Source organism: Rutilus rutilus (assembly GCF_951802725.1).
Source record: "Rutilus rutilus genome assembly, chromosome: 12".
Lineage (NCBI taxonomy): Eukaryota > Metazoa > Chordata > Actinopteri > Cypriniformes > Leuciscidae > Rutilus > Rutilus rutilus.
This window is the reverse complement of record NC_140217.1, coordinates 13,139,279-13,202,104: the sequence shown is the minus strand read 5'-3', so window position 1 is coordinate 13,202,104 and position 62,826 is coordinate 13,139,279. Positions and strand designations below refer to the sequence as shown.

The 62,826-nt window shown below is 42.4% G+C and overlaps 1 protein-coding gene across 2 annotated transcripts; it reads right to left on the bottom strand.

Annotated features, from left to right (window-relative positions):
* Positions 1-31,692: 31,692 nt before the first annotated feature.
* Positions 31,693-62,443, bottom strand: cacng5a (calcium channel, voltage-dependent, gamma subunit 5a; the record flags this gene model as incomplete). Of its 2 annotated transcripts, none has more annotated exons than XM_084426095.1 (5): positions 31,693-32,858; positions 42,116-42,261; positions 42,446-42,586; positions 44,585-44,713; positions 62,248-62,443. In XM_084426095.1, 5 exons carry the CDS (start codon positions 62,441-62,443, stop codon positions 32,601-32,603), a joined length of 870 nt encoding a protein of 289 aa, XP_084282221.1. In that variant the 3' UTR covers positions 31,693-32,600. The 2 variants fall into 2 exon arrangements, with proteins under 2 accessions (XP_084282221.1, XP_084282222.1); XM_084426096.1 differs by having other exon boundaries at positions 44,585-44,671.
* Positions 62,444-62,826: the final 383 nt, after the last annotated feature.

The following is a 62,826-nucleotide window of genomic DNA, read 5'->3' as shown; positions in this document are numbered from 1 at the left end:
TCTGGATTGAGGCATGAAGAGGTTGGACTAGATTTGTATATTTGAGAATACATTTTGCGTGTCATGTTGTCAATCCAAAGAATGAGCAGAGATTATATACGACTGCTGCAACATGCTCTGGGTTAAGACTACCATTTCTGGAGTCTCTCTGTAGCTGATGCAGAGAAAATGCTCTCATGAGTATCAGTTGTTCCCTTGCAAGGGTCCCTAATGGCATGCGTTAATAACAGCTGTATTCGCTTTGCTAAGATCGACAGAATGCAGTTCCTCTGAAATAGCATCACAGATGGCAAATGGCAGTTGTCGCAATTTATGTTGAACATGCTGAACATCAAGACACACTTTGTTGAGTTGGCAGCATTAGTCACTGTGGTGTGTTGGACTCGTACAGACGTAGAAGTGGAAAAAAGTATATTACTGTTAAATAATAATCTGTAATTTCAGTTCAGCCACAAGAACCATGCCGAGTGGAAAAACCTGTAGACATATTTAAAAATAAATAAGCATGGGCAAAGGGATTTTCATGTAAAACATCAGTAACAGGCAGCCTCAGTAAGGTAGGCTATTGAGTCTTAAATCTAGGCTGCATTTTAGTCTCTCGTTTAACATTGTTTAAGAATTTTCATACTTCAGCATAACAATGCAGAACAGTCTCCACTTTCCTGAGGTTTTATCCACATGTAATACTCTCTGTGAGAGTATAGTCACCTCATTCATACAATACCAGCTTGTGCTGTACCCTTGGAAACCCTCCAGAATATTGATGTCTGCAAGCACCAATACATAATTTCTAAACATGTTAAGCTATACTTTTAAAAATATCATGGGCTCACTTATAATTTGTAAAGAAGTGTGGGGTGTAAGCACAGCCATCTTTGTCACCATTACGTTAAGTATTTCCTTTTAGCAAAAGATAAAGCACAAAATAAGGATATAAAAGTGTACACATATACAGTATCTCCATTCCTTTATTCCTTTTCTCTCTCTTGTCCCACTCTTCATACACGGTCCAAATCATACTCTACTCCCACCTAGTGGCATAAAGCTGCACTTACCACTGAAGACCACTGATCCACCATAAATAAATTAAGGTATGCAGAATCTCTAGAGCATGAGCCAATTTATCTGAAGTTATAAGACACTTGTTTTGTGACACATGGTTCATTAAATTTACAGTTTGCTCTGCACATTCAGTTTTGAAGGCAAACAGAAAAGGAATAATAAATAATGAGCTGCAGGTGACAATTATTGTGGTCCAAGCAGTTTGAAAAAGTAGAAAATGAACAACTTTGAGAAAAAAAGTTGCTCATGCTCTTCTAATACTTAAATGAGTGGTAACAGTTCAAAAGTTTTCTTTAGTTATATTGCTCCCTAGCATAAGGAATTGATTACATTTGGCATGTTTCCTCAATGTCCTTATGTTTAGCAAGTTTTGTAAAGTTTAGACATTGTGCTTGCAAAATATATAGACCAATTAATTATGGGCCACACCCAAAAATTTACTGTCACATAATTGGCCCAATATTGCTAAAGAATAAAATGTGCACGAATGCCCAGAAGAAAAGTTTAAATGTTATCATTGCTATCATTAGCAGAGAATCAAAGATCTGAAATGACTGTGTCAGATACGGAAAACTTTGCATTTGCAGAATTATTGGTTGAAATAACTAATTTACCATGAAAACATTCATTTAGATTACCCATGCACAAGATACTGCAGTCTAGTAGTGTGATCAGTGTATGTTTGTTCTTACAATCATTAAATGTTTATTAGAAAATATGTGATACATTTCATTATGGTATTTAATTTCATCACTGTAAAAGGACTTGTTAGAGATGCTCCCACATTAGCCAGTTTCAAGAAGTTGTTAAACATATTTTAATATTGCTCATATAGACTGTCATGATTAGTATTTTACTGTGTTGTACTCTAATTTTTATTATTCTTGTACTTCTGTATTTTATTTGCTTTTACTGTCTGTAGCACTTTGGGTTTTAGAAAAGCTCATTATAAATAAAATGTATTATTATTTATTATTATTAGTATAGAGAACGTCTCGTTTATGACTGTGACCTTGGTTCCCTTTGAAGGGAACTCGCGCTGTGTCGAAAATGACGCTGTGGGAACACCCCAGCGTGATTGCATCTTGAAGCACGAGTGAAATCAGTCCAATGGCGCGATGGAATGTTATAGGCGGGTGACGTAATGACCAGGAAGCTATAAAGCACATCCAGACCAAACAATGTCAGCTTCTGATAGGCCGAAGCAAGTTTATCACAGGCACGCTGGAAGTATGGCAGGGCGACGCAGCGTCTCGTTCCCTTTTCAGGGAACCAAGGTTACAGTTGTAACCGAAACGTTCCCTTTCAAGGGAACTCATGCTGCATCGAGAATGACGCTGTGGGAACATTTATACCTACGCCGCCGTACTGACCAGTGCCTGTCTTGTGTGAAATCAAGCGAGCACAGCTAAGACAGAAGCACCTGGGACACAGAGGTGAACCTCAAATCTAGGTTGTAAAACTTAATGAATGTGTGCTGAGAGGATCAGCCCCCCACATCATAGACATCTTGCAGGGATACCCCTTATTATATAAGATTATTAAATAAGGCTTTTGAAGCCGCCATTCTCCTTCTGATCCGACACCCCACGGAGGAAACAAGGAACCAATGGGTTTCTCCCCAAAGACAGTACCCAAAGGTGTCATCACCAGGCAACTAAGTGCCAAGAGAGATGACCCCTCCACAGACCCTGAGCTGAGTGACTATCCATGATCGCTCCCCAGCCCATGAAAGAAGCACCCGTCGTAAGCGTTACGCGAAGACAAGGAGCTCCCAGCACAGGACCCTGGGATAAGAACCCAGGCTTCTTCCACATAACCAAAGTATGAAGCACCTGCGTGTAACCTTGATCATGAGGAACGAGTTGCCCCTAGGGAAACCCCTTGGTCTTGAGCCACCACTGCAAAGGTCTCATGTACAGCAGGCCAAAAAGCAATCCCGTTGGATGCAGCTGCTATGAGACCTAACAATTTAAAAACTGTTTGTAAGTGAGTGACTTGCCTAGCTTGATCTTGCTCATGGCTGTGAAGATCGAACAGATACGAGCAAGAGACAGACGTGTCTGCATCGTCATCAAATCCCACACCACTCCTAAAAAAAAGTGGTCCTCTGTAATTGAGAAAGCACACTTATCTTTGCATTCTGCCTTAACCCCTCATACTTTTCGTGTAGGCGAGGATGGCATCTCGATGCCAAACCACCTTCTGCTCTAAATTGAGCCAAAAATTACGAAACGTCGATGTAATAAAGTATGGGGTGACAAGACTAGACTAAAAGGAAGAACCTGATACTGGTACTCTTTGCCCCCGAATGCAAGCCTGAGGAACTTCCTAAGTTGAGGAAGGATGGAATTTGGAAGTATGTGTCCTAAAGATCTATTGTGACAAACCAGTCCTCAAATCTGATTGTGTCACGATTTGCCTCAGCATACAGATCTAGAATTAGATCCAACACCAAATTCTTCCTCGGAACGATAAAATACTGGCTGTAAAATTCAGACTCTCTGTCGGGAGGAGGAACACATTCTATTGGAGTCAGGACCTCTTTGCCGAAGTCTTGTTCGAGATATTTATGGTCTTCAGATGCTTCTTACACTGAGAAGACTTCAGCTGAGACTATTAAAGGAACCAGCCTCTCGAGACTGGTCTCTAGCATCTGAAGCAGATGACCAGCAGGGAACAACCAAACTTGAGAGACTTCTGGAGACCGCTTCGCCCCGAAGCACACAAGATGGCGGGGTTGGCAGAACGGCACCCTGAGGGCACCGAAGGTAAATGGCCACCGTATAATGAGGTGTTGACCACTTACCCCGTCGACCCGGGACCCGACCCGGGACCCGTACGGGTTCGGGTCTATATTTTAAATGATCAGCCGGGTCCGGGTCAGGTCCGAATCCATTACTTCGGGTCCCGGGTCTGTTTAACATTATGTGTAATACCCGTGCGATCGGAGTCATCAGATCAGACTCGGAGAAAACCCGGCCGTGATTAGACACTGCTTGTGTTTTTTTTTTGTGTGTTTTTTTGTAACTTGCAACTTGTAAAATTAGGACACTGAAAATAAATTGCGTTAAAAAGCATATTTTAGGTTCATCCAGCTAGCGCATGTGCAGTCTCAAGCGCGTGTCATGTTTCTATGGCAACCAGTTACCAGAGCTTCAGTGAGGGACCGCCAAACCGCGCTTTAGATTTTACAATATAAATTAACCGTCTTGTTTAATCTTAAAGTTTTAGTGGTCAGATTCAGACTCGATGCAGAGCAGAGAGCACGGAGATAATAGCAAATAAATAACGTCAGCGGCCATGGCACTGAACGAGCAATCGTTATTATAGTTCAAAAGGGCAAACAAAGTTATTATGCGAGTTAACTCGAGTCAGAATGTAAGTTACATGTGCAAAGTTGCATTTGTCATCCGTCACCGTGACATCAAGTGGATTTTTGAAGCTGAAATAATGAGTGGATTAAGCTTGGACTTGAAATAACGAGAGGAATAACATGGATAACTTTCTTGTCGGAGGATTGTAATGCATGATCACAGCCAGTCAGGTAACGTTATCGTTACAAGGAAGGGAGAGGAGACTACTACGCTACCACGGCTCCTTAAATTAGGTAAGACAAAAAGTTTTATTTTTCGGAACAGGTTTATTGACTTGTAATAGCAGTTTAAGGTGGAATATGTGACAATCGGGTCCAGTCGGGTCTGTGTCTTCCCGGCGGTTTCGGGTCCAGCTTTCAAATAATAGACGGGTCCGGGTCGGTCCGGTTAGGCATTTCTCGGATCTGCACGGGTCCGGGTCCAGCTTTTGAAATAATAGATTTCAAATAGGGTTTGCAGTATATAGTGCATGGGGCGCCACACGGGAGGGGGACACCATTCATCCATTCAAAATCATTCTTTGAAAATCTACTTTAATAAAACTTTATAAATAATCAAACATTATTTGTTAAAAAAAATTGTGAAAAGAAACTTTTTGATTTAACTTTTGTATTAAAAAAAATTAATTTTGCCACTCACCCTCCGACATTAGGGCCTTAAGTCTGTCCCATGACCAAAATGGTTAGAAGTGGGAATCATTATGGGGTGCTGAACGGAAAAAGAAAAGGTGAAAATTATAAGCTTGACCTATCATTTTTATCACTGTAACGCCCGTTTCACACATACTCCGTGTGCAGTGCGTGTGCGGTCCGTGTTGCGGTGCGTATGCGGTGCAGGAGCAGCACGCCCTATAGTGCTTTCACATATGCTGCGTTTGCAGTGCGTAACTGATCCGCGGCTGTAGCTACAACAAACACATATAGACCTACTCATTTTATTTCAAATCCATAAGCTATCAGCAACTTTTATTTTAAAAAGTTTTAGGATATTCTCTTTGTACACATCCTCCCTTGTCTGTCTTGGCGTCGCTCTATCTTTTTGAGCGTGTAGTACGTGCGCTCTCTCCGACGCACCTGTTCGTGATTTGATTGAAGGAGCTGACTAATAATAATAATAGAAGCGTCGACAGATTAAACAATTGTCTTTAGAATTGTATTTTTGTTTTCTTTGTTAGGCTAGTTGTTGTCCGTGCTTTTATATTTCGTTCACTGGATGGAATGTTCGTTATTATTGTGAGTCTTTGTGGCGTCTGTTGTGGGTGAGTAAATAAATAAATAATTGCATTGATTCCGCCGTTTACTTGTTCTTGTTTAGGTAGTCTCTTCTCTCAGAGTTGATATTTTTTATGAGAGGTCGTAACACAACGTTCAATACATTACTTCTATATAGATTAGCCTATATATTAAGTTGCTCACGCAGTGGTAAAATATTGAACCATGTACTTATATTAAAATTGCATACATTTTAAATTAAAACTTAATTTACAAAAACAGCAGATTCATACCTTTTCTATTTAAATCGTTATACAAAGTCTTGCACGTCACAACCAACTTGTTTTTCCACGAGTGTCGTTTTGTTGCCTTGTTGAAGTAAATTGTAGTTTTCCTTGCTTTACCTCGTCTTAAAATAAAAAGATGACTGAAAAATGGTTTTATTTAATTAAATGCATTCATGGTAAGATTACTAACCTACATTTTATTTAATTAAATGCATTTATGGTAAAATTATTACATTTTCATGTCAATCTGTGTGCATTTTAAACACGAACCATGCGTTGTCACTTTAATTCAGCGTTGCAGCACAGCAAAAAATAGACTCGGTACGGAAACGATCTCTGCACTGCTGTATACGCACCGCAACTGGAACGGATGGACGGACTGCATTCGTGTGCAGTGTGAAAGCTCTAACCTGTTAACATGGGTACGGAAAAAAATACGCACCGCACACGCACTGCAAACGGAGTATGTGTGAAACGGGCGTAAGTCTTTAAATTAATTAACATTGTTGCCTGAGAGAGCAAAGTGGTTCATGTTAATATCAGTTTATTTCCAAAATGTCTCCAGCGCTCAAAAAAACTAAAACAAGTTGCGTTATATTTTTCAATGAGCGCTTGATTTACATTTCGAGAGAAACTGTGGAAATCATTAAAGCTGAGCCTCTCACCACCAGTCAAGCACAACCAAGTTATTGGGATTTTCCCCTCAATCCTATGTTAGTGCTGAGCTGCAGACAAGCATGTTAGGCTACTGTATGTCCAGGGGCACGCTGCACGGGCTTCCATGGGCTGAAGGTTATTGGCTGCTCGAATAATATTTTTAGAAATAATTCTTCACTAAAGTTTATCATTGGACATGACAAAGTCTTGTAAATGTAAACATTCAAGCGCTAGAAAACGCGCAAGAGAGTTCAGTTTGGTCACGTGCTGCAGCTAAATGTCATCCAACCAAGTAAATATGGTCTGGATGAAAGACTGAATAGTATATTAATACAGAAATCTAACTTCTCAAAATCAGATGAGTATTTATCCTTTAACTCCTCAGAATTAAATGTGGCCACAGATCAAACAGACAAGTAAAAACAGTCTGGATGAAAAGCTGAATATAGTGTATTAATACAGACATCTAACTTCTCAAAGCCAGACAAATATTTAATTAACAAGCATATACTGTCTATATGATAGGCTGAATATTCATTATAGAATAGTCTCAAATGCAAAAAGAATCATAAAGTCATCATAGCTTGCAAACACACGTAATTAGTTTGCATGCGACCATAGGACCAAGAGAAAAAGGGAAACTACCATCTGCTCAGTTCCCTCTGCATTATAAATATATATTGCGGTCCCTAGTCTATTGTTGTTCTTTTGTTGTTTATTGAGTTCTAGTCTATTGATGAAATACAATAAAAAAATCAGAGCAAAAATAATTATTTACAAAGACAAAAACTACAGTACAGTAAAACTTCAGCTGCTCCTCACATGGCTTACTGTACAAATCTAAATAAAAGATTGATTACAGTTCTTCTACATTTCCATTAACCCTGTCTTATGGCACACAGTATAGCTGTTTTACAGACAACTGGTGACTTTTCAGCATACTGGACAGTGGAACCTTATGGCTTCCACACTGTTGTTCTCAGAAGGGACACTTGTCCCCTGACTTTGACCACCACGTCTTTCTTGTTTTCCTTATCCCTTTGTGACCTGGGTCATCTGTCGGCTCCAAATTTTCACAATGTTGTTGTAAATGATACCACTCATTTTACTATATACACATATCACAATGTAAATCAATCAACAGTACTGAGTTGGCTGTATTGAAAAAAAGCAATTACAAGGGCCTGCGTCTTATACAGCAATGTTCAATCTGAAAAGATGGTCTGGAAAAGTGGTACATTTGAAACTCTAATGTCTAATAAAAAATGCTGATGAATTATTACATCCATAGATAATGTAGTACAATTGTTTTATGGTCCATGGTCATTGGTGTCAATGGATATCGCTATTCTAAAACGTTCATGATCTAAATATGGAATATTGTTTTTCATAAATTTGTTTTCATAAAGCTATAAAATACAGAATAATGCAACCGAAACCTTTTTTGTAGCCTAAAACACTCCTGATGGCAAGGTGCTCAGGCCTTTGAGGGCAGGCCCCTCCGAGGCGGAGTAGCTCACACCATCTCAATGTGTACCCGCTCCGCCACAGGTCCCTCAGGAAATCGATCTGCTATCCCCTGGTGCTTCAGCGTGCAGTGGATTCCAGTGAGTTCATGTCCCAGTCTACGCCTGTGAATGTTGTGGTGTTGGGAGGCTTGTCCCCTCCAAGGAGGGTTGCCTGCCGATCATCCACTTCAGGGAATCGAGAGACTGATTCCCTTGCTAGACTCAGCGTGGAAACTTACAGTATGCCAAATGTGTCTCAATGGGTCCTGCAGACTATAGAAAAGTTCAAAGTTTTGTTCTCATCCACCCCAATTCACTGAGTTCTTATCCACAATGGTGGGCCCCAAGCAAGCTCAGGTGCTGGAACAGGAAGTTCAGTCTCCCTTGGCGAAGCAGGCCATAGAGCATATTCCTCCTCCCGAGAGGGACTCATTTAGATCTTCATCAGCTAAACCGTACTCTGAGGATGGACAGGTTCAAAATGCTAATGATTAAACTTATCAAACTCAAATCGACGGAAAAACTATGCTACCAGCTTTGGAAACCTGAGATTATTATACTTTGATCCCGAATATGATAACCATGGACATGTATCCTCGGTTACGTGATGTGCTCTTCCTGACTGAAACCTGGCAGGTTCCAAATGACTTCCTAAACTTAAACCTGCTCATACCACCTGGATATACCTGCTTCTCTAAACCGTGTTCACATTTCAGGGGTAGAGGACTGGCTGTGGTCTGTCTTGAGAGTATTAAATGATCTGAAACTGAGTTACATGAGATATCTTCCTTTCAATACCATACCATACCTTGCCCTGAAAATGACAGGTCAGACATCACTGGCTGTGGTCTTAATCTATCGACCCCCAAAATTCCATCCTGACTTTTTCCTCTGAAAGAAGTGAGCTACTTACTCTCGCCTGTGTTTGATTTACATCTGTTATTATGCTTGGTGACTTTAATATACATGAGAATACTGTACAATGTGATGAATTAATGTCTGTGCTGGAATGGTTTTATCTAAAGCAACATGTTAATTTTGCAACTCACTCCAAGAGTCATATACTAGATCTTATCTGTACATGGAGATTATGTAATGTTGATATTACTAGTACTGATTTAGCCTTTTCTGACCATAAAATCTTAGACATCTAGTTTAATCTCCCAATTTCCATTCCCTGTACAAAAAAAAAAAATGGTCCCACAAATATATGGGAATATGCTGCAAAATATAATTACATAATACATTTCCATATATGCTAGTGCTTATATTTTTCAATAAACTGCAATGCATTGACCATGTGTAAATAGCATCACATGTAATATTCACAAAGTTTTATATTTTATTGTTTACATATTTTGCACATAAATGTTCCCATATAAATGTGAATGTATGTTTACACACACACACACACACACACACACGCACACACACACACACACACACACACACACACACACACACACATATATATATATATATATATATATATATATATGTATATGTGTGTAAACATACATAGATACATATACATACTTTACAACAGATTTCTAGTTCACAGCATGCTTTGCTTCTGACTGTTAAAGGAGAGCAAATGTTAAAATTAAGTGTTATTTAATGTGTTTTGCTCAATATTAATATAGGGGGAAATCTGTTAGTGTTTAAAGTTCTATTATTTTGGAATTTAAAAGTTTTCTGGTATGTCTGAGGTTTTGGTTACCATTGTGCGGAAGAGTAGAGCCTGTGGTTAGGTTGACGATTGGCCAAACACCATTAAGACTGTTATAACTATATTTAATAAAACTAGATGTACCGCATGGCGGTACAAAATATGACCGCCGCTCAGGCCTGCACTGGCTTTCCACAAAAATAAATGACGTGGAGCAATTTGGCTGTATTGCGTGTTTATGTATACCTAAAAAAAGTAGTAGTATGTGCATGTCTGTCTGTGTGTGTGTGTATGTGTGTGTGTTTGTGTGTGCGCATGTGTGTTTGTGTGTGTGTGTCTGTGCATGTGGATTTGTATGTGTGTGTATGGGTGTGTGTGTGTCTGTGCGTGTGGATGTCAGTGTGTGTGCATGCTTGCGTTTGTTTGTATTCCTGCATGTGTGTGTGTGACAGTATCATCCTAAACCAGCAACCCTTCGCTCAACAGCACCATCTACAGGCCGATGAGTGTACAGTCACTAAATGTGCACATAAATTAATTTATTTTATACCCCCCCATGGATGAAATTCTACGAAACTTAGCATACCCCCAGAGGATGTCAAGTTAATCATACACATGAAATATGGTGCAGTTCTGAACATCTCCACTGAAGATAGGGGCGATTAAAGCAGAATAATATTGCATTTTCATTTTTTATGGGAGGGGCGCAAATCACAAATGAGTGATTATGGGCTAGGTTGATGTGGGCCCTTAAGACCAACATACCATAAAAATTTCTTCATCCTCGGTTCCACGGTTCAAGTAGTTATTTAGGAAAAACGTACCGTCACGAAAAAAGTCTAGTGGGGCTACATGCCCACCAAATTTCATGTTCCCCGGTGTTTTGGTGTCCCTGGTATCGTTGACGAAAAAGTCAGTAGATTGACGGGAAAAAAAAACAAAAAAACTTTGACAATCGATTATGGGCTAGGTTGATGTGGGCCCTTAAGACCAACATACTTTGCAATTTTCTTCATCCTCGGTGCCACGGTTCAGGTAGTTATTTAGGAAAAACTGCATTTTTTGAGTTTGGGGGGGCCCAGCGCGGGGGGGGAGTGGCCCCCGGGGACCAAACGAAATTTTTCCGTAAAAGTCTAGTGGGGCTACAAGCTCACCAAATTTCATGTTCCCCGGTGTTTCGGTGTCCCTGGTATCGTTGACGGAAAATTCAGTAGATTGACGAAAAAAATAAATAAAAAAACTTTGACAATCCCTATATGACCGCTTTCGCTAGCTACGCTAGCGGCGGTCATAATAATTGCTGAGTATTCTTCAGCACAGTGATAGTCTCTTGGCTAAATACTTTAATACATACAGGTGTGCTTGAGTTTTTGTTAATTAGCTTGAAAATATGAAACATTTGTTATGTAAATAGTAAAAAAAATATATATATATATATTACATTATATATTTCTCTATATATGTGTGTTTATGCTGCATGAGTAAATATATCTGCAATATGTTAAACATGCAGTACTATATCTGATCACATACATCTATATATTATGAAGTGTACTACTGAATATAAAATTACATACATAATGATATATTAGTAAATATATTGTCACATATTTTTCAATATATGAAAAGCGGCAATTCCTTTTTGTATTATTCAATATATTGTAATATATTATTCTGTATATTTACAAATATACTGTTAAACCATTTAATATATTGGATCATAGGGAAATATATTTTCTTTTCATAAGGGAACTCAGTCCTGTGAATCCATTGTCTTTTTCTACTTGATTAAGAGCATCCATTTGGTCAGAAACATCATTATCTTGTCCACCAGAAATCTGCTATGCCTACAATAATGTACTATACCAAGCACTTGATAAACATGCTCCTGTTAAGACCAGGCTTGTTCCATCCACTCATGTGTCTCCAAGGTTCATTCCCGAACTACGAGCCATGAAAGCTAAAGGTCGTCGCCTGGAAAGACTGTAAGTACAAAGTACTTTAGTATTATTTTTCTATTTTTACCCAAAATGAGCCGATGATAGCAATATGGAGTGCTAAACTCTCATATAATTTCAATATGACTTATCGGGTAGGATAGGCCGCTAAGGATCCTTTTATGTATCCTTCCTTTCACGGGGAAACGAAGGGTGCATTTGGCGTTGCTTTTGAATCAGGGTAGCCTTCGTCGCGCCGCGATGACGCAACCGGCCTTCGAATATGCCCTTCGAAGGATTCAGAATTTAATTGGGACAGCCTTCATTGCGCTGCGGTGACGCAATCGGCCTTCAAATGCGACCTTCGAAGGGTGCAGCCTTTGAAATGAGACATCCTTTGTCACACCGCTGTGACGCAATCTGCCTTCAAATACGGCCTTCGGAGGATGCAGCCTTCACATTGGGACACAGCTAGTGAGAAGGACTGAGGACTTGTACGCCGTCAGCAAGTGATCGAGTGGATTGAAGTGGAAAGAGTTTGAGCTGATCCAGTGGAAAGAGTATTAATGAGAAAGTGTTTTGTGCTGTGGCGCGGCTACGGTGAATGCGCTGTGTGCGCGCCTTTTGTATATTGTTTTGAGTGTTTTACAATAAAGCGTACGAGTCCCAGTCACGCCGACCCTACTTCCTACTTCCTGCTTAGCTACTGTTCGGACGCTCTTGCTTACTGCGCTGCACTTTGCTTTATCCCTTTTATATTTTATCTCCTAATTTTAACTTCAGCAAATCAGCACAGTGCTAAATCGACATAGCTTGGCATCAATCTTAAAAACTGGACTACCAAACCAGACGGAACACACAATAGAGCTTCGGCATGCACAGCAGCACTTCGGCCGGCAGCATATAGCCGGTGACTCTCATGAATCTAGTGCTCCTCGACAGGCCATACTGAGTGTAAAAACAAGCCGATCAACACACTAATCGTTAGCACAAACTGGGACCGAGACCCACGGCACTCGAGAAATCAGATTGTCACGAGCATCACATATTGCCGCAGTAGCATCCGCTACCCCGAATATGGCTGTGACAAGGATTGCAAACACTGGTTTCCTACCACCGCCTATACATCTTGAGAACAGTTTTGAAGTATTAATGAATGTACAGTAGATGAGGAATCCCCAAACAAGATGAATGTGATCGAACACAGACCGAATCAGCCAGTAGCTAACACTGATGCTAACTGGCACTCAAAGCCGAGCAGACAGCGGCACTCAGCTCAGAGTGCAGCCGAGCACAGGACTCTGATAGTGGTTGACACCATAATCAGAAACATTAGGAGCATGGATACAACTACGTGCTGCCTTCCACAAGCAACAACTTCTGATGTAAACAGGGAACTTCAAAACATTCTGATGAAACATAAGACTGCAAATCGACTTATCATTCATGTGGGGAAGAATGATACTCAGAAAGAGCCGTCAGATCAATCCTCCTCAAGTCAATCCTCCTCAAGAGGATTTCAATGAACTTTTTGAAACAATTAGAAGACTGAATGTTCAGACGTTCATCGGTGGACCACTTCCAGTGAGAGGAACAAATCGGTTTTCACAGTTGCTTGTGCTTAATACATGGCTGCAAAAAACCTGCAATATAAAATGAGTAAACTTCATTGACAACTTCAATATTTTCTGGAGTCAAGGATAACTGTTCAAACAGGATGGCCTCCACCCAAACAAAGTTGCTAAAGGACAATGTAACGAGGTTCGTTGTTATGGGAAGAAGGAGGCGGGAACCGGCGAACATTCAAATATATTTAATGATAAAAATAAAACAAATACAAAACGAAAGTAAAGTAAAAGACAGCAGCCCCTCACGGATGACTGCTGTCACAATAAAACAGAAACAAAACATAACACAAACTCAGGCCTTATCCTCTCTCGCTCTTCACTGTCGTCGCTCCTCCTTTATTCTTCCACTCCTCCGTGAGAGATACGAGGCCGGTGCGTCGCGCAGGTGTCGCTCATCAGAAATCACGCCACCGGCCTCGTGTCGATTTTCCCACGGCCCTCGGCCTTGTCCTGCTCACCACAGACAACATTTACTTCTTCCTCCCTTCACCCTTCAGCAGTGTGTGCCAATCCACTCAACCTGAATGCCATACACACACCTGGACAGAGTATAAATGAACACAGGACTTCACTTCAACACCTGAATGGACATGTGGTTGACATATCACACAAGGACAATGATAACACAATGCAGCCACAACAACCTCTGCTCATGGACACAATCTCAGCTGAGCCCTGCCCACAGAGCTCACCACAGACAAGACTGTGACAGATTATAACTGCTCGAAGTTTGAGCACCCAAGAATGACTTTCTGGAAAACAGGCAGGAAAACCAGGACAACATATCACAGCCTCCGGTAACACCAGAGGAAAAGCCACTCTCACCAGACATGTTATTCCTCTCTCCAGCTTCTGAGCTTCGCCGAGAAATTGGAGGAATAGGTGTATGCTGGAACTAAACTATCCCACTCTTTTGCTGCAAGCCCCCAGATATCAACTAAAAAGGGGCGACCACCAAAGCCCAGCTCACCCTCCCTCACCCCCTGTGAGAGCTCTTCGGCCTCTGCCACAACGCCAGGGCCTCCTCCATCAGCTCTAGGTGAACCAAAAACAACTGATACCAGCTCTCAGTAACATTAACTTTCTCAAATGTTTACAGAACAAGTGGGAATCCAGTGTTCCTGTATCTTTCTCTATTTCTGTTATATTACATGATAGAAGGTTTTCTCAAGCCGTACGGCAAACCTATCTAATCTCCTGCCTGTTACATGTCAAACTAAGATTGCCCTGGGTGGGAAAAAAATTAATACTGTCAAGTTAGCACTTTTAAACATCCGATCACTTAAAAATAAATAACTTCTAGTAACTTAATAACCACAAACAACCTAGATTTTCGAATATCTGGCCATTGTGTTAAAAGGTGCTCCACGCATCATTATTTTGTTTTGTTTTATGTATTTTTTTTTTTTTGTATTTAATGTTTGACTGTTTTGCTATTGCTGTGGATTTTAATATTCACATAGATAATGCAGAAACCAATATGGCAAAATAAATCATAACTGTTTTAAATATTTTTGATCTGACTCAACATGTACACAGACCCACACACAATCGTGGAAACTCAACAGCAGTGCAAAATATGAAAAAATATGACAGTGCAGAAAAGCTGAGCGCATGTGGCGGAAGACAAAACTTGTAGTCCATTATAACATCTATAAAGATAGCCTTCATACTTTCAATGGGGAACTAGGCAAAGCTACCGACTTTCTTCTCAAATATTACAAACAGAAACATAAATAACACACGCACTCTTTTTGCTGCTGTAGAGAGTCTAACAAACTCCCCAAGCCAGATCTCCAGTGAAATGCTCTCAGACAGCAAATGCAGTGAGTTTGCTTCCTTCTTCTCTGAGAAAATCAATAATATCAGAAAGGCGATCAGCATATCCTCGTGTGGCACTGAGGTAAGACAGATCAGACCACATCCTCAGAAAGATACTATGTCTGATTTCAAAGAAATTAATGGTAACATTTTGGAAGAAACTGTACAGCACCTTAAAACACCAGACACACTGACACACACTGACACCCCCCCCCCCCCCCCCTCCCCCTCCTTTTTCAAAAGTGTGTTAAACTGCTTAGAAGCAGATCTCCTAGAAGTGGTAAACTCCTCACTTCTCTCTGGGACTTTTCCAAAGTCGCTTAAAATTGCAGTTGTCAAGCCCCTCCTGAAAAAGATCTGGATAGCAACATATTGAGCAATTACAGACCAATCTCAAATCTCTTCCTTTCATAGGCAAGATCATTGAAAAAGTTGTCTTCAATCAGCTGAACAACTTCCTAAACTCAAATGGATACTTTGACAATTTTCAATCTGGTTTCCGAAAGAACACCACAGAGACACATGGGAAAATGTACAATCCACATGGGAAAATCTCACAGTAAAACAAGCAGCTGTGCAAAATATGATACACCAGTTCCCTTTCGTTGTCACTCCGAGTTACGTCGGATGACGACGAATGGGGTTTCGCTTAGAAAGCCTATCATCTCCGAGGATATAAAAACGAGCCAATGGCAATGAAATGCCATGGGTCTGCGGAATTTGCATAGCGTAACTCCGCCCCACCCTGGGGGTATATAAGGAAGTGCGCTGGCAACATGCAGATATGTTTTCGCTTCGGGAGCCAAGTTCATTACTTCACTCCACAGCCAATTCTGAGTTATCATCTCTTTCTCTTCGAGACGAGCCTCTCTCCAAGTGTTGGTGTGACAGCGAGTTCCAGCGAGTGCACATTCCCTGCTTATCTGTGCAGTGATTTGCCAGTGTGTGTGTGTTCTCTCCCTGGTCGCTTCAGCATTTGCGGAGAAATCTCCTTTCTAAAAGAGCTTACACGGTGCACGTCTTTTTAAAGATGCCTCGCCCGTGTACTTCTGGTTGCGGTCTATTTGTTTCTGATTCTGATGGGCACAATCTCTGCCTTGTGTGTCTGGGTGTCGAGCACGCTAAGGCAGCGTTTGTGGATGAGTTATGTTCCCACTGCGGGAACATGCCCATCGCACGGTTACGGTCGAGACTCAATGATCTGTATAGTAGAGTCCCCTCATCCGCACCCCGATCTACGAGTTCCGCGAGAGCTGGTACTTCGGCTGGCGGCCAGGGTGACCTGAGGGTGACGGGTCCACACCCCCCTCTACCTCTGTGCAACCCGCGAGTGTTCCGAATGTGACCGTAGCACAGTCCTCTGACTTGCCGCGGGTCTCATTCGGCGCTCCAGATGAAGATTCAATGTCGATCGCTGCATCTCAAGGTGGGCAGGAGTCCTTGGGAAGTGATGATTCGGCTGTGCTGCCGCCTTCGGGTGTGCCAGCATTGCCCGAGTCAGATCCCGAGCTGACGGCCATGCTTTCCCGGGCAGCCGCGGCCATTGGACTAGAGTGGTCCCCGCCACCTGGTCCAGTGCGCTCGCGGCTGGACGATTGGTTTTTGGGAGCGGCCGCTGACCTTCGTCGCCACCCAACCCCAATGCCTTTCTTCCCGGACGTGCATGAGGAGGTCACGAGGTCCTGGAAGGCACCATTGTCTTCCCGTGATCGCTCGGCGACCTCCTCCGCCTTGCCTCCTCTCGATCAGGCGGCTGCCAAAGGGTACACTGGGGTTCCCCAGGTTGAACGCTCTGTTGCGATGCAACTGTGTCCTCAGAGTGCTTCTTCCCGTGGCGACCCAAAGCACCCCTCCAAAGCCTGTAGGTTCTCCTCCACCCTCGTGGCGAAGGCCTATAGAGCTGCGGGGCTGGCAGCCTCCTCACTGCATGCCATGGCGACACTCCAGGTCTACCAGGCCCAGATGTTGCGTGACATGCACGAGGGGAGGACTGACCCAGGGCTCTTCGATGAGCTGCGTGCCGCCACCGACCTTGCTCTCCGAGCGACGAAGGTGACCGCACGCTCCCTGGGTCAGGTGATGTCCACCTGTGTGGTCCAGGAGCGACACCTGTGGCTCAACCTGGCTGATATGCGGGAGGCCGAGCGGACCCGGTTCCTCGACACCCCCATATCCCAGGCTGGCCTCTTCGGCGGTGCAGTCGAGGACTTTGCCCAGCAGTTCTCGACTGCCCAGAAGCAGACTGAGGCTCTAAAACACGTCCTGCCCCGGCGGCCCGCTGCTCCGGCAGCGCAGCCGTCGGCACAGGTGCCTCAGCCTGCTCGCCGCCGAGGACGCCCTCCTACGGCTCCCGCCCCTCCCGTTTGGCCCCAGCAGTCCGTTCTGTTTTTAACCACATTAGGGTGCTGCCCGTCGTGGGACGAGCAGCGGGAATGGGAAAACCAAGGATTCTCCCCCGGCCCTCCACCGGGGGAAGGAGCGGCCCTGCTACCGTCTCCTGCACAGAACTGGGGGTCATCTCTGAGCAGCCACCCTCAGGAGCGCCGCTTGGCCTGGCGTTTAGCGGGGCGCGGGGCTGGAGGGGGCTGTGACGCCTTCCTACGGCTTCCTCCACGCTGTGACCCGGAAGCGGGGAGGAGACCGCGCGAACTGAATCGCGTAGCCGAGCCTGATGGTTCTCGCGACCCAGCGCGACGAGAACACGGGGTTCGCATCCTGAACTATCTCGACGATTGGCTGATCCTAGCTCACTCTCGAGACCAGGTTTGCGAACACAGGGACCTTGTGCTCCGGCACGTAGCTCGTCTGGGCCTTCGGGTCAACTGGGAGAAGAGCAAACTCTGCCCCGTGCAGAGGATCTCTTTTCTCGGTATGGAGATCGACTCGGTCACCATGTGCGCGCAGCTTACGAGCGAGCGCGCGCAGTCACTGCTGACTTGTCTTCGTCAGTTCGAGGACAAGAGTGCGGTCCCACTGAAACTCTTTCAGAGGCTCCTGGGGCATATGGCATCCGCAGCCGCAGTAACACCGCTCGGATTGCTTCATATGAGACCGCTTCAGCTTTGGCTTCGTGATCGAGTCCCGAGGTGGGCATGGCAACACGGCACGCTCCGAGTCCCAGTGACTCCGGCCTGCCGTCAGACCTTCCCCCCGTGGTCGAACCTCAAATTTCTACGGGCCGGAGTTCCCTTAGAACGAGCTTCCAGGCATGTTGTTGTATCAACAGATGCCTCCGCCACGGGTTGGGGTGCCATGTGCAATGGACATGCTGCCGCGGGCTCCTGGACCCAGGACCCCAGCGTCTTTGGCATGTCAATTGCCTCGAGTTGCTGGCTGTACGCCTTGCCCTGCACCGCTTCCGGGCGTTGCTCAGGGGTCAACACGTACTAGTCCGATCAGACAATACCGCCACAGTAGCGTACATCAACCGTCAAGGTGGTCTACGCTCCCGCCGTATGTCGCAACTCGCCCGCCACCTCCTCATATGGAGTCAGAAGCATCTGAGGTCGCTTCGAGCCATTAATATCCCGGGACACCTGAACCAGGCGGCCGACGAGCTGTCTCGAGTTCGGCCTCTCGCTGGAGAATGGCGACTCCATCCCCAGTCGGTCCAGCTGATTTGGGATTAGTTCGGGGACGCACAGGTAGATCTGTTTGCCTCCCGCGACTCGTCCCACTGCGACCTGTTTTATTCCCTGTCCGAGGGCACGCTCGGCACGGATGCACTGGCGCACAGCTGGCCGCGGGGCCTACGCAAGTATGCGTTTCCCCCAGTGAGCCTCCTTGCGCAGACTTTGCGCAAGATCAGGGAGGACGAGGAGCAGGTAATATTGGTTGCCCCGTATTGGCACAACCGCACCTGGTTCCCAGAACTAGTACTCCTCGCGACAGCACCTCCCTGGCCAATTCCTCTGAGGAAGGACCTGCTTTCTCAGGGACGGGGCACCCTTTGGCACCCTCGTCCCGATCTTTGGAACCTCCACGTGTGGCTCCTGGACGGGAGGAGGTAGGTTTGAGTACCCTACCACCAGCGGTGGTGGCTACCATCACTTCCGCTAGAGCATCGTCCACGAGACATGCCTATGCGTTGAAGTGGAACCTCTTCGTCAACTGGTGTTCTTCTAAACAGCAAGAACCCACGAAATGCCCGATCAGTGTCGTGCTTTCCTTCCTGCAAGAAGAGTTGGAGCGAAGGCTGTCTCCCTCCACCCTGAAAGTGTATGTTGCCGCCATTGCCGCACATCACGATGCAGTTGAAGGTAAGTCTCTGGGGAAGCACGACCTGATCATCAGGTTCCTGAGAGGAGCGAGGAGACTAAATCCTCCCCGCTCTCCTCTCGTTCCCTCTTGGGACCTCTCAGTGGTTTTAACTGCCCTGCAGAGTGCTCCCTTTGAGCCTCTGCAATCAGTGGAGCTTAAGTTCCTGTCAATGAAGACAGCGCTCCTGGTTGCATTGGCCTCCATCAAGAGGGTAGGGGACCTGCAGGCATTTCCGGTTGACGAAGCGTGCCTGGAATTCGGGCCGGCTAACTCTCACGTGATCCTGAGACCACGGCCTGGATATGTGCCCAAGGTTCCCACCACACCCTTTCGAGACCAGGTGGTGAACCTGCAAGCGCTGCCCTTGGAGGAGGCAGACCCAGCCTTGGCACTGCTCTGTCCAGTACGCGCCCTCCGTGCTTACGTAGACAGAACGCAGTGTTTCAGGACCTCAGACCAGCTCTTTGTCTGTCATGGTGGGAAGCTGAAGGGAAGGCTCTCTCGAAGCAAAGGTTGTCTCACTGGATAGTGGACGCCATTGCTTTGGCTTACCAGCAGCAAGGTCGACCGTGCCCCCTTGGTGTGACGGCCCACTCCACCCGGAGTGTGGCATCCTCTTGGGCTCTAGCGCATGGCGCCTTGCTAACAGACATCTGCAGAGCTGCAGGCTGGGCGACACCTAACACATTCGCGAGATTCTACAATCTCCGAGTTGAGCCAGTTTCTTCTCATGTACTCGCTTCAACTAGCCGGTGCTAGATTCTGCTCAGGTGTCTTCGCTTGCTCGCCATTCCTCTCCACGGACGGGATACGTGCGATATTTTCCTCAGGTGAGCCTAATAAGCCCTGAGTCTCCTCCAGCACTGACGACGTCAACGCCAGAGTTATGCCACCAGCAGCTTTCGCGCTTGGCTAGGTGCCTCCATGTGCATGGTTCCCCCTCCGGGCGACCCCCACATGTGTATTTCCACTGTAAGCCTCTCTGAGCATGTGTCTTTCCCTCGGCAAGCCACCTTGCCACCCCTGGGGTTGAAATATTCCACCTGCGGCTGGCCACCCCAGTGTTACTCCGTATGCAGCCCTTCGGGGTCATATGTGTATTCCAAGTCCCCCCCTTCGGGTTGGGCATGATTGCATATTTCCACTGAGATATGCTTCCCAGTGTACCTTGGTATTCCTGTGTTAAGTAGGAGTCCTTCGTCCGTGCCAGTCTCACGACAGGGAGCTCAGACTTACGCAGGGCACTGGAAGACAGTCGAGAGGTGGCGTGATTACACTGGGAACCCCATTCGTCGTCATCCGACGTAACTCGGAGTGACAACGAAAGGGAACGTCTCGGTTACGTATGTAACCCTCGTTCCCTGAGTAGGGAACGGAGACGTTACGTCTCCCTGCCACTTCCGCTGTACCGCTGGAACGCCTGAGTTCAGTCTCGGCTCCTCAGCGAAGACATATCTGCATGTTGCCAGCGCACTTCCTTATATACCCCCAGGGTGGGGCGGAGTTACGCTATGCAAATTCCGCAGACCCATGGCATTTCATTGCCATTGGCTCGTTTTTATATACTCGAAGATGATAGGCTTTCTAAGCGAAACCCCATTCGTCGTCATCCGACGTAACGTCTCCGTTCCCTACTCAGGGAACGAGGGTTACATACGTAACCGAGACGTTTTGTGCCAGATGAGAAGTTTATTTATGAGAAGTTAATTTATGTATAATCTTATTACTCTTTTAATTATTTTTAGAACTGTATCCACTGTATGTCCGACTGATTGCACTGTATTCATTTCCTCCTTTTGATTCTAAACTGAACTCAGACGGCACTTAATTGGGGAACTTGAGAGATGAAACCATATATAAACGACATATAAACTAATATATGTTAGAATTATAGCCTTCATCTTTCATTTGAAATGGCTGATAGTTTAAAATTTACTGTTAGCCCTCTGATCATGAAAATAAGCATATGTCCCTCATAACCGGTATACCTATTTTTATTTTTATTTTTTTTACATATACTATGGGAAGCCTAGTTGCCACCCCTCATTCTGCTTTTGCCTCCCCAAATATAAAATCCTAGACACGCCCCTGCTTGGTGTGCTACGATCGACCTCGACCTGTGGCACTGGCTCCTGCGCCTGCGCTCCTTCCGACCTCTACCTCAATGTGGACCATTGTTCATTTGGCCTCGCCAGACTCCCTTGGCAAGTCGGGCCCACCTGGGTCAGACATACCATCGCCTCCGCTGTGGAACAAAACTCGCAGGTCCAAGATCGGTCGTTACCCACCACTTTTCTTAGGTACAATGAAGTAGGCTGTAATACCCTGACCTCATATCGGCTGGAGGGACCGGCTCTATCGCGTTCTTCGCCAGTTGGACTGCGATCTCCGCTCGCAAGACATGGGCATCGGCTGCTCTCACTGTAGTGAAGTGGATGGCCCAAAACTTGGGGGGCCGCCGGGCAAACTGAATCGCATAGCCGAGCCTGATGGTCCGAATGAACCAACAAGACGGACTGGGGAGCGCTAACCAGGCTCGCAGAAACCGTACAAGCGGGACCAGAGGGACTGCAGGCGTACCTGCATTGGGGCAGCGAGGGGGAACACAGGGATGCGGCTTGGGAGGCTCTCTCTAGGAGGTGGCCCATAGCGGGGTCTGAGTGTGCCATGCAACACTTACCTGGTTCCACAGGGCAGGAGGAGGCTTGATTGCATTCTCGAACTTCACAATGCCGCCCGCTGGCGATAGAAGAGGCGGATGAGAGTAGTGAGGATTCTCCCCTCCCACTGCTCATCGGGCCCTCTTCAGACCCAGAGATGGAAGAAACTGCTCTTTTATTGAAAATTTGGATACCGCTTTTTATGATGCCAGCGGCGCAACACAAACAAAAGATTTTCCACCCGCCCTGGGGGAGGGAGATGTGCGGTCACTATCTCCTAAAGAGCAGTCCCATCCATCTCTGGGTCGCCCCTCCCAGGGCCGCTTACCTTTAGCTGGGCGGCACTGCCTGCGACTGGCTCCTTAGCGCCGCTTTGGTGGAGGCTGTTGCTGTGGCGCTGGAGCGAGGAGGAGATGACCATCCAGCCTCGAGGGCTTATTATTATATTATTAATTTGTCTATTCATTAAAATTTATTTAAAACATGAAAGTAGAATTAGCAACACTTAAAACAAGCGACAAATGTCTCATGATGTCACAGCGCTCACTCGTTAGTGAAGGTCGAGCACTCAATGGCGCATTGGCATTTCTGGATTGGAGATATATTTCTTGTGGCTGATAGGTCTATGAGTTGATTTTTATTTGCTGTCACCGTGCAGCCTGCAGTTGTGTTTGGAGATTGTGTTTTGACTACAGACATACATATTACCTGTGTTTATTTGTTTGTTTAATTAAAAACCTTGTGACAACACCGGTGTTACCGATAACACCTCATATTTTACAAGAAAATATATTTGTCAGTGATGCTGTGGAGCAGTAGCGCTTATTTTAATCTTTAACTTTAAATCTTTCCTTTTCTTAGAACAAAACAGCACACATACGTCTGCAAGATGTCTGTTAAAGAGTGCTTCATCTGGAAAGCATCTGCTGTGTACAAACATCTAAGAAATGTCTTTAAAATGACAGTTTTACATACATTCTAAATCATAAACATCTTAAATACATTTTCTAAATGTCTATTTAACGTCTGACAGGAAACATCCTAGAGATGTATTGAAGATGAGCAAACACTCTAAAAAATACTTAGTCTTCCAGATGTTAACACACACATCAAACAGACGTCTCTGAGATGTAAGTGTGCTGTTAGGGTAATATTGATTTAATATTATTCTTAATGAAAAAAATTACATAATGACAAACTCGCTTGTTAGAACTTTTATTAACATAATGAATAAGACTGATGATATGGTACCCACGTTGTAACAACAAATGTAAAGGTCTTTGGATTTTCCCCTTACTTTAAAATGAGTGCTTAGTTATGTAAACTATAAAACAAAGACAAATTCACTTCAATTAAACGAAGAAATGCAACTTTTATTAACAAAAGTTCTCTTGCGCTTTTGCCTACATCGTCCTGTCAGTCATCGCACATCACTCTCGTCATGTGGCTCCTGCAGCTCTCAAAATACGTTCCCGCGGCTATGGACAAGCTAGACATTTCTGATGCTAAGAAGAAAATTCTAATGCATTTAAAAAGAATATGTTCTCTGAACTGATAAGTAATATATTTTCTATCATAGAAGCTGGAACTTTGTTTAAGGACATTAAGTATCAAACCCAACACACAATATATATCATTATTGAGGCTTACTGTGATGAGATTGGGTAAGAAAAGAATGCTGTTTTGGACAGATTTTTTCTCAGAAATTAATTTCTGATTAAGAATTAAATGTTAAATTCTCTATAGTGTACCTTTTAAAAACGTAATATATTTCGTATTACACATACTTGCTACGCAGCGGCTACATGTTAGTATAGTGTAACATCAATATAAAAGTCTCTCCAACATATTTACATATTTAACATATTGATGGCCCATATGTACAAAAGTTATATGTAACAGTATTATGTTCTAAAAAAAAAGAAAAAAAGATGACTTTAAGAAGAAAGTGGCAAAATTATTTGATGTGCTGTACATTTTGGACTATCATAGAAATGAACTCTTATTATTTCCTCTGGCAATACTTTATGTGATATTTACATAGTTGTTTTGAAATCATAAACTCTAAAATAAACTAAATTTAACGGCCAGAATTGGAATAACATTTTCCTTTGGGTCAGTTGCTTTGCCATCTTGTGCATGAGTAACTAAATATATATGTTCATATTTTCAGCTTTTGTTTCTTACTGGCTTTTTGTTTTCAGACAAATTCAACTAGCATTGGATGATATATGCGAGAGGATGACAGAGTCTATTTTGCAAAAGTACAATAGGCCAACTCTGATTAATCTATAATAATTTGTATTATATCAAATCATAACAAATAGAATATATAAACAGTCGAGAAATTTATTATAAAACATACATAGAATTTTACATGTTTATTCTTTTTATATATACCGCAGTGAAAATCAATAATACAGATTTTTGTTTTTCTTTTAATAATCAAAACAATTGTTGTCTCTTGCAACATGATGTGTTGATCTTCTGATTAGACCAGAATGTAAAGCACAAGCAGATAACAAAAAGGTAACAATTTATTTGATTTTCCGCTTTAGACAATCTGTTGACAATAAGTAAAGTTGCACCTACATGTCAGATAACTACGGTGGCCCAGTAGTGCACAACACAACGAAATTTAAAAAGCAAACATAAGTTCACAATGAAATGAATCCACAACACAACGGAAACGAGCCACAACACAACGGAAAATGTACAACACAACGAAATAAAGCCGCAAGACAACGGAAATGAGCCACAACACAACGGAAAATATACAACACAACGAAATAAAGCCGCAACACAACGGAAATGCCCCAGACCACTAGAGGGCTCTCAGAGTGCGATAAAGTTAGTTTTCCATGCCACTGAGTCTAAAAAATTTAACAACACCACTATTACTTTTAACAGTATGTAGCTAACCATTGTATATCGACATTTATTAATTCAAAATCACCTACGTGCATTATAGCTGCATATTTATACTCTAGAATGTTTTGACGCGCTACCAGTGCTTGATCCCTAAGGGAACGTCCGCCAATTCTTTCAAGTTGTTAAAACGTATAATTTGTATCAATTAAAATTACTTTTAACATTCAAAAACAGACATGTTCCAAATCCAAAGCTTGATTGTATTGGTAGTAGACTGACTTATAGCTGATTTCTTTCCAATACCTCCCTTTATTACAGTAAACAATTCTTTTTTTTTTTAGGAAATTTCTGTATAATAAGTTTTTTTTCTTGCATAATGTTTCAAATGTTGCAGTTCCTATTAACCATACTGACTTACAACAGGTCAAATTGTGCCAATAGCTCCCTATATGCACAGTATACAATTTGTTTAAAAACAAAAACAAAAAAAAACATTAGGCTGTAATTCACCTAAAGGTTTTTTTTTTTTTCATGTCCCAAAGCTTGTGGTAGGTTCCTAGTGACCAGACTGACTTACAGGTAAAATTGTACCAATACCTTCCTGTAATTCTGCAATTCGCCAAATGATTTTTATTTTTATTTATCAAATTATATTATAATAAATTATAGGTTTTAACCACTTGGTGGAATTGCCAGGCGTTCCCTTAGGGATGCGCTGTTGTAGCACGTCAAAGCATTCTCCAGTATAAATACGCAGCTATAATTCATGTAGGTGATTTTGAAGTATATTTTATGTCGATATACAATGGTTAGCTACACTGTAAAAACGAATCCCTTTAAGACTGCCGGAAAACGTCTCAGGTTACGACTGTAACCTATGTTCCCTGAGAACAGGGAACGAGACACTACGTCAGAATGACGCTATGGGGAACGCCTCAGGCGTGACAGGTGTCTGAAATCAAATATCATCTCACAGCAATCATGCTGACCGGCGACAGCCCGTGAATCATTAGCGTGAATGATTAACGTGCAACCTGCAAGTATAAAAGGGGCGCTTTGCAAACATGACACCATCCTATCGTCTGAAGGGACTGTTGCAGGCAGGCCCCGAGGCATGGCAGGAAGACGTAGTGTCTCGTTCCCTGTTCTCAGGGAACATAGGTTACAGTCGTAACCTGAGACGTTCCCTTTCGAAAGGGAACTCTACACTACGTCAGAATGACGCTATGGGGAACGATATACCAACGCCACCATGCTAAGGGGAGTGCATGCCAAAAGGCAGTGACAACTGTCAGAACCGGCAATTCAAATGAACGCTAGTACCACTCACCCCCAGGTCACACTGAGCTGTCAGTGACAGCACTCCCTACGGTCATAGCCCAAGCTAAATGACACCACAGAAAACCTCCATAAACATAGTTTAGTGAAAGGTCTACCTGGGCCTGCTCAAGGGCCAAGGACCACAACTTCAACTTCTTAGAAGGGGTCCCTTCTAGGGAATGTGGCTAGGGAACCTGAGGAACCCCAGCCAGTCACTATTCAGGGGAACGTGCCGCCTGAAACGCCACCAGGCAGGCCTGACCTGGTGTCACTGTATAAGACACTACAGTCTGGCCACTTCCTGTCTGTCCGAGGACAGAGCCTCTGGACACTTGCCTTTAGGAAGGCATCCAACCCGAGGGACTGTGAAGCAGGCAGTGAACCACTCGGACCGGATCTCAGAGACGGGATATCCTGGAGAGTATGACTCAGCATAGTGCTTTACAACCCTTGCCAGCGAGGGGAGTTTCTCTACTCGATCCACGGATCAACCCAGTGTTTGTGTTTCAAAACACTAAGGAGGCCTGTGAGGGCCTAAGGACTGATCTAACTGGGAGGCCTCATGAGAGGCCTACGACCGACTGATCAGACTCAGGAGACCACATACTCATACTGACCCTCAGTGAGGGGAGCATTAGATCTACCTGGTAGGCAACCAGGCTGTAGCAGGATAAAGAGGTTCCAGGAGGGAACCCGTAGCAGAGAATACAAACTTGAGTTGAGCCAGGGCGCAAGCTCACCTTCGGTAGCTGCCTGATAAGGTCTGCTAAACTGAAAGTAAGCGGCCACTAGCTTACAAAACCCAGCACCACAGTGAAACTACTCAGGGAGACCTGGAGAGGCCTACTACCTGACAACCACAGTATGTGGGAGCTCACCTTCAGAGAGGCCTGGTGAAGCCTACTATCTGATAACCACAAAACGTGGGAGCTCACTTTCAGAGAGGCCTGGAGAGGCCTACTACCTGACAACCACAGTATGTGGGAGCTCACCTTCTGAGAGGCCTGGTGAAGCCTTACTATCTGATAACCACAAAACGTGAGAGCTCATTTTCAGGGAGGCCTGAAGAGGCCTACTACCTTAAAGACCATGCTAAGTGGAAACGCACAGTAAGTGGGAGCTAACCCTCCAGGGAGGCCTGGTAGGGCCTACTACATGACAACCACAGTATGTGGGAGCTCGACTTCAGGGAGGCCTAGTGAGGCCTACTACCTGATAACCACAGTGCATGGGAGTTCACTTACAAAGAGGCCTAGAGAGGCCTGCTACATGACAACCACAAAACGTGGGAGCTCAACTTAAGGGAGGCCTAGTGAGGCCTACTACCTGATAACCACAGTGCATGGGAGTTCACTTACAGAGAGGCCTGGAGAGGCCTACTACCTGACAACCACAATATGTGGGAGCTCACCTTCAGAGAGGCTTGGTGAAGCCTACTATCTGATAACCACAGAACGTGGAAGCTCACTTTCAGAGAGGCCTGGAGAGGCCTACTACCTGACAACCACAGTATGTGGGAGCTCACCTTCAGAGAGGCCTGATGAAGCCTACTATCTGATAACCACAGAACGTGGAAGCTCACTTTCAGAGAGGCCTGGAGAGGCCTACTACCTGACAACCACAGTATGTGGGAGCTCTCCTTCAGAGAGGCCTGGTGAAGCCTACTATCTGATAACCACAGAACGTGGGAGCTCAAGAAAAACCACATTAAGTGGAAACTCAAAGTATGATGGAACTCAACTCCAGGGAAGCCTGGTGAGGCCTACTACCAGAGAACCATGACATGAAGGAGCTTACTTTCAGGGAGGCCTGGAGAGGCCTACTACCTGAAGACCACAGCTGACAGTGGGCCAGACTGGCAGTCCAGTGACTGTCTATGGGGCTTTGCCTTCAGGGAGGCCTTGTGAGGCCTACTACCTGATAGTTCAACCTCAGGGCCACTTAGTACCACAGTATGAGGGATTCAGCCCTCAGGGAGGCCTAGTAAAGCCTACTACCTGATCCCCACAAAAAAATGTGGGAGCCCATCTTCAGGGAGGCCTGAAGAGGCCTACTTCCTGAAACGGTCTAATCAGCTGGATGTGTACTGCTGCTGGGGACTCGCCTAACAGGGAGGCCCGGTCGAGCCTACTAGCTGATAGCGAGTCTTTCTGCTACTTTAATGAACACTGCTGGAACCATACTAATAAAAAACTTTCCTAAAGTTTTGACCTAGTGTATGCTCCACAATGTTGTGACCCACCTCCGAGGAGGCCTGTTAAGACCTACTACTCGGTAGTGAATCTTCTGCCCGAACTACCAGGGCCAACCAACGAAGGTGAGCTGGCCTAGGAGCCCTATCTTAGGGGCTACCCGGTCAAGGAGGCCTGCTGGGGCCTACTACCTAACTGTGCAGCCTTCAAGGCAGAAAAACTGTTACTACAGCGCTTACAGCATCCTGGTACCTAACCACATCGCCAAAGGCAGTGTACTCAGCACAAAGCAAAAACCCTCATAGCAGGGGAGTACAACATACGCCACTCTGCCTAGTGGAGGCCCCATTTTAAGGGCCTACCTACTAAATGCATGGGCGTCAGCTCATGGCAATGCTCTGGCTTCAAGGGAGCGGAGTTCAAAAACCGGAATGAAATGTAGTTAGAACTCCCTGCTCAACCGGAGCCATCGTGGTGTGAGGTAGATAACACAGAGCTGAGAATGGATTACTCAAAACTACCCCGCGTTTAGTGGGGGAGTAACACCATATGCCCCTGAAATGTTAGACAGGGAGCGGGCCTGCAAGTGGCTCCAAAGGGTAACAAGGATTTGTCCTGTGCCCAGCCTGGGGAAGCGGGGCTTGCTTGCAAGCCAACCAACCTTCACCCCTCGTTCGAGTGGTTCAGCTCAACGGGCTGAGTGGAGCCAGCTCTAGAGGCCTAATCCAAGTAGCTCTGTTCGGCAGGGTCTGGCAAACTATCACATCGCAGAGCGAAAGACAGCCTAACCCTGCCTGAAGGATCATACCTCAACTACCACCCTGCATTACTCTACCACCCCTGAATGCAGTGAAAGGGGCGGGCCTTGGCCAACAACTCCCATTTAAGGGAGGAGGCTGAAATCTAGGGGAGGAAGCCTAACACATAATGAATGTGGCAGCTATACTTAGCAGAACGCCTCCAACATCCCAAACCTAGCCTAGGCCAGCTACAGAGGCGGCCCGGGTTAGGGCCGACCTACAAGCATAGATCTACCTGAGAGCTCGGAGGAGCCACAGCCTACTTAATTGAGAGGCTGAAAAACACTCACCTACTGACACCTTACAGAGCTCAGGGGAGCGAAGTACTCAGGATACCAATGTCACAAACCAATAGGTAAGACATAAGATCTATCTGAAGCGCCAGCGTCAGTCTAAACCTAAAGCAAAAAAGTTCTTTTTTTTTTTTTTTTTTAGGAAGACCAACTACTCTACCCCAGGGTGGCTAACAGCCCTGCGGCTAAAAAGAAATGAGCGGTGGCCCACCACGCATAAAAAATGTTATGACAGGAAGGCCATCACATACTCAAAACGGAAACCAATTTTCCTTGAGCTTCTCGTTAGATCGTTCCAGCCACCAACTGGGGAGGCTTCAGGGCCCTGAAGTTCCATACTTTACCTTTTTATTCTAAGAATGACCCCTAGGTCTATACAGGGAACAAGGCTTCTGTAGAGAGATACAGATAAGTGTTAGTTATACACACAAATTCTCCAAAAACCAAAAAAGTTCACCTGCGGCGTGCGGAGTGAAGACTTCACCAGAAAGGTCTCAACGAACCTGGGGTCCACCACTTTTACATGCCTAAAAGAGGCACTCACATCAACCAGTTGCTACGGCGGGCCATCAGAACATAGTTCTCATCATAGGCCCAACCCCAGGACTGGTGTAACGCAAACGCCTGGGGAGTAAAGAAGAGGGAGAGGGCCGGTAGAAAAAGCCCTCCAGGGAGGTCATACCCTTACTTCCGCTGAGCGCTGCTCCGCTTGCGCTGAATGACCTCCCTTAAGTCCCTCTTCTTGCGGGAGGCTCGCCTTCTCTGTGTCCTACTCCTCCCTGGAGGGGGCGCACGAGAGGCAACACTAGACCTCTGGCCCTGTCTATGGTCCTCGGACCAAGACGGACCAGGTCCTCCCGCCTGCCTGGGCCGGGGCCCGGATCTCAGCGGTATACAAGTTTTAAATGCGGCTGAGCGCGCCTTCGCCTCCCTAAACTTTCCAACCACCGCCTCAACGGAGGTGCCGAAAAGTTTAGTGGGCGAAACTGGTGAATCAAGGAGAAGGGCCTTTTCCTTCTCCCCGATATCAGTCAAGTTGAGCCACAGATGCCTCTCCGTGGCCACCATCGCCGCCATCGACCGCATGGCAACTGAAGCTTGTCAGTGGCGCGCTCCATAACTTCCACCAACTCAGCGTACATGGGGCAGGATGGCTGACGAGGTTGAGGATCTGATTCATCCTCCTCAGCCATCTCTTGCCCAGCCTGAAGAGCACTCGCTGCAGTATCAGTAGGAGAATCTTCTCCGTCATCCACCTGCAGCTCACTCTCGTCAGTCGATGACTCGTCCGAGAGGTGAACAACCCTCTCGAGACTGTCAGCGAGCTCCATCTGGGAGCCCCATGAAGCGCGTCGCCGCTCTGCCTCGGCACGAGCGGGACCCGATCCGCGAGGACCAGATGCTGAACTCTCTCCCCTCGAGAAGAGAGCCAGACGAGAGCGGAGCGTTCTCATAGGAAAACACTCACAGTTTGCACAGGATGCTCCCTCGAGAACATCCCGTGCGTGCTCTTCACCCAGACAGTACACGCACATCTCGTGAGTGTCACCCGGCGACAAATATCTTGGGCACGGGTCAACACATTTAACAAATTCCTTAGGACTTGCCTTGGACGTGCGTTTCATTTCCTTGCTGGAGTAGACGTTTTTAATTTACAGACAAAAACAGTCCCTGAAGACGAAAAGGATGGTGTCATGTTTGCAAAGCGCCCCTTTTATACTTGCAGGTTGCACGTTAATCATTCACGCTAATGATTCACGGGCTGTCGCCGGTCAGCATGATTGCTGTGAGATGATATTTGATTTCAGACACCTGTCACGCCTGAGGCGTTCCCCATAGCGTCATTCTGACGTAGTGTAGAGTTCCCTTTCGAAAGGGAACTAACTTTACCGCAATCCGAGAGCCCTCTAGTGGTCGGGGGCATTTCCGTTGTGTTGCGGCTTTATTTCGTTGTGTTGTACATTTTCCGTTGTATTGTGGCTTATTTCTGTTGTGTTGTACATTTTCCATTGTGTTGTGGCTTATTTCCGTTGTGTTGTGGCTCATTTCCGTTGTGTTGTGGATTCATTTCGTTGTGTTGTGGCTTAATTTCATTGTGTTGTGAACTTATGTTTGCTTTTTTAATTTAGTTGTGTTGTGCACTACTGGGCCACCTTAGATAACTCTTATTAGAGTATTATTAGAATATTAGTAGCGTCTACTTAATATCTGTTAACACTATATTTTGATGGTCCCCCAACAGACATTCTACTGACTATAAGTAACTTTGCTAGTACATGTCAACTTATTCTACTAACCCTAATCCCTTATTCTACTACCCCTGACCCCTACCCCTAACAGTCTACTAATATTCAACTAGTCTATTGAGAGTTAGTTAGTTGACATGTAGGTGCAAGGTTACGGACCATCAAAATAAAGAAATAAATTGTAACAAAATAATAATAATTAATAATAATAATAATAATAATAAAAAATGAATAAAACTGGAGTCTGGAATAATATTAACATTCATATCAAACACAAAATCTTAATCCAAAAACCACAGCTAGTCATAATAATAACATAAAACATCAATATTTAAGCTATGTGTTATGGTTTTTAAGGGCAGGTCCAGATTAATGGTGAGTCACATTTTCTTATTTTCTAGTATGTGCTTTAACAAACAGGCAACTAAAACTAACCATTTTATACGTTTTTATAAACATAGATCCGTTCTCAATTAAAGCTGCAGTTTTGGTTAAATTACAAAGAACCAACTGACTGTTTGAATGAAAAAAATTCTAAAATAAAATCCAGACCTTAAGAAAAAGGCAGAGATAACCTACTGTTTGCTACACATCAGTGTAGTGCACTACAAATAACATGATACCATCAACTGATGTATTAAACTCAGAAAACCTGCATTGGTACTGAAGGTTCTCAAAGACAAGTAAATAACATCCATACACACAGGATCTCCGGTGCCAAAGCCATTCCAGCACAGCATCTTCAAGAACTAGCTATAGAGCTTTCTCCGTCTCAGATATCACTAATGTGCATTTGCAATTTCAACAGGGCGATGAGGACATCTGATCATAGTCAGGACACTTGAGAAGGGCAGGGTAGTTTAAATTCATTTGGACGGATGCTTCACTGGAGATGTCTGAGGGACTGCGTCCACGAGCCCTGGCATCTGGATGCAGGAACTGGCCAGAATAGTCAGAACAGTTGCTGAGGCGTGGCCTGTAGAAACCCGGGTGTGGTCTGTACATCTCCTCTGCAGTGTACCGCTTCAAAAACAGGTAGACAGACATCACACCTGCCGTCTGACGGTGACACAACAAGAGAGAAATTGAAGAACGTGAAATTAATGAAATGCAACAAAATATTTTACATTTCTTTTGGGTGTCTAGTATACTGGGTCTCATTCACTAATCACTGTGTGAATTTTTCATACTTATGCAACTCATAATGTAATAACAAAGCATAATGTAATAGGTATTTCTTGTAATAGTAGTTCTTGTAATAGGTATTACATTATTAATGCAATAAAATGTTTATAATGTTATAATTTAATAATAAATAAAATAAAATCTTGAATGAATGAATGAATGAGGCATTTATATAGCGCTTTCATATGTACTAACTGTACATGTACTAAGGACACCGGGGTTACACCCCTACTCTTTACGAGAAGTGCCATGGCCATTTTTAATGACCATAGAGAGTCAGGACCTCAGTTTAATGTCTCATCCGAAGGACGGTGCTTGTTACAGTCTAGTGTCTCCGTCACTATACTGGGGGCGTTAGGACCCACACCTGCTGGCCTCACTAAAGCCTATTACAGCAGCAACCTAGTTTTCCCAGGTGGTCTCCCATCCAGGTCCTGACCAGGATCAACCTAGCTTAGCTTCAGTGGGCAACCAGTCTTGGGCTACAGGGTGATATGGCTGCTCATAATGTACAATTTTTCACATAATGTAATAGGTTATTGTATTAGAAATTTATTACATTATGAACACACTGTAGCAACGTATAATGCAATCACAGTTCATAAGGTAATAACAGCACATAATGTATAAGTGAAACAATGTTTACAATATGATCATTATCTTTTATTATATATATTTTTTGGACATCATTGTAAATTGTACTGTATTTTTCAACATGCCCTCTGATGTACAGTACATTCAGGCATTAAAGTACATTAAAGTGAAGAAATGTTTGCTTAACTTGCGCTCAATGCTGCCATTGGTTGAAGAAGGTAACGGGATCTATCACACATGCACACACACACACGCACACACACACACACACACACACACACACACACACACACACACACACAGATACACACACACATACACACACACACACACACATTTTATATACTTTATTTGGTTCCACATTACAAGTCAAATTTCATTAGGAATCACATTTTTTAAATAATCCAACAGATTAAAACAAATCAGCACATTGTTATGGATTAAACCGTTCTAAGGGTACAGGAAGCATCGCCTTTTAGTTGCTGAGATTGAACAGTACTTTGCCAACTGTTTGGCCCTTGTTTTAGAAATACCCCCAATGCAAAGCCCACGGATCGCCAGCCTGTGTACATGACCTAGACTACCAAACAACAGCACAATAAGCCGGCATTTGTACCCAAGGTTCTCAAGGATCGATATCAATGACTGATATTTTAGAATCTTAGAACGGTAAGAGTCCTCCATAAACAAGTCAAATGCACATGACACCTCAAATAGTGTAACTTTTTTTTCCATTCTCAGAGATGTTAACGATATCGGTGTATTAGCAATTCCTAAAAAAAGTGTTTGCAGATGAGTTAAACCATTCAGATTGTACAGTAGTGTGTTTAAAAATTTGCTCATCACCCACACAGGGAACCTGAGCAGCAATGAGGTCCACAAGTCTATCATGTCTGGCAATATACAGTGGGTACGGAAAGTATTCAGACCCCCTTAAATTTGTCACTCTTTGTTATATTGCAGCCATTTGCTAAAATCATTTAAGGTCATTTTTTTTCCTCATAATTGTACACACAACACCCCATATTGACAGAAAAACACAGAATTGTTGACATTTTTGCACATTTATTAAAAAAGAAAAACTGAAATATCACATGGTCCTAAGTATTCAGACCCTTTGCTCAGTATTTAGTAGAAGCACCCTTTTGATCTAATACAGCCATGAGTCTTTTTGGGAAAGATGCAACAAGTTTTTCACACCTGGATTTGGGTATCCTCTGCCATTCCTCCTTGCAGATCCTCTCCAGTTCTGCCAGGTTGGATGGTAAACGTTGGTGGACAGCCATTTTCAGGTCTCTCCAGAGATGCTCAATTGGGTTTAAGTCAGGGCTCTGGCTGGGCCATTCAAGAACAGTCACGGAGTTGTTGTGAAGCCACTCCTTCGTTATTTTAGCTGTGTGCTTAGGGTCATTGTCTTGTTGGAAGGTGAACCTTCGGCCCAGTCTGAGGTCCAGAGCACTCTAGAGGATATCCCTGTACTTGGCCGCATTCATCTTTCCCTCGATTGCAACCAGTCGTCCTGTCCCTGCAGATGAAAAACACCCCCACAGCATGATGCTGCCACCACCATGCTTCACTGTTGAGACTGTATTGGACAGGTGATGAGCAGTGCCTGGTTTTCTCCACACATACCGCTTAGAATTGCCTTTAGAAAAAAGGCCAAAAAGTTCTATCTTGGTCTCATCAGACCAGAGAATCTTATTTATCACCATCTTGGAGTCCTTCAGGTGTGCTTTCATGTGTCTTACACTGAGGAGAGGCTTCCGTCGGGCCACTCTGCCAGTGTCCCGACTGGTGGATGGCTGCAGTGATGGTTGACTTACTACAACTTTCTCCCATCTCCCGACTGCATCTCTGGGGCATGCAGCATGCAGAGGGGCGAATGGGTGGAAGGAAACCACACTGATAAGTTGTATTTTGTAGGAAGAACCTGCAGACGTGCTTTTACGCAGAAGGTTAGGATCTCCTCACTGATGGTGGCATTGCTGTAGATGGTGTGTGATACAAAGTGGTCCGCGCAGGGCAGTTTTGCCAACTTTCCCTGGAGTTTCAGACTGGACCAGTACTCCATATTTTGGGCTCTTTGAATAGACAAGAGAGTCTGCCTTGATGTTCTAGGCTGGAGCAGGAGAACAGTGTTGTTATGGTGCAGTCTGGCTTCCACGATGACAGATGAGTCCTCTACGACTGCATCAGAGACCCCTACAGGTCGGCAGTGAGAGGTCCACTTCAGGTCAGTGCCTGTCCTCCAGCATAAATTGTTTAAGTCTGGCCAGTCTAATGACACACCAAATCCCTGTGCCCGTCCATCCAGCTTTCCATTGGTCTTTCTTTTAAACCCCAGGAAGCTGTCTTCCCCGCTGCATGCGTGCAGCACCTTCCGTTTTTTAAAATCCAGCAATAAGGATGCCTCCCATTTGCCTCACGCTGGCATCATCACAGTTCAGCATGTTGGTAAGGTGGGACTGTCTTGTAGCTGTGTACTCCCACATGCAGTGTGGAACTCCAAGCCCCCCGTCCTGTCTTTTTTGAAGGATAAAACATCTTGTGGAATGTGTGTTGAGACAAAGCCATTTCCTAACCACGCTTACGGTTTTGTTGTCCATTTCGCGGAATACTTTTTGTGGAATATGGACATTTGCAAATTTTAGAAAACATCTTTAGTCTCTTATTGCTTGCACTTTTAGAGTAACAGGAAGAGGTGAGATGTCAATAAGATCCAGTCTGGTCATAAACTGATATGCCATGTCAGTCACTTGCAGACTCCATTCTCCAGCGATGTTAAACTTGTGACCCAGATAGTTATAGGTTTCGTGTCTACTGTACACTCTGAGTGGCTGGTCTAAGATGGTAAAGGAGGGGGGTTGGTCGGCCTTGGATGTATACCAACGGTTGCCTCCGCTCCTCCTCTCATAGAAAACTGCACATTTACTGTGCTTTACTTGTAGGCCAGACCATATCAGGAATCTGTCAGTGCATGACAACATGTTTTTAATCACGCCTTCATCTCGGGATGCGACGACCACATCATCAGCAAAGCCCTGGACTGGGTTCGGTGACAGGACGTGGGACGGGGCATGTGCACAGAGCCATTTTAGCCACTGATTTATTGCAATGATAAAGTTTACAGCACTCCATGGACAACCAGTTTTGATTCCTACCTCCAGTGGTATTGGTCTGGTGAGGTCTTTTCCACAGATCACTTGAAGGTAGGAATCACAATATATATCTTTTATTATGTCCACAAAGATCTTAGGGAGCTGTGTATCTTCCAATGCATCAATCATGACTCTATGAGGCAATGTGCCAAAGGCATCTCTGAAGTCAAGGAAGGCAATGTACAGCTTAGCAGATTCATGCTTAAAATCGTCAATGGCAGTTTTTAAGCAAAAAACATGTTCATTCATGCCTTGTCGCTCAATGTAAGCTTTTTGTTTGTTAGACAGAATTACAGCATCAACCAGCCAAGGTAATATTCTTGAAAGCAGACACTTCATAAAGACTTTGTCACGGTTCATGGGTCTGTGTTTTCTTCTCTGTGTGTCTGTCTAGTGTTGTCAACTGTCTGATTGCTTGTTTGGGTTTCCTAGCAACCTTGATGATGATTAGTTAATCAGGTTGGCTGCACCTGCAGACTATTACCACTCCTATATCTGCCTAGCGTTTGCTGTGTTTGTTGTCAGATCGTTGTTTGGTACCTGTCCTGTCGTGAGCCTCACCAGTGTCTCTCTAGCCCTCAGTTCCTGTTCCTGTTCCTGTTCCTGTTCCTGTTCCTGTTCCTGTTCCTGTTCCTGTTCCTGTTCCTGTGAGGATTCTTCTATCCGTTGTGGATTACTGCAAGTCTACGGTGATCATCTTGCTTCAAGGATTTGCATCTATTGCCTTGCTACCTTTGACTATTTGCCTTGACTATTGCTTATATTCATTATCACTGTTAATAAACTCTTATTCACTTGCACTTGGATCTCGAGTATCTCTGCTGACAGACTTTGTATACAGATGGCAATAGAGAGATGTCCCTCCATGTTGAGGGATCTTCTGGTACATTGTCTTTCTTCGGTATTCTATGAAACAGTGCTCCCTTCCATGAACTAGGGACTTTGCCATTAATCAAACAGGTGTTAAATATGCTTTTCAATATGTAGCAAGATTATGTTTGCCTTGTGGCTTTAAGATTCTCGTAAGTAACACCATCTGAACCACTGGCTTTGTTATTGGGCAGATTTACAATTACTTTCTCAATCTCTTCTATTGTAAACGCCGATGTCAGTGGTGGCGACCTCAGTCATTATGTTGTCTAAGTCATCATTCCACGGCGGTAATTCAAGCGTGATAGTAGTTGGATCAGACTGGCATTTTTTTCTGATAATAGTTGTACACTCGCTCAGTGTTACCAGTATCTAACGGTGGCGTGGGAAACATGCAGACACACACACACACACACACACACACACACACACACACACACACACACACACACACACACACACACACACACACACACACACACACACACACACACACACACACACACACACACTTAACCAAATTTTTACACAGTGTTATACCATAGTGGTATACCTTATGTATGTAAGTAGTAGCAGTAATTATAATAGTAGTAGTAGTAGATTTTGTAGGCAGGTTACAATTTTCGATTTTTAAAATGTAGGCTACTGTGAAGGAATACCAATGCTTTATATTTAACAAAAAACATTAGAATAATATTAATAACAACTGGATTTAGATGTTTAAAAATGTACTGTAAGGGAATACTATATTTTTATGTTTTACAAGCTATTAAAATGACAATATGACAATGTTTTGGTGAGTTTGTAATGTAATACATTTCTCATAATGTAATTTTTTTTATTACATTATGAGCTCAAGATTGTATTATGTTTTGAGAAAATTATTACATAATGAACATTTTATTACAATAATAATGTAATACTTATTACATTATGTGCAGTTTTTACATTGAGTTGCTACACACACACCAGATTCACAACAGGTGCATACTCAAATGAATAACTACTTAATATTGTAATAATGTTAATGAATTCAGATCATTCTAAATGAGAGACTGCACTCCAATGGTTAATAATTTGGATGAAACACACCCAAACCAACTCCATGTTAGGGCGCACCACAGCACAAGTACAGAGAAAGTTAAAAAAACGTGTGGTATTTTGACCAAAAAATGTCACAACTGTCTTAAAGACCTCAGGCAACTGTTTCAACTTATGTAAAAGTTAAACATGCAAGTCGATGAGATGAATCAATGTAACTCCACAACAACTACATAAATGTATCCACTTGTAACCCCTCCACCCGGGTGCTACTTGCCCCACTCTGTGCGGACCTCGGACCCGGATCTTCAGCTTGAGAGTCAGGCGCTCTAGCAAGAAGGCTAAAGACTGCAGCCTCTAACATCTGTCGCTATAGTGCCTATTGAGATAAGAGGAGTGAGGTTTACTCGCACAGCAACTACTAGCTGGCCTCCGTTACACACTAACTATTCAGAAACGTCCAGGTGCAGTCTAAAAGTTACAACCTCTTCCTGAGTCTCTCCTTCAGGCTTCACTCTGCTACTGGTTATTTCTGAGATTTTGGATGATTGAGATTCATGTTTTGTTATTATCCGAAGTTTCCGAAGCTCATGTAAAGGATCGGCCGTCTTCTAAACGGAGGTGAGGAGCAGCAGCTCATTTGCATTTAAAGGGACAGACACAAAAACAGCAAATTTGACAAGCTATAATAAATTATCCGTGGGGTATTTTGAGCTGAAATTACACAGACATATTCTGGGGATACCATAGATTTATATTACATCGTGTGAAAAGGGGCGTAATATGTCACCTTTAAAAATGTCCTGGTTCTTCCAAGCTTTTTTAATGGCAGTGAATTACTGTTTCTGTTTTGAAGTCCATAAAAGTGCATCTATCCATCATTAAAGTGCTCCACATGGCTCCGGGGGTTAATAAAGGCCTTCTGAAGGTAAGCGATGAGTTTGTGTAAGAAAAATATTCATGATAATTTGAATATTGCCATTATAAAGCTTTGAAGAGTCAGGACATTCTTTTTATATATATATAACTCTGATTGTATTCATCTGAAAGAAGAATGTCATATACACCTAGGATGACATGAGGGTGAGTAAATCATGGGCTAATTTTCATGTGAACTATCCCTTTAAGCAAAAGATAAAGATAAAGCAACAACAAATCAACATTCAGAACATCAATCAAACATCAATGACCACAGTGAATGGGAGATTTAGATTTTGAAGGTGGAAGCCAGAAAATACAAAAAGGTGTGTCCACAAGGGTAAGAGGCAGGAGCAAATAAGTAGCATAAGATGCGGCAATGAAGGCCATTAACCCTAACCCTAACCCTACACCAAAAAAAAAAAAAAGGTATTTGGTCCGGACCAAAGCAAGTGAACTAGTGGACTTTCCTGGTGTAAATACACCCTTAGTTAGTAGAATGTCTAAACTGGACCATTGAAATAAAGTGTAACTAATTATTATTACTAATTGAATTTTCATAAATGCAGTATCTCTCGTCCCCTCCAATGCATCCATACACAGCATGTGGTAATGAAGAAACTAAGGTCCAGCCATTTACTTCCCAAGCATCCACCTTCCAATGGTGCAGAGTCACAATAGGGGCTTTCACACCGGGTAGTTCTAGGAACTTAGTTCTAGGATCTAGCCACCAGGCTGGTTCCCTGAGAACTAATGGTTCCCTTAAGAACATTTTCCTGGTTGCATTCGCACAGCCAGTACGAACTCTGAAGTGACGTAAGCTGCGGTTGTTGTTGTGACTTTTATTTTGACGGCGCGGCTGAACTTTACTTTGACGTTGCTGAGAATCCCAGCCAGAGCCACATTGTGCTCACATTCTTTGTGTTCATTAGTTTACGATCTGTCTAACACGTTATTAGATAGAACTGTTATACAGAGAAAGTAGACAGTAAATGAAAAGGTATTATGCCGTGTGGTTGACATCCAGTGTTGCTAGCTGAATTGTGTTTGGCTATCCCCTTAAAGTTGCATTGGATTTTTTCCTTAGCGTAAAAGTTAAGAGGCCCATCTATCACTGTTTTCCATGTTCGTACAGTTCGTTTCTGGAGTAAATATATAGGCTATAATCTGTGTGTTTACACAGCTTTTATTTTTTTTTTAAATGGCAGGTGCTGGTGTTTCGCGTGTGTTTGGCCAATCAGCGTACACTAACGTCACTGGTAGTTCCTATAGTGCTGGTTAAGACCCTACTCTGAAGTAGGAGCTAAATTAGTTTCTCCAAAAAAAGAACTAGTTTTAGTTCCTAGAACTAAAATCGTTCCTAGTTCTGTCAGATCGTCAAATACGATTGACAATTAGCATACAGTTTGGATTGATGGTATGGTTCTGTTCTGGGCAAGAACTCCCTGCACATCCATGCAGCCTAGCATGGATAAGAGCAGGGAGAGCAGCAATAACCCCCCTTAGGGTAAACAGAACAGAACCAACATGAATGTATTGCAGATATCATTAATTCAAGATTTTAAAGTACAACATAATTCGAGAGTTTATTCTGATTCAAAGGGGAATCAGAATGCTAAAAACTGACTGCACGAGAGGAGGAGCTGGAGATGGAGGAGGGTAATTAGTATTGTATTAGTATTAGTATTGCTGATAATACTGATAGAGCTTATATATGTATACAGTGATAGGCGTTGTATTCCTATAGGTAGACGTGGATCAGCTGAGAGTCAGCTGATGCCAGCTTTACTAACATGACCTGCCAGAACTGACGCTACGCTTGATTTCCTGCAGCACAAACACGCCAAAATCCGGGTACTTCCGGCAACAGTTCTAGGAACTATAAAAGGTTCCTCTGGTGCGAAAGCCCCTAATGGGTCCTGACCAACAAGGAGCTCTCTAATCAAGATGCCCTCAATCATGACAACCGGCCTAAATAAATGTCTGTTTGAATAAATTGCTGGTAATGTTTAACAGTCTTTAAATTAATGGCTGGGGCATAAACCCAAAATGGCATTATACTAAAGTGAAACACCCCTGAGGAAGTGGAGAAAGCAGTTTTGGCTTTACTGGAATCGTCAGTCACACTTTAGATTAGGGTCCAATTCTCACTATTATCTAACTATTAACTACGACTTTCGCCTCAATAAACTCGTAATTACTCCTTATTAATAGTTAGTAAGGTAGTTGTTAAGTTTAGGTATTGGGTAGGATTAAGGGATGTAGAATATGGTCATACAGAATAAGTCATTAATATGTGCTTTATAAGTATTAATAAACAGCCAATATCCTAGTAATATGCATGCTAACAAGCAACTAGTTAAAAGAAAAAATCGGACCCTCAACTAAAGTGCTACTGAATCGTCCTTGCCATTCCAGATCAAGAAATCTGATCTGAAAATAATTCTAGGATTATTTAAACGTAATTTCAGTGTTAACTGATAAAAAAGAATGTAAGCACAGTTAGTAAATGATGTGAAACAAAGATGAAAAAACAAGCAGAAGTGTTACCTCAGTAAGCAGGAAGGAGACTGCAGCAAAAGCAAAAGACCAGCCATATTTATAACTGAAATAAGCTTCATTTGTTTTTGTTCTGTTCATCATCTCATCATTAATACTGGATATATACAAGACCAGACCAACCACCAGGGACAGACCTGTATCAGAAATAAAGAGAAAATAAGTCAGAAAAAATTAAAGAGGAAGAGAGCTGCAGTGACATTCTGTTATTTAAAAAAGTATATTATTGTCCAAAAAAATGACATGATTCATTCCTGCTGTATACTGAAGGGTGTAACCTTTTCCTACCACATTTTTTTACTGCTTTGAACTCAAACCCACCTGACAGGATAAAGAAGATTCCAGAGATGAAGGCCAGAATAGTGCGTTGAGGACGGATGTGTCCAATATTACTCAGCACAAAGCCAATGAACATGAAGAATAGACTGACTAGTGGAAAAGGAGTAGCAGAGCGGATCATTTCTAGAAACAAACCCAAATAAATAATTACTGATGATGTATACCTAATTCTTCTACAACCTCTATAATTTCACTATTAAAGTAAAAAATATATATAAACAGCAAATACATAAGTAAACTATCTGTTTACTAAGGTCCTCTTGATGGTACACAAAATTTATGGTGTACTGTACATGTGAGGTTTGGTGTTCATGTGAGCAGGGGCGGAACTACATGGTGGCCAACTGGCACTGGCACTGGCCCCTGAAATCTGGCAACTTTAATCACATGCAATTTCACCAACATTATCATGAAGAAATAAACATTGGCTTTAAACATTAAACATCACTGAGTCTACCTATATAGTTTGCAGTGATACAATTCAATTTAAGTTTAAATTAGCTCCCTTAGATAACCATGAGTTGTCATTTTATCATGTTTTTTTCATTGTGCTCATGTCACTTGTGGCCACCTTCTTTTAAAGCAGTGCCTCAGCCAAGCCCACCCGCACACATGCCTATTTATAATGCTCTTGACACATCCCTGCATTTGAGGATGTGAGGGGTTAAATGAGACAAACTGTTGAATAGACAAACATGGAGTGTTATTGGATATCAATTCCTGCTACTAAGACAAATTGAAAATCATTCAACCCTTTAGAGACCTCTGACACAGTGACATACATATGCAAATCACAAATCAAGAGTCAAAAGACTAACTGTTACACAATTTCATTTCTCAATTTTTACTTTTTGTTAAAATGTAATACTTCAATTTAATAATTGAATCTCAGATTTTACTAATTTCTACAATAGATATTTCATGAACAGTTAAAAGTATTTTGAATAGTTAAATTCTAAAATCCATGTTGATACTGAAAAAAAAAATGTAAATACAAGCAATCTATCTGGAAACTACAATACTTTAATAAAAAATAAATAAAATAAAAATAGCTGTACAAAAAATGCCATGAATAGTTATTTATTAATTATCTAAAATCTGTTAGCTAAATCAAATCAATATTGTAACCACTCATTGCATTTAAAACACAAGAAAACCATTGTTAAGGTCGTTAAGGTATTTTTCGAGCTATGTAGTTTGTAATGTTTTTTTTTTTTTTAATGTTTTTTTTTTAAGGTTGCCACTGTGTATTTAGCATGTAAGTGCATACTTGCCATTATCAGGCAGTTCAACAAAAATGCCTGCCGGCAGCCAATCAAATCTTAGTAGATAACAACTTAAACTGTGAAAAGGTATTTTTAAACAATGTTTATAGTAGTAAGTCATAGTGCAACTCATTTAGGGTGTGTTCACACTTTTTTTCTTTGATTCATTTAGTGTTCACTCTGTCATTTTTAACACACAACCTAAAGTTACAAAACAAATAACATCTTTTATGATGTACATTTTGTGACGGAACTTACAGAACATCCAAAAACAATGCTGGGCTAAATGGGCTCACGGTATGTGTAAACAGTACATACAGTATGATGGTATTTTTACCAGCTGAGACCTCACTAAGAGCTTATAAAATGTATAAAAGAGTCAAAACAGCACCAGGGGATCTACTGCAAGGAGGCAGCGGTTACGACGCCTGTACCGGACTGTAATGTGTGATCTAACTCCTATGACGAGCAAAAAAAGTATGTTTGACCATTCTGTCCTTTTTACAGTTGCATCTTGTGACATCACATCCTGGTTTTGCTTTGTTTACATGTCTTTGGTCTGTGTTGCATTCATATTTCAGTGAAACCGCACCAGAGTTCATTTGGAAATGGATCGAGCCCCCTTGAAAAGGTGGATCTCCGTCCGCTTGTTTGGTGTGCAGCAGGGATGGCAGCATTCACACATATTCAAATGAACGACAAAATGAGTGTGAACACTCCAAAAAGTGCAGTGAGAGAAATCCCACTCTCGTACAATAGCTTATCATCATTAGTGCTTTAGAGCTCAGTGACTAAACAACATGCACAAAGAGAAGCCATTTTTAAACCAAGTTTAGGAAAGGAGACTCTCACTCACTCAGGACACTGGCTGTAGACTCTGATGTCATCTGAACATTCATGGGCATCACATACTCTATAGTGAAGCAGCGACCTTTCTCCTCTCCTTGAAAAAAACAAAACAAAACCAAACCATGAACATTGCTACCTGTGAAGACAGCAAAAAATTATCATACAATCATCATACTCGTTTTACGTAAGTCATGTCATTAGAATACACAGAATATATATATATTTTTTTATTTGGGGGGGGGGGGGGGTGTACATTTATTTATTTAATTATATAATCGTGTTCTCAACTGAGATACATATTTGAAAGTATTCAATTTGTTTTTTAATCCAGTGGACCACAATCAGTATATCAGCTACACTACTGGGTGGTGCAAAGGTTTGTAGGTCAAACACTTTGCTTTGAAGCGTTTTTAGTAACAAGGCCACTCAATAAGCCATACTTGCCCAGAACCATTTGGACCCATATAGATGTGACCCTTGTGCAAAATGTTGTTAAATAATCCATTAGGAATTACTCTCATATTGTCTGCAAACAATATTTTGCAATATCTAATAAACAGAATGAACAGAATTTGAATGACAAAAATAATTTTCAGTGTCTGCAATAATAATTATATTAAGTTTGTTAAAAACACGCTAAAAACAAATGTTTTTAAAAGAAGTCTCTTATATTCATCAAGTCTGCATTTATTTGATGCAGTAAAACATTAATATTGTGCAATATTATTACAATTTAAATGACTGTTTTCTATTTTAAAATATTTTAAAACGTAATTTATCCTTGTGATGGCAAAGTTGAATTTTCAGCAGCCATTATTCCATTCTTCAGTATCACATGAACCTTCATAGATCCTTCTAATACACTGATTTAGTACTCAAGAAACATTTGTTATTATTGTCAATGTTAAAAACAGTTGTGCTGCTTAATATTCTTGTGGAAACCTTGTTACTTTTTTTCAGAACTCTTTATTTAATAGAAAGTTCAAAACAGCATTCATTTAACTCTTTCCCCGGCATTGACGTACATTTCTGGCTTTCCGTGTTTTCACTGTTATACGGTATAGGGGACAAATCTTCTGAAAGAGTAATGAATCTCTTGATTAAAACAGGAAAAAAAGAAGCAGAAACATGCGATATCATATTTAAGCAGATGCATAAAATAAATTTGTAAAATAATGCGATCATTAATATTAAACAGCATATAAATCAAAACTGCCTAATGTTACAGAATGAAATGTTGACCCAGGACGAGCTATAGGACTGTGCAAGCTTTGGGGGTGTTGATGGACTCTATCTACTCCATCTAGTTTTTATCATTATTCTGAATCCAATCTGGATGCAGTCTTTGACAAAACTGCAATTTTCTCAGCTTTTTGCTCAAAATGCAGCTTCCCTTTCAAAAGGAACTCTACCTGCGTCGAGACGCTGTGGGAACGCCTCTGCATGATTGCATCGTGAAGCACGTGTGAAATCAGTCCAATGGCGTGACTGAACATAATAGGCGGGTGACTTCACAGACCATGTAACTATAAAGCATACCCAGAACAAAGAAACGCTAGCTTCTGTGTCTTCCGCAAGCGCTCTTTGTGAAATCGTTCATCCATTTGGTGTTTTTCTGTCAAGAAATAGTACAGCATTTCTCTCTGTTAGTCAGGAGTTTCACCAAAAAAGTGACTTATAAAATGGCAAGCAAACAGCAGTTCAAGCCGTATGATTTTCCACAGTTCGGGTCCCGCTTCTGCCGAGGCAGAGTGGTGGCTTAGATTGTGGGGTTCGCAAATGGATCTGGCAGAGGGGTTTGAGACATACCCAGCCCTTTCTCAGCCTTCACCTGCCAGGTCAGGTCTAGTGCCTTATCTCAGGGGGAAGCACACAGTGTGTTTTCTTCTCCCCGGTGTGAGGAACCGGTACTGCAGTTATCCAGCTCTGAGGAGATGGATGTTGTAAGTATCGATGCAGGAGATATTAGGAATTCGCCACCTCGTACTCCTGCATATGAGGAGCTTGTGGAGGTTGTGGCTCGTGCTTTCGCTAAGCTTCATATTGACTGGCCAGCCGAGAAACAAGTAGTTCAACAAAAAAATTAACTGGATGAAAGATTTCTACCATATAAATCACAATCTCCTCGTCAGGGGTTGCTATTTTTTCCCGACCTTAACACTGAGGTGTTGAGGTCGTGGAAGAAACCAAGGCTGGGTTTCCCGATAACGTTGTCTCTTAGCGCGCTACGAAGACTCTTAAGGTATAACCTAACTAAAGGTATACCATTACTAGGTGTGTTCCCCGAACTATACCTTAGAAAGCTGCTTAAGATATACCTTCTTACGTGCGACGTTACCCGGTGCTGTCCGTGGCGGTGGTGCTGAATTGGTTGATATCGATGGCTCGAGAATCAATTATTCTCTTGTCCAGGGGCTATTTCACTGCTTTATGCTAGAAAGTGGTGTTCTTTATAAAAGAAGCACTTCAGAAATAGTTGAAATTACATTTATTAGGACTGTTGGATATTATTTAAAAAAAAATAATCCAAACTATAATAGCCTATAATAGCCTAGCCTACATATTTTAAAATTTTAACATATATTGCTGCCACAATAACCATTTCAAAAAATGTACATGCTTTCATCTCTTTCCCATTTTTGTTCGCTGAGGTGGAGCTGCGATTAAATATTGTTCTTGTAAATACTTTCCAGTATTTCAGTAATAAAAGTTTACATCACGTACGGTGCTCGGCAGTGATCAAAAAGGATTTAAACAGTGAATTTTGAATCTCTTCTTGTAAACTCAGAGATGTGGATTCAGACGGCAATTAAATTACCACACGACCTGTTTGTCAAAAAACAGTAGGTACTAATTTGGACAGGGATTTTTACGCGGGTTGGGTGAAAAAAAACACTGATATTATGGATTCGGATGGCACTAAAATCACCGACTTACCCCTGTAAATGTTTAAAATACCGGACGAGCCCGTGAGAAACAATATTAGCATCCGAATAGAACTTAACTGACAGTAGCCTATGCTTTCACTGGCCTTTAAAAGCGCTCTTTTATTAAATTAATAATATAATATATAATAATAATATAATTTTATTCTTTGCATGAAAACACTTGAATTAGCCTAAATGAACACTGTCTGTGTGTATTAAAACTTCAGAATTATTTTCATATAGACCTGCAACAGTGATAAGGTAAAGCTAAGAGTGGTCCAGACCAACCTTCCGAACGTATGACTTACAGAAGGTATACTTAACTAAGAACGTTTCGGGAAACAAGTATAAACGATAAGGTACAGCTTAAGGTGTAACTTAAGAACGACGTAACGTTAAGAAGGTTTCGGGAAACCCAGCCCAGTGTCCTATCATGTTTTCATCCCCCTGACATTTAACTGTTCTAACATCATGGGGCTGAAACGTCATGGCTATGTGGTGATAGGGCTGAAGAGACACTTGGAAGCTATCTCTCCCCTGAATTTACATCGTCACTAAAATCCCCGACATTACCCACCAATCCTCTTAAAGTTACATCTGCGCTGGTGGGTAAAGCGTATTTGGTCGCATGCCTGCATACCAGGCCGACCTGCTAAGAGACATTGATGAAGGCGAGGAAGTTAGCGCTGAGGCAATATGAGAACTGCATCGCGCTACAGATCTGTATCTCCTGGCCACCAAGGAGACGACCAAATCAGTAGGCAGTTATATGGCAGCCCTGGGGGCCATGGAGAGACATCTGTGGTTGAACTTATCTGGCATAAAGGAGAAAGATAAGAATTTTCTTTTGGACGCCCCGCTCTCGCTTCTGGACTCCAAAAACTGGACTTTAGCATTCCAAAAATGTATTTCTTGCCGACCTCAAGTCTCTGAGGCTGCGGGGCAGGAGCAGTTTTGGGGAGGACCGTAACGTCACTGGTGTCAGGCTCCTGGGGGCAGTCCCCTCCCGGGAGAAGCGGTTTACACCTCATTATACAGTGCCCGGTTCTCCTCGGTGCCCTCTGCCAACCCCGCCACCTTGTTTGCTTCGGGGCTCAGCGGTCTCCAACGATCCTCTGAGGAGGGTTGCAGAGCAGTCAATTCGGTTGTTCCCTGCCGTTTCGCTGCTTCAGGGCACCAAAGTGTTTTTTATTTATTTTTTATTGAAAGGAGTAAAGCAACATACAGTAAAACCATGAAAGTTACATTTTCCTTCCTTCTATCTTTATTATAACAACCCCCCTCACCCCCGAAACATCCCTTCCCTAGGCAGCTTAAATACAACAGAATAACATAGTACGTAACACAACGTAACGTCTGGTTACGAAGGCAAAATAAAACAACTATGTCATTATACCTTTTCAAGGCATGTACCCATGCATACCAAAACATAAGTACTGATGATAATAAAAGTACCATTATTACAGTTTAAATGCATACATAAAAGAGAGAGAAAAAATACAGCGTCACAAAAAGGTGTAAAGAGAGAGATACATGGAAAATAAAAGTTAACAACTGGGTAATTCTTACCGTAACTTAACAAACTTAACAAAATTCTTCTGCGGGCCAATAAAGAAGTATAAGCAATACTCTGGATTGCAGTTAAGGTAATGGTTATAGTGTCACTGGGAGTTCCAAAAATAGCTATTGAAGAACAAGGCCGCAGTGTCACCCCAAGGGCTTCACTGATAGTTTTAAAAACCAATGCCCAGTAATAATTTAGAGGAGCAAGACCAAAATGTATGTGTCAGACTGGCTGGGGAGAAAGAGCATCTATCACAGGCTGCATCTATATTCTAGCTAACCCTTCCTTGCTCAAGTGAACCCTGTAAAGCACTTTAAATTGTATGAGCCCTAACCTAACAGAGGATGATGATGAGTGAACCTTTTTAAGCGCCTACCTCCAAAAAGCCTCAGACAACTTTATGCCCAGGTCATCTTCCCATATGGATTTAATGTTATCCAGATTGTACCCTTTCAAAGACATGAGCTGGGAATTTTATATGGAAATCAATCCTTTATTATTAAAATTGAGAGTAAGACTATCTAAGGGTGAGGTAGGAGTAAAATCAGGGAAGGGTGTACATTTGTTCTTAACAAAATTACGAATCTGAAGATATCAAAAAAAAAAAAAAAAGGCTTTGTGGGAGGTCAAACAATCTGCAGAGGTTCTCGAAACTGTTAAATAAACCTTCAGTGTCAGGGTTCTGCCCTGACAGTCTTGTCAGTCTTGTCTCTCAATGTTTCTTTGTTTGTCTTGTGCCTAAGCACATGGCTTTGTCTTTGTTTGTGTAACAATATTAGCTCAAAGGGGAAATATCAATAATAATTCATAATTACCAATTATGATTAATTATTAATATTTGGGTCAGTTAATTAGATTAACTTTGAGGTAAGCTAACTTAATATTACAATCAATTAATCAGTTCCAACGAACTCCTTGATTATTAATTTATTCTAAAAACAATGTATCTTTCATGGTCACTGAAAAATTATTATTCCTTAGCTTGTACAGCACGTAGAGCATGTAACAAGATCAAGATCGTAAAAGGGACTTTGTATGCAAACAGAGAATCAGAAACCAAATGCATAATTGTGCACAAGTTTTATTAACTAACTCACAAACATAACTAACACTAAACAAACATACCTACATTCATACATACATACATACATGGGTAAAGGGGTGAGTGATGTGGAACCGGAAGCAGGAAATAGAACTATGGAAAAGATCTATTTAACATTGAAAAGAACCATCAGCTTATTTCAGAGCACCTCATTAAATTGATACTTGCATGGTCAGTTGCAGTGGATACAATTCTTGAAGTGGTTGAAATTGGAGTGCGTTGATGGGTCCCTGAGTGTCAAAAGTCACTGGTGCAAGTTGCCATTGTGTGGTTCCGACACTGTTGTGGGTCGGAGCTTGCATGGTGGCTTCGATCACATGGCTGTTGTGAGTCGCCTGGCCTGCTGAGGGCACGCTGGACGACGGTGCGGCATCCTGAAGTGCCGAGAAGGCCAAGAGTTGATGGTTGCCCGTTCAGTGATGGTAGGTTTGCAGTTTTGCAGTCTCCCTTTTGGGAGCATGAAAACATGGCAGGCGTTGCTCAGGCCTGTTGGGCCCTGGGCCCCAGTAATGGCAGAAGCAGTGTTGTAGTCGGATGAGAAGCACTGAGAAGAGAGAGGGCGGTTACTGTGGCCTGTCTCTAATAAAGCCTGAGAACAGCTCCACCTCTCTGGGTTTTGCTGGACCAATGAAAAGTGTGGACTTTCTGGCGGGAGTTTCCTCTGTGACGAGGATTTACGAGCCTTTGTACTAAGCGTGCTCATTCGCAATGGCACACTGGGTTGGTTTCTGAAGGTGAAACTAAGATAGATTCTTGTAATACTAATATGTTGTACAGCTATCGGCATATCATGTACACAATCATTTCGATCTTCAAATTACCAATTTATAGAAACCAAACATGGTATGCGTGGGGTTACATTGGCTGTGGGTCCCATAACAGATATATAGTATCAAAGAGATAATAGTATTAACAGATAAACAGTATTACAAGACACAACACAAGACAATCCTTTACCAAAGTAAATCATTCACAAAATGTTCTGGAATGCATGTTAATTTCATGTTAATCAGTTCATCAATAAATGAATGCAGGAGAGTCTGTTCTAACGTGTTCTGATAGCAGGACCCTATTCACATTGCTACAGGTCATAAAACTAACTTATCTGATCGTTGTCAGGGTAACTAAGACCGTCTTGTCCTGTTTGGGGATGGGACGCAGATCCCAGAGAAGTTTGAAAGTTTTTATGGTACATGTACCAAATAATTGTGAAAGTACTACAGGGTTAGATGTGAATCGAGAAGCTTTCAAAGGTAGGGAAGAATACACTAAAGCAGGGAGAGAGGAAGAGTAACATGTTTGTGCTTCAATTAAACACCAATTTGTTTCTGGGCAATGAAACCAAAATAATATTTTCAGAATATTTGATGCCCAGTAATAAGTAAAACTTGGGAGGCTGAAACCACCTGCATCATGGGTCCTCTGAAGAATATGTTTAACTCTGGGGATCTTATTTTCCCAAATGAAAGAGGATATGGTTTGATTAACTGAACGGAAAAAGGATTAATTGGAAAAAAAACAAAAAACAAAAAACGGTAAGGACTGAAGCAAATAAAGGAACTTGGGAAGAAATAATATTTTCACTGAATGTATTCTTCCAGCTAAAGTAAGGGGAAGACTACGCCACCTTCCTAAGTCTGTCTTTACTTCTTTGAACTGAGCTTTATAATTGGCTTCAAACTAAGAAGAAAAGGACCGTGTCAAATGAATTCCAAGATATTTAAAGCCATTTGGAGAAAAAGGAAAGGGTAATGATTCTTGTGGAATTTGTAATGCCAAATCATTAATGGGGAAACATTCACTTTTTTGGAAATTTAATTTGTATCCCGAAAAGGTACCAAACCGACCTAATAATGATATAATTAAAGGACAACTAGATATGGGGTCACTGATGTAAAGCAAAAGATCATCGGCGTATAAAGACACAATGCTCAATACTCCCCCATTATTAAAAGTTGCAAATTAAAGTTTGATTAAAGTCTTTTATCTGAGAAAAAGACGGGAGGCGGTTTGACGTTTCAGCTGATGAGCCAAGAGCGACTTGATTTGTCTCCACATTCATAGTAAAGACCACGCGTCCTCATTATTAATTGTTCTGCTTGAGAAGTGGATAGAAAATTGAACTTTGTCTGCAAGTCAACTCTTTTTTTATGTTGATTAATTTATGTAAATGTTTTATTATCTATACTAGTTGAGACAAAGTTACAGAACTTATCATTGGATAGCAGTAATGGATTAAATGCCCATATTGGTCCTTCTCTGATGTTCAAAGGGAAATGCAGGTCCAGCACCACAGGCGCATGACTGGATACAATTATAGCTGAGTAGTCAACTTTCTTAATCATTGATATAAACAAGTTGCCTACAAAAAAATAATCTAGTCTAGAAAAGGAATGATGGACATGGGAATAAAAGGAGAATTGTCTAGTCAATGGGTTTAAGAATCTCTAAGGATCCACACAGCCGTTCTGTTGCATAAATAGAGAAAAGGCCATTGCCATATCAGAAACATTACTACTAGTGCTGGACCTATCAAGCTGAGGATCGAAAACACAGTTTAAATCACCAGCGAATAACAAATGATGTGTATTAAGCTTGGGGGTATTAATGATAGGAGGCTATTTGCAAACTGAATATCATCCCAATTGGGAGCATAAATGTTAACTAAAACCACTGGGACTTGAAAAAGAGACCCAGAGACAACAATGTAATGACCATTAGGGTCACAGATTGTGTCAGAAGGTATAAACTGTACTCTCTTGATCTGCTATTACATTTGGAATGAAACATTTGACTAACCCATATCTTACGAATTCTATTGTGATCATCCAGTCTTAAATGTGTTTCTTGTAAAAACAATATTTCTGGTTTGAAAGATTTAAGATGGGAGAAAACTTTAGCTCTTTTAACAGGACGATTTAATCCCCTGACATTACATGTCATAAGCCTCACAGGATGACCTCTATCTTCATCACCTATATTAACTGTATAATACAGAAATTTGAAGCATGCAAGGGTTTTGATCTAAAACAAATTGTAGCCATGAATTGTAAATGACAAAAATAAGATACAAGAAACCAGAGGTAAACAATGCACCTCCCAACCCCCAACCAAAAAAAAAAGAAAAAAAGTGAACATTACAATTCCTAGATCTAATTCCCCAACTGAGGATGATCGCAGATACAACATAATGAAAAACTACCAAAGAAAATGAAGTCCAACCAACAAATGAAGTCATATACAATATAGGTACAGCCCCCTTATAAAAATGAGGTTCAAAACAATGTCAAAAATTGTATACGTTATCCAGCTGGAAAAAAGAAAAGGAGTGTATGATTTTATAACCATAATTCCAATGCAACCTCGGGTTTGCACATAGTTATTGTATGAGGCTTTTTTTTTCTTTTCTTTTTTTCTTACCCGAGGGGGCAAAAGGAAAAGGTTGAGGGGACAAAAATGTCTTTGCACATTATTCTTCACCCCAATTAGAATGGTAGAACTCGTTGGCTTCTTTTGGCGTGCTGAACAAGTGTGTTTTCCCTTTGTGAGTAACCCGTAGCCTTGCAGGGTACAAGAGACTAAATCTGACTCCCTTTTCGTAGAGCCAAGACTTCACATCTTTGAACGCCACCCGCTTTTTCCCCAGCTCAGCGCTGAAATCCTCATGGAAAAACACCCGGTGCTGGCGAAAGAGCAACTCTCGCTGTTGCTTACTGAATCTGAGGATGCGATGCTTGTCCTGGAAGAAGTGAAAAAGAACCAGAAACACACTGGGTTTGGTCTGCTTGGCCCTTGCATCGTTGGTTGGGTTGGGTCCGACTCGGTGATCACGAGAAAGAAAGACTCGTGAAGAAGTCTTTCCCCAGTACTTCCTCAAATTTTTTAAATTAATTTTATCGGGTCTTGTCCTTCCAACTTTCAGGGATGCCCACACATTAGATCTCCGTGAGCGATTTTCTAGATCGTCCAGCTTTTCCTTCAGTGACATTACAGTTACAGAATTCAGTTCGGGTTTCGCCCGCCCAGGTTCAACGGGGTCCTCCCTATGGCGGTGGACCCTGAGCAGGCTCTGGTTATGGAGCAAGAAGTTCAGGCTCTTTTGCGAAAGGAGGCAATAGAATGGGTTCCTCCTCCCAGCAAGGAGTTGCTTTTTTACAGCTTTTTTACAGCCGTTACTTAATTGTTCCAAAAAAGGATGGAGGGTTGCGTCTTATTCTGGACCAGCGCCAACTAAACCGCAAAGTTCAGAAGCTCAAGTTCAAGATGCTTACACTCAAACAGATAGTGTCACAAATCAGGTCAGAGGACTGGTTTGTCACGATAGACAAAGGTTCGCTTTTGGGGGCAAAGCGTACCAATATCGAGTTCTTCCTTTCAGTCTAGGTTTATCACCCTGCATTTTCATGAAATGCGTGGATGCAGCTCTGGCTCCTCTGAGACTCCAGGGCTTTGCGTATTAACCTTTTGAGCGATATGGTCCCATATATAGGATTTTTATTTTTGTGCCCCTGAGAGTACATTCCCACATATAGGATTTAGAATGTTCAGTGACGTGACATAACTGCCATATTCAAACTGTGCTTTTGCGCGTTGGCTGGCGCTGAGCCAGAGTTAGGCGTGCTCAGCACTTGTCATACATAACAACTATGCAGTGTTTTCCACCACATAATGTTTATTTTAGGTTTTAGACATTTAAATACACATAAGCACTAGTAGACGTGTGTTATTCATATCAGACAAACTATAAATTAATGTGGAATTAACTATAAAGTTCATTCTATTTTCACAGGACTCTACTCTATTTTACTCTATTCTTTTGCTTTCTCAGAGAGCAGTCTATATCACTCATCAAAACCAGGGAGCAGACGTACTGTCGAGGCAGGGGCTGAGGCCCGGGGAATGGAGACTCAACCCCGAGGTGGTGGAGCTCCTGTGGGAGAAGTTTGGTCAAGCAGAAGTAGACCTGTTTGCATCTCAAGAGATGACACACTGTCCAGTGTGGTTCTCCCTCACTCATCCAGCTCCTCTCAGACTGGATGCCATGGTACAGACATGGCCAAGGCTACGTCTGTACGCTTTTCCCCCGATCACTCTGTTCCCGGGAGTTCTGGAGAGGATTCGCCGGGACGGGGCCAGTCTGCTGTTAATAGCCCCGTTCTGGTTCACTTCATGGTGCAGAGAACATCAGCTGGACCCGGTCAACTGCCCTGTTGGTTCAGTGCTAGAATTTCTCTCCACCTTAAAGGTGTACGTTGCGGCCATAGCTGCTAACCACACAAAGGACAGACCCTCTGATTACTCATTTTCTTTGTGGCACACTGAGACCTGCACTACGCACGAGAGCGCCGGCCTGGGATTTGGCCATTGTATTGGGAGGCCTTACTTTGGCTCCCTTTGAGCCTATCGAAGAGGTTCGAGAAAAGTTCCTCACCTTACAGACTATATTTTTTCTTGCTATCTCGTCTCTTAAAATAATTGGAGACTTACAGGCCCTGTCGGTAGCTCCTTCGTGTTTAGAATTTGCCCCTGGCATGGTGAAAGCTTTTCTTCACCCAAGACCGGGTTATGTGCATAAGGTCCCCACTAATATTTTGGGGCCTATTATGCTGCAGGCCTTTTGTCCTCCTCCCTTTCATTCATCAGATCAGGTCATTAAGACACTTAATCTGCTGTGCCCTGTAAGGGCTTTAGATGTTTATGTCCACAGAGCTGCCCTGTGGCGAAAGTCAGATCAATTGTTTGTCTGTTTCAGGTCACCTAGGAAAGGGTGCCCTGGATCTAAGCAAAGGATGAGTAAGTGGGTAGTTGAGGCTATTTCACTTGCTTATGTGTCGGTTGGTCAGCCTAGACCTATGACTGTTCGGGCCCACTGCACTAGGAGTGACACTGAAAGGGAACATTTTAGGTTACGACTGAATCCTGGTTCCCTGAAGAGGGAACGAGACGCTGCGTCGCCCTGCCATACTTCCGGCATGCCTGTGATCGACTTGCTTCAGCCTATTAGAAGCTTGCGTTTCTTTGTTCTGGGTATGCTCTATAGTTTCCTGGTCTGACACGTCACCCGCCTATGACGTTCCGTCACGCCATTGGACTAATTTCAGGTGCTTCATGACACAATCACACAGAGGCGTTCCTACAGCTGCTGCAACATGACATGCTGCTGTGAGCAAGTAAGACATGCTGATGTGTGTCTTATGCAATTTGTATGTGTCTTTGCTGGATAAAAGTATTCATTTCTTTAAAAAAATTACTAAAAAATCTGATTGACTTTTTTAACAGTAGGATAGGTCTTCCTAAAAGTAAAGGAGAGAGAGAGAGAGAGAGAGAGAGAGAGAGAGAGAGAGATACCTGATTTACCAGTTGGTAACACTGGAGCTGGAGCTGGTAACTCTAAAAGGAAGAGGAATTGGAATCACTTGTTGCCTGTATATCTACAAAGTCCCATTACCAAAGTTATAAAACATTCCAGCATGCTATTTGTGAAGTAAAGGCACTGCAGAGTTAAATATAAAGAGGTACAGGATCTGCCATGCAAGATTGTACAGCGTTGAAAGATAAGTTAGAGAAAAGGAATGGAAACCAGACCAGAGTTTACATGAGATAGCAGAAAGTAAATGCGTATCACTGAATGAATCATCTGAGGCTTTAGACAAATAATGAAAGAACAATTTTACCCCAAAATAAAAATTCTTACATCATTCACTCATAATTGTAATTTTGTCTTTTCAAACCCATTTCCTGTCTTCTGTGGAACACGTTTATGTGTTTTGTATAGGCCTACATGTATCTCTGGTTTGAATGATTTTTACTTAAAAGCTTGTGAAATTTAAACATCATGAATGCACAACAATGGTTGACATACATTTATTGTAATGGTTTTCACCTAAACATTTTTTGATCAAGTCGTATGTTTTTTTTTTTTTTTTTTTTTGCTGACACATTGGTATTTTAAGCATTAACGCATTACCCTGAGTATGTTCTGCCATTTAAATGAATTCACCAAACAAGACAATTATTAAATGAACTCTTTTTTATTTTTTTATTCCCCCAATCAAAAAAAGTCCTATGGCTTTAGAACAGCATGAGAGTGAATAAACAATGGAATTGCATATATTTTTTTTCTTTAGCATTTATTTGAAAGGTTATTTATTTGAGCCATTCACTCCTGTAATGATTTTGTGTCTGTGTGCTTTTATGTGGACTCTTAATTTGTTGTTCTCTGCAGAAGTGCAGTTTCAGTATGCTAACACTGAAGCACATCATGATGCAGATTAGGCAGAGGGGATATTTTTTCACAATTGATGTGAAAGACGCTTATTTCTGCATTCAGATCATTCAGAGACACAGGACGTTTCTCAGGTTTACTTTTGGGGGCTATGGCCTGGTTTCACAGACGGGGGTTAGATTAAGCCAGAATTAGGCCTTAGTTCAATTAGGACATTTAAGTGACTTTTATAAACATGGCTTAGATAGCATATTCGGACAGAGGAATGACGATGGCTGAGGAGCCAGTGTTCAAGCTTGAACTTGTTTTGAAACTATTTTAATGTTTACAAAAGCTTGTTCTGTGTCTGAGCTTTGTCTGCCCTGTCACTGAGTCAATAAACAGCAGAATTTTGCAAAATGGCTTAGTTTCCCACATATTTTGCACATCTTTCATCTTGCAGGACAGTGAGATTGATCAGTGTGAGGTTTTTTTTTTTTTTGAGGAATCATCTCGTCACTATTTGCCTAATTACAGTCCTTGACAAGTAGACGTAGGTCTATCACAAACTGCTCGAAAGGCTCGTAGTTTCCTTGCACTTTTTTAGTGGAATTTATAATGTGCAAATATCACATTCACTTTTTTCTCGACATATGTGAAGCGGTAGTAATATGACTTTAAGATCTTTGCTTCATCTGCAGACAGTGACCATGAATTAAAAATATCTTTGCCCTTCTCTCCCATAGGAGAAGAAAACTGCATTTAATTAAATCTAAATTTTCGTTGACAGCTAAATAAATACTTTCACTCCAACACCATCTACAGTAGCTGTCAGAAAAATGAGAAGCTTTCTCATAATAATGAGAAACTTTCTCGTGAGAAACTTTCTCGAAATAATGACTTAACATCTCGTAATAATGAGAAACTTTCTCATAATTATGATTTAACATCTCATAATAATGAGAAACTTTCTCATAATAATGACTTAACATCTCATAATAATGAGAAACTTTCTCGAAATAATGACTTATTTTCTCGCATTTCTACGCATGCGCAAAGCAGCGGAGTAGAAGGGAGTGCCACGCTAGCGACATCCGCTGGTCAAAGCCGTGTAAATGCGTCACAGCAAACATGGCATGCTCTGCAAAACAGTTTTTATCATTAAAGTCAGTGTGATCTACGAAGTGCAATCAGTGGCGGCGCCAGGGAGGAGCTAGGTGGTGCTGTAGCTCCCCCTATAATAGCCATAGCACCTGCCCAGCACCCCCAAGAAATGTCTGTAATTTTTTATATTTATATTTTAATGTCATGTTTGAATAGTCTTTTTCATGTTGTTAAAAATAGGAATTAAATAATAATCGCGAGCGGGCGCAGGCGCCATGAGCGCTGAGCGAGCAGGAACGAGTAACGTTAGTGACTGTTGTCGTCGAAAAAGATGGATAAAGCAAAAAAGCTGTCGGGGACTAAAAGTAGAAAAATAAAGAGGGAAAAGGAGATGGCATGTCAATTGATGCGACAGCAGCTAAATAAGTGGATGGTGAAATGCAACAGGTAGGATTTAAAGTGTGCCCTCCAGGCATGTAGGCTACTGGTCATCGGGACTACCGGGAGATTCCCGGTGGGCCGACGTGCTTTTTGGGCCGATACATCTCATCTCAAAAAACAACACTTTTTTTTTTTTTTTTTTTTTGTCTTAACGGCCCATAAAACTCGTACATCGGCGGCCCATTCGTTTTGTTTTGCTTAATTGGCGGCGCATGGGTTAGTGCCGGTGTAATGCATTGGTCAAAAAAAGTCAGCGTTAGTTTTTTTTTTTTTTTTTACACCCTATGAAACACGTAGATCAGCTGGTTCTTTTCTTGATTGACAGTGGGCTAATCACATACACTCTTTCAAGTACAGAAATTAGTACAAAATTAATTATGAAAGTTTCCTTTATTTTTCAGTGCATTTGTTTTACAATAGGCTATATGGCTATTACTATCATGGGATTAATATTATAACTATTATTATGTAGTAGTGTAATGTAGACTGACACTGTAACTAGAAGAGGTTTGAATTTTTCTTTGTTTAATTTGCACACTGAATATGGGTTGGAGCTTTTAATTTTTAACTCTCAAAGTGCACCAGATTGATGATTGCCAAAATTGTTGCTGCATACCCCTCTGACACTGGGTAGTTGCGTCCCTGTCTATAGCCCTTGCGTTGAATGCTTTTACATATACAGTATATATGCTTATAGTCGCGGAACGAGTATAGTTAATGCAGGCGTGTACGCATGTGTAGGCCTATACCAAGGGTGGTCCGATTCGCATCCCTCCATAATGAAACGCCCCAAAATTCAAAGCACCTTCTCTTAAAGGTGCTGTATGTAACTTTTTTTATAAAATGAATCCTTTTTTTATTGCCCGTCTGTGAAGGGGTTGTAATCACACATTACAATGATCCACTTTTCGCGTTTTGCTATTACCTCTGAAGGGCAGTATTCCTATTTTTATGTGAAGTCTCCGGGTCGGATTTTCTGCGAAATCCACCGGATGTGACGTGCATGCGCGCTCCCGAGCCTCTCCGTTTTATATACAGTCTATTGCGACCGATTGCGACGGCACTGCAGCTAACGACATGGAGTCTGATAACACCAAAAAACGACCTGCCTCCAGCACAACACAGACTCCAACACAAACTCCAAAAAAAATAAAATAAATAAATATTTATCTGCTGAAGCTCGTCAGGCCAAACGTCAATCGGATCGACTCAGGACGAAAACACGGATCAACATTGGCAGAGCGTTTGAATTATGGAGAGACCTCCGCTTTGTTTTAGGTATAAAAACAGACCCTGAGTTGGCTTTCATCCTTTTGGACAGGTAAGCTAACAATACTTCAAAGCATGTAAAATATATTGTGATTTTGTGCTTTAGTTGGCTCAAGTTAGACATCATTAGTTCACCAGCTAACGCCGACCATTTGCTAACGTTATCTGATGTGAAAGACTACAGTTGTAACTTTATTGCTTTTCACGAGCACGAGCGCTGTTGTTGCAATCTGAAACATCACCGCTAGAGGCCGCTGGATCCTACATACAGCACCTTTAAGTGTTGAGCATCCCCATAGCACCTGCAACAGAAAATATCTGGAGCCGCCACTGAGTGCAATCTGTAGTATCATTAAATAACATAAATTAAAAATCATCTGTATATCTTCCATACTTATCCATGCGCACGAAAAGGTGTGAAAATGGAATGCAGAATGGTTACCATGGTAACGAAGGACACCTGCTTGTGTACACTGATGGAAATTGTGTTACATGAATTTACAAAACTATCAGATTAAAGTTGGAATATTACATTTATTCGTTAAGTTTAAGTGTAACATCTTCATAAAATATGATATCAATACAGAAATCACCTTTAAGATGTTTAAGACCTTTAAGACCTTTAAGGACATTTACACATAAGTGGGCAGTGGAATGGGGGAAAACGCAAGATCCTGAGACGTTTTTAAAAGCTGAACTTCTTCTCAAGTGAGCGCCGCGTTTTTAGAACGCCGTGTCATGCGCGAGACCATAGACGTCATATAGATAGACGCCCTATCGACCGCTACTGCCTACTGGCGCGGTCGAGCCATGGGGCCGCCATCTTAGACCGGTCACCCGCTCCACTCAATGTAATCTGTATGGCAGGTGCAATGAGCTGTCAGTGCATTTAATTAATCATACCTCACTGAATACCGAACTGATTTTCACGTGGGTTTTTTGCTGCAAAGGTCATTCATGATGTAGCTATTATACAGGACACATGGTTCGGCGTATTTTAATATTCATAGTCGGCTTAACAGTAGACTAATATAATATTCTGATATAAGATATAAAGTGACCAGACGTCCAAAATCAAAATATGTGATGTAGGATATAAGGTATTTTATAAATCACACACTATAAATATGATAAAGAAGCAGAAACGTTAGCTGGCTACGATTTCAGTAGCCTACAGTAATATCAAAGATCCTTGCTCCTTCTCAATTATCTGGTAATATTCTATTCACAAAATACAATCAATAGTAGGCTACGGTAATGTTAAAAGTAATCCCCCGGGCCCTATTTGCGATGGTTCGCCGATTAGAACAGGAAAATGCTCCACAGTGCTCTAGCATCTTAACAGCTGCCACGCAACGAAACTAGGAGTACGACCGGTTTAAGATGGCGGCCGCATTTCTCAGTGCCCAGCTGCCAATAGGGCATCTAGTCTCTATATAATATTTATGCGCGAGACGCTGCAAAAAGACGCGCGTGCAACGTAGTGCGCGTTTGCCTAGAAAAGAAATGAAAGAGCAGCGCAGTGGAATGAAAAAAGCGCGTTCTGTATGAACGGACCCTTATCCAAAAACATAACTGCTTGAATATGTTTGTACACAGATTTCCAGATGAAGTGTTCTTTAACAGATTTGGAAAAGTGTGCTGTCTTATTCCTCCATCTATTTGAAATACATGGATCGTGTTGCTGCTTGTTCATACACAAAAATACAAATGAATATTACAAATGAATAAAATACTATCTAGTATGGAAGCCCGTCTCATATGCTGATAATTTATCATTAATGTTATTCACTGCAGAACGTGCCATATGTTTGCTGTGATGTATTTACACGGCTTTGACCAGCGGATGTCGCTAGCGTGGCACTCCCTTCTGCTCCGTTGCTTTGCGCATGCGTAGAAGTGCGAGAAAATAAGTCATTATTACGAAAAAGTTTCTCATTATTATGAGATGTTAAGTCATTATTATGAGAAAGTTTATCATTGTTATGAGATGTTAAGTCTGTGTACACACACACACACACACACACACACACACACAAACAAACACACACACACTTACCTGCAAGAAAACAGACCCTCCAGAGCCCTGAATGGAGAGACATACGAATTTCAGTGCTCTGATTGAGAGGTAGGATGACCCCCTCTTCCAGGTAGAGCCAGTAGTCGGTGCTGACGGCAATACCCAGCAACCCCAGACTACACACAGCAAACACACTGCTGAGGAGTGTCAGTGCCTTTCTGCCACACAAACTCATCTTTCACATCAGCAGGGGGTGCAAGCTGCAGAAATCAGGAGCTGTATGAAAGAGAAAAGAGCTTAAATAAGCTTACATAACTTAATCTTCTATTTAACATCCAAATAGTTTTTTAAAATGCCAAGTAATCAGTTCTTAAGTTACAAAGGAGCCTACAACACAACTCATAACATTAACAACACTATTCTTTGCATCAAGATTGTTTCTGCAGTTGTATGCACAGAATCATTTGATCAAGGTTACGGGATACACTGGGCTAGTTTTGTCAAAAGTACCAACTTCGGTACCGAAGAAATTTGGTACTGAATTTTAAAAATGTGGCGCTTTGAGCGCTGTTGAGCAGAATCGTAAACACCTCGATTGCCCATTGTGTTCAAGCGCTC